Here is a 72,089-nt window from a genome sequence, read left to right on the forward strand (position 1 = left end):
CACTTCCCCTGGGGAGCCACCTGCATCCTGAGAACCTGCTGAAGGGAGACATGGTCCCACCCACCTCTGCTGTGCCTCCAGCTCCACAAACACCACCCCATCCTCACCCTCTGTCCTCTGCCGCCCACACTCTCATCCCATGGGGCCTGCACAGGACGTCCCGTGAGGCTGTGCTCTGCACTCTCCCTGCCCTGGTAGGTTTTGCCTTAAATGCACCCGCACATCATCCACCCATGCCCATCTCCTGTTCCAGGCCCTCCCTGAGAGCAAACACTGGGGACACTCAGGCAGCCTGAAGCCGGCCTCAGCCACCTTGCCAAGCCCACGTGCAGGGCCCTCGTGTAATGTCAGTCTGTGAGGGTCACTCTTGTGTCAGGTGGAGACACAGCTGAGCACTGAGCTCAGAGCACCTCCAACAGCTCACACTTGTGCTGAGGGAGCATTCAGGAGGCCCATGAGCTGCAGAGCATCGTGGTGGACAAGCCCGTGGCCTTTGGGGTCAGAGGGCAGTCAGGGAAGGGCTTGTTCCTGGTCACCTATAATGTTGCCAACGTGTTGCTGACCAGAGCCCAGGAACAGAGGGAGATCTGTGAATCCTAAAAGTACAAGGACAGCCCAGCCAGCACAGCTCAGTGGTTGAGCGGCGACCTACGTACCAGGAGGTCACTGTTCGATTCCCGGTCAGGGCACATGCCCAGGTTGCCACAGATATCCACAGTGTAGGGCATGCAGGAGACAGCCAAACAATTATGTTCTCTTATCATTGATAATTCTCTCTCTCTCACTCACTCTCCCTTTCTCTCTGATATCCATTTAAAATATTTAAATAAATAAATGAAAATGTTGGGGGTGTGATTAGCAGTATGGGTGTATATAAGAGGCAACTAATCAATGTTTCCCTCTCACATCAATGTTTCTCTCTGTCCTTCTCTCTCTCCTTTTCTTTCCCTCTAAAAATCAATGAACACATCCTCAGGTGAGGACAAAGAAAAGCAGATCCAGCCTCGCTCATGTGGCTCAGCAGTTGAACTTCGACCCTGGACCCAAAAAGGCACGGTTAGATTCCTGCTGAGGACACATGACGGGGTTGCAGCCTCCATCCTCAGAGGGGCCATGGAGGAGGCAGCCAATCAATGATTCTCTCTCATGGATGTTTCTATTTATCTATGCCTCCCCCTTCCTCTTTCTCTTAAAATCAAGAAAATTGTATTTTTTTAAAAAAGATCTCTAGCTATGTCTATCTCTATATCTATATCTATATCTATACTGATTTTATCCCTAAGGAGTCACTGATTGTGCCCACATCCTACTTCCTGACCACCTCCTGCAGCACAGCCCCTGGTGTGGAAGGAGAGGTCCCTGGGCACAGTGACCAGGACCCCAAGGAGGGCCTGGTTCTCTGAGGGCACAGTCAGCACCTCCTTCCAGGAGAAGCCCCAGAGACCAGGACCTCCCTCACCTCTTTCCCTTTGTATGTGCAGACACCTCCCAAATGCAAATGCCCACACAGCCACCAGACACACACACAGATGGCCTCCACTTAAATGCAGGGCCTCCTCACCCTGGAGAATACTTTCTGGGGGACGAGGACCTCACCTGCAGGACATGACTCCCATGTGGCTCTTCCTCTTCCTGCTGTCAGCTCCCAGATGTGAGTGACTCAGGGCTTAAACATGAGGAGATGGGGATCCTGCATCTGAGCCCAGGACTCACTGTGTTCTCTCTGTCCCAGGTGTCCTGTCCCAGGTGCAGTTGCAGGAGTCTGGCCCAGGACTGGTGAAGCCCTCACAGACTCTCTCCCTCACCTGCACTGTGTCCGGGAATTCAGTCACCAGCAGTGACTACTGGAGCTGGATCCGCCAGCCCCCAGGGAAAGGGTTGCAGTGGATGGGGTACTGGACAGGGAGCACAAGGTACAACCCAGCCTTCCAGGGCCGCATCCCCATCACTGCTGACACGGCCAAGAACCAGTTATCCTTGCAGCTGAGCTCCGTGACCACCGAGGACACAGCCGTGTATTACTGTGCAAGACACAGTGAGGGGAAGTCAGTGTGAGCCCAGACACAAACCTCCTGAGGGAGACAGCAGGGCTGGGCTGCAGGGAGAGTAAAGGACACCAGGGGGCGCTCAGGACCCACAGCACCAAGAGCAGCACCAAGAGCAGCCCCAGGAGCAGGGCCAGAGGGAGGTGGGGAGGGAAGGGCCTTCTGTAGGGCTCAGGGATTTCCTCTCAAGCTCTCAGCTGCCTCCAGGGTTGGCTCTTCCTTCTCTTGTTCTCACCACAGACAACAGTGAAGAAGGGACATTGTGTTTGCAGGTGACACGTTGGGAGGGAGTAGGGACTCTCCTTCATGAAGGCTCCTTCACAAATTCTAAAAGTGGCTTTTTTCACTCACTTTTCAATGTTTCAATGATGAGTGTGAACTCCACGGGTGGGTTGCTGGGGTTGGGTTGTGTGCACAGCTCTGCCTCCCTCCCTGGTTGTTACAGCTCCCTCAGTGTCTGACTCAGTGTGCCCTTCCCCTCCTGGTTCCAGGGAGATCACAGGCCCTCCCTCTGCTGAAAGGCCTGAGCTCACTCAGGGCTGGTGGACCACACCCATCCTCTCTGGGTCCACATTGACCCCCAGAGGAGCTGTCAGCTCAGTGCACCAAACACAGGAGCCCCACATACCCAGAGGAGGGGACCCTGCTGTCCATGAGTTAGCAGTGCTAACACCACAGCAGGGAAAGGTGACGCTGAGGCTGGGATGTGAATCACCAAACTCCTCCTCCACCTTTCCTCCTGGATCCAAGGTTTTCTAGCTTCACTCTGGGTGAGATGTGCATCGGCAGCATGTTGGAAACCTAGGAGCATCCATGGGACCCCCTGCGTCCATACCGTCCTCTGACGACTTGCGCAGGAAACACAGAGTCACACAGACACATTGTCACACACGAGGAATCAGTCACACACACACACACACACACACACACAAACAACACACAGAGTCACACACACACACACAAACAACACACAGTCTCACACAGAGTCACACACACACAGTCACACACACAAACAGTCACATACACAGTCACACACAGTCACACAGACACACAGAGTTACAACACAGTCACACACACAGTCACACGTACACACACACACAGTCACACACTCATTTCTGGAAAATACATGCATTCACACATGAGCAGTAATACAAAACCATTCATGTCCTTATACACTGTCCTTTATGAATTCTATATTAGAAAATTGGGTTACCCTAACCAATTTGGCTCAGTGTATAAAACATTGGCCTGCAAAATGAAGGGTCCTGGGTTTGATTCCTGTCAAGGGCACATACCCCAGTGGGTGACGTGCAGGAAGCAGCCAACCAATGATTCTCTCTCATCATTGATGTTTCTATCTCTCGCTCCCTCTCCCTTCCTCTCTGAAATCAATAAAGAAATATTTCTTTTCAATTGCTAAAAATAAAAAATGGGGTTATATTTCATTCTCTTGGATGCCATATGAAGTAAATATGAGATCTCCAAACAACAATTATTTCAATACTGACCACACCTGTGAAGATCAACAGTTGCATTTCTCAGTCCACTTAGTAGAAGCTCAAATTAGGAATTTGACCCCAACTTTGCTAGATTGCTACAAATTTTAAAATGTAATTGAATTAATAGTGAAAAACTTCCACCAAATAAAAGTCAAGGACCAAATGGACTCAAGGGTGAATTCTACCAGATTTTCAAATAGAACTTGATAACTTTCTATTAACTCTTCATGACTCTTCCAAGAATTAAGGAAAGAGACAGCACTTCAAAACAGATTTCTTGAGGTGACCATTACACTCATATCAAAGTCAAGTAGAAACAAACAAAAATGACAGGTCAATATCCCTGATGAAATTACATGCAAAAACCTCAAAGATATGGTAGGAAACTAAACTGCACACTGAAAGGATCATCTACCACAATCAAGTGAGATACCATCCTAGCATCCAAGGATACATCAACATATGTAAATCAGTAACTGTGCTACATCTCATCCACAGAATGAAGAATAAAGTAAACCATCCTATAAATAGATACAGAATAAAGACTTTAAAATTGAAAATTACTTCTGAATTAAAATTCTTAGCAGATTAGTTGTAGAAGAGATGGACCTCAATATACTAAAGGCCACATTTGAAAACCCTAGAAAGGTTAGGAACCAGTTCTCCCTGCAGCTAAGCTCCATGACCACCGAGGACACAGCTGTGTATTACTGTGCAAGACACAATCAAGGGAAGTCAGTGTGAGCCCAGACACAAACATCCTGAGGAGACAACAGGGCTGGACAGCAGGGAGCACCCACGGCAGGTGAAGGAGAGTGAGAGGAAGCCCCATCCACACACCTCTGGAGCAGCACCCATAGGTCCTCATCAAAACCCCAGGAAGGAGGACTCTCAATCCTGTAAGCTGCCCCCAAAGGAATGGGGTCAGGGTGATGGGTCTCAGGAAAGGAAGGAGGGAGGGGGGTCAGGACGGGACCCTTTGTGGCCAGGGTCCTTGTGTCCTTTCCCATCTGGGGTCGCCCCTAGGATGACAAGGTCAGACATGCAGCCCAGGGTCCCAGCTGCACCTTATATGCAGACTCCATGCAAATGGGGCTCTCCTCCTGCTCATAAAAGGGGACCCTTGCCCGGCATGTTGGGGAGACACCCAGAACCCAAGCGCCTGAGACAGGACCCCAGCGGCTCCACCATGGACTTGGTGCCAAGCTGCGTTTTCCTCCTGATCATTTCTCAAGGTCATTCTCAGGAGTGGGGAGCGCTGAGACCTGTGCCTGTGCCTGTTGGTGCTTCCATGTGATTCTCAGTCCACCTTGTATCTCTGTGTTTGCAGGTGTCCAGTGTGAGGTGCAGCTGGTGGAGTCTGGGGGAGGCCTGGTGCAGCCTGGGGGGTCTCTGAGACTCTCCTCTGCAGCCTCTGGATTCACCTTCAGTAGCTACTTGATGGACTGGGTCCGCCAGGCTCCAGGGAAGGGGCTGGAGTGGGTCGCATACATTAGTAGTGCTAGCAGTACCATATACTACGCCAACTCTGTGAAGGGCCGCTTCACCATCTCCATAGACAACGCCAAGAACACGCTGTACCTGCAAATGAGCAGCCTGAGAGCTGAGGACATGGCCGTGTATTACTGTGCAAGAGACACAGTGAGGGTAAGTCAGTGTGAGCCCAGACACAAACCTTCCTGAGGAGACAGCAGTGGTGCGCTGCAGGGAGCTTCCAGGACACCAGGGGGCGCGCAGGGTCCCTGAACACAAGCACCATCCCAGCAGCAGGTGCAGTTGGAGGTCTGGGCTGGTTCCTGAGTAGCTTCCTCTTCATGTCACAGTTTCCCCCAGGGAACCTCTGGATCTTGATTTTGCATGTATATCTGACTCTCTGAGTGAGAAAAGTCTGTTGTGAAGATAGACAACTTTCTCGTGTGGCCAAACCACAGAGAGTTTCTTTGGGAAAGTCTTGTGTCCAAATAATAATCATCTAATCTTCTGACCCTGGTCTCCTAAATCCAACCAGAGGCTCTGTTTACTCAACAGTGCAACTCAGCCCCACAGAGCTCAGGGTCCCAGGCAGCAGGATGGGAGCATGTTAAACAGTGGGCACCAGAGTAATGTGACCCCAAAGCTAGAAAAGAAAAACCTTCGTGGTGAAGGTCATTGACCTGTCATGGTGCTCATAGCAACAAGAGTAGGTGTCACCAGGAAGAGGCATAGGGACCCACACCAGATTGGTACAGATGTCCAGGGTGACGACAAACACACATCAAGGTACATGAAATGTTTATTACATACATTACTAAATCTCTGAGAAGCACAGCAAAGGTCCTTCAGCAAGTCAGACCTGCTTTAATGGAGCAAGGAAAGGAGACTGGTTTGGGGCTTTTCTTTTGGTGAGGTGGTGGGGAAGGGGAGGAATTCTGCTTCCAGGGGCATATGTGGTTTCTACCTCTTAGTGACAAATGGAGAGGAAACAAATATTTCGGGTCAGATTCCCATGTGGGGGAGGTGGAGAAGAGGCTAGGAATGAGCCAACCATTGTCAGCATTCAAATGTAAAATAATATAATGTCTGGCCAGGTATTTTCCTTAAAATGTTTAATATATGACCATAAATGAGATAAAGAGTCATTATTTGTTGACAACAACAACGTCTACAGAAAGGAGTGCAAGAACTATTATAAGTGAGCCAGTGGTGCTGATGACGATGAGGGTGATGATGATGGTGGTGATGGTGGTGATAAAAATGATAATGGATATGATGACAACAATGGACTGAGACAGGGGTCCTGGTCCCATGAAATGAAGGCTCCTCATACAGACACACCATCACCGTGACTCCTGCAATGAGCGGTGTCCACCCTTTCCCAGCAGTGTTGAGAGATTTCATTGAAGGGACAACAATGAATCATGCAGCTTCAGGAATCCATGTTGAGATCATATCAGTAATGACTTCAAATGTATCCAAGTCCTAATTCCATGCACCAGGGAAGGTGTCACCTTCTAGAACAGAAACACTGAGAATGTGAATGTAGAAAACAGGGGTCCCCTTCCCACCAGTTTGCAGTGACATGTTCCTTATTGCTCTTGACACCTGCCTGCATGATCCTAAACGTTTCTACTTCAATCAACTCCTGCTCGTCATTATTCAGGTATTTCCTATGATGACATGAGCTGTCTGTACCTCATGCCCTCACTTCCTTCTGGGCCTTCACTGGAGGAGGCTTTAAAACCACATGTCCAGTAACTCTCTGTCCATGAGCCTCAGGCACATTTCTGTCATGTGACTCAAAACAAGTCCAGCTTCCTCCCCTAAACCAGTTCCACAGTCAAGTTCACATTTATGGGTAGTTCCCAGCAGTGCTCCCCTTGGTACCAGCACCTACTCAAGCCCCCATGGCTGCTGTAGCCAATCCACATGGGCAGTGGATGCTCACAATTTCCTAGGGAATTCTTTGTAAAATCATCCAAAACAGGTGCCAATAAAGAAAATACTGATGTATTGAACTTTAATAAAAGTAAAACATTTGTCCCACCAAGAATTTCATCAAGGATATTCAATGACAAGCTTAGTACAAGATTATATTTCAGAATCATGTGCCTGATGGAAGAATGTGTGGATTACACATTAAGGATGTTATATGTTATGGGGGAGAGCCCACCACCATCTGACCACAGTGACCACCAAGGAGAAGTGCAGAGGGAGATTGGAAGGGAGGGATTCCCCTCGGGTTGAAGTTCCATTTCCTGTGAGAAATTCTACTGTGGAATTCTTCTCACTCACCCCCTTACAAACCCCAACATCACTGATGACACTAGACTGAGAAAACAATTCAATCTCCTTCTACCATCATTTCAACATATGAATGATACTATGTTGTGCACATACATGATCACTGCTTTTATTTCATGTCTTCTCTCCACTTAGAGCCATGACTCTTTTTGATGTAACTATTTGGTGTCTCAGCAATAGGCCGTGAACTTGCATAAAGGAAGAATGTGCACAGGAAGCTCACACCTGTCAGAATGGCGGCCATCAACAAATCAACAAATGACAAGTGCTGGCCAGGATGTGGACAAAAGGGAACTCTTATACTCTGCTGGTGAGAATACCAACTGCCGCAGCCATGATGGAATGCAATATGGAGTTTCCTCAAAAAATTAAAGATGGAGCTGCTAATTGAGCAAGTGATCCCACTTTTAGGAATATATGCAGAGGGACCCCAAACACCAATTTGAAAAAATGTATGAACAATTATGTTCATAGCAGCACAATTTGTATTAGCTAAGATCTGGAAACAGCCCAAATGCCCATGAGTAGCTAAGTGGATTAAAAAGCTGTGGTATATTTATGCCATGGAATACTATGCAGCAGTAAAACAAAAGGATCTCTTATGCTTTGGGACAGCATGGAGGGACCTGGAGAGTATCATGTAAATGAAATAAGGCAGTCAGAGAAAGACAAGTATCACATGATCTCACTCATATGTAAAATGTAATTAACAAAATAAACTGATGAAGAGAATGGATCCAGAGACCTAGAAGCAAGGAGCAGACTGGGGAATCTCAGAGGGAATCGTGGTCGGGTGGGTGGGTGGGAAGAGGGCAACCTACACACTTGTATGCATATGTGCATCATCCAGGGACACAGACAATAGGATGGTGAAGACCTGGGCACTCAGGGCCGGGCTAGAAGGTGTCAATGGGGGATGAAGGGGGCATGTGTAATACCTTCAACAATAAAGGTATAATTTAAAGAAAAAAGAATTAGGATTTGGATCCTCAATTGCCCACTGAACATGGTCCCTGTGTCACCCATCTTCTCTCAGGTGGGGTCAAGACCTCAGCTATGAAATACTCTGCCTCATGAATATGCAAAAGAGAGGAGGTAGACCAGGTTAAATATGGGTAAGTCTGTGCCCTGAGGGCATCACCCACAGACACACCCTCCCCTACAAAAGTGCTCACAGCACAGCCCTCAGCATGGACTGGAGCTGGAGAACCCTCCTCCTGGTGGCCATGGCGACAGGTAAAAGGCTCCTGTCCTGGGTTAAGGACGGTCCAGGGAGAGTCAAGGGGGATTCCACTCACTCCTGTCTCCTCCCCACAGGTGTCCACTCCCAGGTGCAGCTGGTGCAGTCTGGGGCTGAGGTGAGGAAGCCTGGGGCCTCCGTGAAGGTCTCCTGCAAGGCCTCTGGATACACCTTCATCAGCTACTACATGCACTGGGTGTGACAGGCCCCAGGACAGGGGCTTCAGTGGGTGGGGAACATTTATGCTGGAAGTGGAAACCCGTACTATGCACAGAAGTTCCAAGGCAGAGTCTCCATGACCAGAGACACGTCCATGAGCACAGCCTACATGGAGCTCAGCAGCCTGAGAGCCGAGGACACGGCTGTGTATTACTGTGCAAGAGACACAGTGAGGTGGAGTCAGTGTGAGCCCAGACACTAACCTCCTTGAGGAGACAGCAGAGCTGGGCTGCAGGGAGCATCAATGACAAGCAGGGGGCGCTCAGGACCAGCACGGGGCCCTGACCAGGGGCAGGTGCAGAGTTAAAGAAAGATGCCATTTCCTGCTCCATCTAAAATTAGTTTTGTTCCGAGGCTCAGCCACAGAGCTCACAGAAAGCCCTGTCCTATGTCTAGTGTTGGGGATTGTATTTGTGTACAAAAAGGGGGCTCTGTCGTAAATATGACAAAACTCAGTGATTGACAGGACCCTCACAGGAGGCTCTGATCACACATCCTCCCTGGGCAGTCCTGGAGGAGGGGACGCCCAGGCCTATGACTTCTTTACTAAAAGGCTCATCTTTGCCTTAAGCACTCCGTCCATTGTCCCTGTGCATCTGGGTTAACACACCTTTGACATCAGCATGACCACCCTCAGGAGAGCACGTCTTGGCCATCTGTGTGTCCACTTTGGAGACTTACCTATTTGGCCCTTTGCCCATTTTTCAATTGTATTGTTGTCTTCCTTTTGTTAAGTTGTATGAGTTCCTATACATTTTGGAGATTGACCCCTTATCAGATGGACCCCTGCTGTTGCAAATGGTAATAGTTCTGTCTTTTTCACAACTGACTAGCATTCCATGGGGTAGATGTACCGCAGTTTTTTTATTCAATCATCTGCTGACAGGCAATTAGGCTGTTTCCAAAGCTTAGCTTTTGTAAATTGTGCTGCTATGAACATAGGGTGGCATATATTCTTTCTAATGAGTGTTTTGGGTTTCTTAGGATGTATTCCTAGAAGTGGGATCACTGGGTCAAATGGGACTTCCATTTTTAATTTTTAGATGGAACTCCATACTGTTTTCCATAATGGCTTCACCAATATGCATTGCTAATGGACCAAATAAACTGATGGACAAAAATAGAACCAGAGACATAGAAGCATGAACAGACCATGGAACCTCAGAGGGAAGGCAGGGGAGGGTGGGTGGGAAGAGATCAACCAATGAACTTGTCTGCATATACGCCTAACCTGTGGACACAGACAATGGGGTTGTGAGGGCCGGGGGAGGAAATGGGAGTGAGAGGGAAGAGGATAATGGGTAAAAAGGGGGACCTATGCAATACTTTCAACAATAAAATTTAGGAGAGAGAGAGAAAGAGAGAGAGAGAGAGAGAGAGAGAACACCTCTTGTTCACTATCCTGGCATCAAGTCTCCACCTTGCTCTCTCCCACCTCCATGTCACTCCTCACCTTCCCTCCTTAACTTCAAATGCACAAATGGAGCTGCAAACGCATTTGAGGTCTTTCTCCCCAACAGTTGTCGACAGTTTGTCTCCAATAAAATCTTATAAAACATTCCGTTCACGTTTGGACAATTCCTACACCAACGTGTTGTTGTTTATTCATTTACCACATACGTTCATACACGTTTCTTCCCCATGTGGAGAGGGAGGTGCACACAATTGTTAAAAACCTGCTACCTACACATGATAGTGGTGGTGACTCTAAAGCAGCGGTTCTCAACCTGTGGGTTGTGACCCCTTTGGGGGTCGAACGACCCTTTCACAGGAATTGCCTAAGACCATCGGAAAACATATATATAATTACATATTGTTTTCATGGTTAATCACTATGCTTTAATTATGTTCAATTTTTAACAATGAATTTGGGGGTCACCACAACATGAGGAACTGTATTAAAGGGTCACGGAATTAGGAAGGTTGAATACCACTGCCATAGATAATCCCAGCAATATATTCACCAACCAGATGGCACTCAAGCTTCAGAATGTCTCCATGCAAATGCAGGATGTTTATGAGGCCCTTTAACAGTTTACTGCACTGTAACAACTTTTAGCTGTAACAGGAGAAATTGAATACTTTCCTGGTGGTAGCTTTTAGAGTGAATTGAGGTGAGCCAAAGGAGACATTAAAAATGGTTGGATAGTTTTAGGTAATCTTAAGGAACTGGCTGGGGGCCTGTTGAAAGTGCAACCTTATTTTGATCTTCAGATTTATTGCCAAAGGCAATGCCATTATCTTTGTTAAGGGCAAAACCAGTTGGTTTCGGGGCTGAGGGCCAGAAATCTGTTAGAAGCAATGCCTGGATATTGCGCTAAGAAAATAGAATTTTTACTAAGAATTCCAAGAAGTCAATGGGTTTCTGGGTAATGTATAAATCACAGAAGAAAAATTTATTCTTTTCACACTAAATGTTGCCACTGCATGGATATAATCAGGTCAATAGGCCATGAGGGTTTTGTTCTTTACAAGCTGCTTTCAATTGCCCATTTAATGGCCTACTACTGTATCGGAAACACTCTCTCTAAAGCCCTCCAGGAATGAGTAGAAAGGAACCTCCATCTATGGATCAAAGCTATTAAGGAGCTGCTTCCTTGTGACCTCAGTAAATTATCTCTCTCGGAAGGGGTCCTTGCTTTTCATGAATGTCCCCCAGGACCTCTTGAAGCCAATTTTTCTTTCCAGCACCGTGCCTTACCAGGAGCTCAAAGTGCACTAGAAAATGCATTTCTGTTAACTTCATGTCTGTTCTTGACATCACCTTTATCCGTATAAATAATGTGGATCCTTAAGTTTTGTTTTTGTTTTTAAAAAACAACATTTTGGTATGAATATTAGTGGTACAAAAATAGATGCACAAACAAAAGCATAAAGAAAATTCTCAGTAGCTATACATTCGCCACTTCCAGATTACCACCAAGTACCACACAGTGGTTTTAATTTTTCCAAAATTACTTCTTTCCCCCATGAAGTAGCAAGTACCCTAATGCCATCTCTATCTAATCTGTAATATTGCAGTAATTCCTGTTGATTAAAAGAGGCCCATTCTGATTCTTAAGGCTTAGTTCCATATGTTTTGCAACTTTATTCTCATATTTCATACAAAACGCTCCTCCTCCTCATTCCCCCTCTGTGCTCCTTGCCCTGACCCCTTTGTACTGTTTACCTTTTTGGTTTTGGGATCAAAAAAAGAAAAAGTAAAATTGTTCAGCACAAGCGGGGAGGCTACCACTTACTATCTCCCCTCAGCAACCTTGCAGTTGAGATTCTGCTGAGGAGCTCAGTGTTGAGAACTCCTGCCCACCCTCACCCTGAAGTGATATGCCCTGCACTTTTCAGCTGGTGGCCTATCTCTACCTTCCTTTTATGTACATGCCTCTTCAGTCCATGGTGTGGGGTGTGTGTGTGTGTGTGTGTGTGTGTGTGTGTGTGTTGAGGGGACTATAAAACCTGTAGCTGCCAATCTTCTCCAAAGCCATGGCTTCCATCCATCTTGAGAACCAGAATTCAAGCAGAAGGTGTTTCCTCTCTCTCTTTTCCTGGCAGTTTCATCATCTCCAGGATTCTAAAAATCTTCATCCCTTTTGAGTGTCACCTCACCTGGTCTGCAAAGCAGAATTTGCGACTAAACACATATCTAATCTTGTGGTTCCCTGAGGTCTCCCTCCAGTGCTGTGCTAGAGCCAGTCCATCCCAGCTTACAAAAATGTATTGTTAAAATTTCACAAAATGTGTTTGCCAGTCGACTTCTCACTGGTAGCTGGAAATCGCCCATGGTGGTAGTGTTTACATGACGAAGATACTTCCAGGGGGTTGCTAAACATTTACCAGTGTATCAGGGCTGCCTTTCCACCGAGGAGAAAGTTGTTGGGGATGGGGATAGTCTCTCATCATTATCACAGTTCCCCCTAAAAAGCCTTCAATTTTCCTTTCAATACAAATCTCTGTTAGTAGCTGGAGTGGAGATAATGATAGGGCCAGTTCAGCTGAAATAAGATCCTATTAATTAACTTTGTAGGAGGGAGCTAGCCTCAACAACTGGGGCTAATTAGATTATTTTCATGTCTGCCTACCATTTTATTGTATCAATACCCAATGATTTTTGTAATCAATCTCTTTTTAGACATTTAAATAACTTCCAATTTACACTGTATTAAACAATGGCATAAAGAACACACTTGTACATAAATCTGTTTAAGTACGCCCTCAATAAATGTTAGTTATGATGATGATAATGCTGATAATGATGCTTTTTAAGTGGGGTTACCAGGCACAGCTCAGAGAAAGGGTGGTGCTAAACAGTCCTTCCTTTCCGCTTTCCCATAAACACCTTAATGCAGGAAATTGAAAGATGCCTCTCTGGGGAATTTGATGGCCTAAGAGAAAAGACCAAATGAATACTGACATTTGTTGGGTCTACCAATGAAATGTCCATGTCCTTCTAATGACAAAAGGCCCATCAGTCAATAATTGCCCCGATACACACACACACACACACACACACACACACACACACCACTTTTCAGTTGCCTCACTCCGAAATACAAATAAAGACAATAAAAGAGAACCAAGATGGTGGCATAGGTAACTGCTGGTACTCATCACCTCCCTCGACCACATCAAAATTACAACTAAAATACAGAACAACCATCTTTCAGAACTGTCTGAAATCGGGCTGAATGGAAGTCCTATGACTGGAGAAGCAAAGAAAAAAAGCACATTGAGACTGGTAGGAGGGTGGAGGCTGGTCCAACACCCATGGTAGCATGTTTTTCTTTTTTAAAAAAATATATTTTATTGATTTTTCACAGAGAGGAAGGGAGAGGGATAGAGAGTTAGAAACATCGATGAGAGAGAAACATCGATCAGCTGCCTCCTGCACATCTCCTACTAGGGATGTGCCTGCAACGAAGGTACATGCCCTTGACTGGAATCAAACCTGGGACCTTTCAGTCCACAGGCTGACGCTCTATCCACTGAGCCAAAGTGGTTAGGAGGGTAGCATGCTTTCCAATGGGAAGGGATATCTTGGTTGTAGAGGCCTCCCATGAGAAGCAATGGGTCCCAGCTGGAACCCCATAACTTTGGGCTGTAAAACCAGCAGGGATTATGGCTGAGTGACATGGAGGCTGCTAGAGCCCCAGGCAGTTCCTCTCTGTATGTCTCTGGGTCTCTCAAAGCTAAGTGGATTGTCTGGAATCATGGCAGGAACTCGGGGGCACTTTCTCCCAGATGGGGGTGCTCACATATATCATTTTTCCTGTGCTGGGACCGCCCGCATCACAGAGCTGACTGGCAGCCATATCTGAGTTTCCATGAGGGTGGCTCACACTGTTAACTGAGCCCTGATGATCCCTGAGACCAAACCCCATCCAATTTGCATCTCCACTCAAGCTGTTTGTGAAGATTTTTCATATGAATGGCCTCTCCCAGCTCAGGGTTCAGACTTTTCTGAAATCTCTCAAACAAGCAGCAGCTGGTGTCAGCATGCCCCAAAACCGGCACTAGCACTAGCCTGCCTTGCTTCATAGCTGGGTTTTGCCTGGGAACTTCCAAGCCCAATGCAAAAAGAAGCCTTCTGCAGATCTCTCCATAGCTCCTGCTGGGTGGCCCCAGGCAGTGGCTGACTTTGTACCTCCCGTAAGGTCCCAAAACCAGTGCACCCAATGGACAGCTTCAGACCATACAAGATTACAACTCTACACATCCACAAGTGACACACTCAAGGGGCAGACTCAGAGAGCACCAAAGCCCCACTGAAGCAAGTCCTGCTCCATAGGGCTGTCTCCTGCACAGCAGCTCTTCTGCTATAATTGCAGTTGGTTCTCACAGCCAATTGGCCTGGAGGTCAATTCCTCCCAGTGACACCAACAGCAATCAAGGCTCAACTACAACAAGACTGTGCACACAGCCTCCACAGGAGCACACGTAGAATGCCCAGCTCAGGTGACTGGGGAGGCTGAGCCACTGGTCCCTACAGGATACCTACTACACAAGGCCACTCTACCAATTCCAGGATACATAGCAGCTCTGCCTAATACATATAAACAAACACAGAGAAGCAGCCACAATGTGAAGACAAAGAAATAGGCCACAAATTAAAGAAATGGAATCAAGCAAACTACTGGATACAGAGTTCAAAACAATGGTTATAAAGTTGCTCAAGGATCTTAATGAGACCTTCATGGGACGTAGTAAGACAATAATCTTAATGAGAATTTCAAAGATATGAAAAAGGACCAGTCAGAAATTAAGCATGCTCTAACTGAAATAAATGATAATTTACAAGGATTCCACAGTAGAGTAGGGGATTCTGAGAATCAAATAAATGATTTGGAATATGATGAAGCAAAACAAACAAACAAACAAACAAACAAAAACAAAGCAAAACAAAAAACACCCAATTAGAAGAGCAAAAAGGAAAAAGAATCCAAAAATATGAAGATAGTGTAAGGAGCCTCTGGGACAACTTTTAGTGTAGCAACATTCACATTATGGGGGTGCCAGAAGGAGAAGAGATATAGCAAGATATTGAAAACCTATTGGAAGAAATAATGACAGAAAATTTCCCTTACCTGGTGAAAAAATAGACTTACAAGTCCAAGAAGTGCAAATAATCCCCCAAAAATGGGAACCCAAGTAAGCCCTCACCAAGACACATCATAATTAAAATGCCAAGGGTGAAAGGCAAAGATAGAATCTTAAAAGCAGCAAGAGAAAAGCAATTAGGTACCTTCAAATGAGTACCCATATGACTGTCAGCTGATTTCTCAACAGAAACTGCAGGCCAGAAGGGAGTGGCAGGAAATATTCAAGGTAATGAATAGCAAGGATACATGACCAAGATGACTCTACCCAGAAAAGCTATCATTTAGAATTGAAGGTCAGATAAAGAGCTTCACAGAGAAGAAAAAGCTAAAGGAGTTCATCACTGCCAAACCAGTATTACATGAAATATTGAAGGGTAGAAAGAAGAAGAAGAAGAAGAAGAAGAAGAAGAAGAAGAAGAAGAAGAAGAAGAAGAAGAAGAAGAAATATGAACAATAAAAAATGCAATAAATACATATCTAACAATAATTGAATCTAAAAAATCAAAATAAATTACAAGAAATCTAATGAACACAACAAATTGATGAATTAAACAGAATCAGAAGCATGAAAGCATGGAACAGGCTGACAAATCTCAGAGAGAAGGGTGGAGAGGACAGGAGAAGAGATTAACCAAAGATCTTATATGCACACTAGAGGCCCAGTGCATGAAATTCTGCACTTGTGTGGGGGGTGGGGGTCCTTCAGCCTGGCCTGCACCCTCTTGCAGTCCGGGTACCCTCAGGGGATGTCCGATTGATGACTCAGGCCAGCAGTCTGACATCCTTAGTGCTGCTGCAGAGGTGGGAGAGGCTCCTGCCACCACCACTGCACTCGCCAGTCATGAATCTGGCTTCTGGCTGAGCGGCGCTCCCCATGTGGAGCTCACTGACCACCAGGGGACAGCTCCTGTGTTGATCATCTGCCCCCTAGTGGTCAGTGCACATCATAGTGACCGGTCATTCCACTGTTTGGTCGATTAGCATATTAGCCTTTTATTATATAGGATATGCATTACCTATGGACACAGACAATAGGGTGGTGAAGGCCTGGGGAGGGGTGGGAACCTGGTGGAGGGGGTCAATGGGGAGAGAAGGGGGGACATCTGTAAAACAACAATAAAGATTTTAAAAATAAATATAAAAAACAGAAGAGATAATAAAACTTTGAAAAATTTTAAGCAAAAAAAGACTAAAACAAACATTGTAAAAAGAAACAATAAATAGAAAAAATGCAGGGAAAAGAAGAACCCTGAAAACAAACCCTGTAATTAATATTCTTAGAGAAGTGCACAGAGCATTGTATACATGAAACATCCACTGATGCTAGAAACAAACAAAAAAAGGAACATTCGGAGAACACGAATGAACTGTTAAAAATTCAAATTATTAGAGTAAAATTGTTTTTAATTCAGTAGTTAGAAGATATATTTAAATAAATCTCCCAGGATGCAAAACAAAAGGGCAAACAGGAGAGGAATTGAGATAAGATAGGAGAACTAGAGGACCATTATCCATTAGGAGCTCCCAGAGAGAGAACAGGAAAAAAAATAATGGAAGAAATAATCAAAGAAAAACTAAAAGAAGTTTTTCCCCAACTGAAGAAAATGACTTACCAGATTTAAGGGCTGACTAAGTATCCAATACTATGACTGTAAGACATGCTGGGTCACACCGTCATGAAACTTCAGAATACTGGGGATAAGGACTCAAAAAATCGACCGCACATGAACTTTTTCTTGTGAAGTCACTGGAATATGTGCCTCATCAAGCCAAGGGCGTCATCAGAGAAAGACAGGAGATCCAGGAAAGAAAGTGAAACATAAGAGACAGATGAAGAAAATTTCCAGAATGATGGGGAAAGGAAAGCCTAGGAATATAACCATGCTGTAGTCTAGATACATGTAGATGCAGGGCTCTGGAAGGATGCCTCAGGAGAAAAAGATGATATTATCAGATTACTTGAGGTACTGAGCACATTGAGAAAAGTTTTGGAGTCCTTTTGGTAAGTCTGGGGTTGGATTAGTAGTAATAAGCAAATAAAAATTAAGATAGTGAACCCCAGGTAGAGTGGTTCTCAACCTGTGGGAAGCGACCCCTTTGAGGGTCGAACAACCCATTCACAGGGGTCGCCTAAGACCATCAGAAAACACATATATAATGATATATTGTTTTTGTGATTATTCACTGTGCTTTAATTATGTTCAATTTATAACAATGAAAATCCATCCTGCATAACAGATATTTACGTTATGATTCATAACAGTAGCAAAATTTCAGTAATATAGTAGCCATGAAAATAATTTTATGGTTGGGGGTCACCACAGCATGAGGAACTGTATGAAAGGGTCGCAGCGTTAGGAAGGTTGAGAACCACTGCTCTAAAATGTTCCCACCCTTTGGTGTGGGGATGACGCTCCAACCACTGAGACCCACCAGCCGGCGTCCATGCATAAATGGTGGATATTCTCCGACGTTGAGAGTCTGGGAAACAGGGCTTTTGCACACGAACAGCAGGGAAATAGAGGGAAATCTGTGGTGTAGGGAGGCAGCTGTGTGCTTGTGAGAGTGGCAGCAGGTTTGAGACGGAGGCTATGGCCACAGTGTGAAGCCCGGCCTCTCCTGCCTCCTCACATATAGAGGTTGGAGTTTTGCTGAGGATCTGGTTGAGGAAAATAACAAGGAGAATCTTTCAGCTTCAAAATAAAAGCATCATCCAATGCACATTCTTATTCCCAAACCCCAGAAAGGTGACATGGCCCACAGAGGGTGAAGGAGAGCGAGAGGAAGCCCGATCCACGTGCCTCTGGGGGAGCACCCGTGGGTCCTCATCAAAACCCCGAGGAAGGAGGACTCTCAATCCTGGAAGCTGCACCCAAAGGAATGGGGTCAGGGTTGCGGTTCTCAGGAAAGGAGGGAGGGAGGGAGGGGGTCAGGACAGGACCCCTTGGGGCCATTGTTCTTGAGTCCTTACCCATCTGGGGTCGCCCCTAGGATGACAAGGTCAGGCCTGCAGCCCAGGGTCCCAGCTGCACCCTTATATGCAGACTCCATGCAAATGGGGCTCTCCTCCTGCTCATAAAAGGGGGCCCTGCCCGGCATGTTGGGGAGACACCCAGAACCCAAGCACCTGAGACAGGACCCCAGAGGCTCCACCATGGACTTGGTGCCAAGCTGCGTTTTCCTCCTGATCATTTCTCAAGGTCGTTCTCAGGAGTGGGGAGCGCTGAGACCTGTGCCTGTGCCTGTTGGTGCTTCTGTGTGATTCTCAGTCCACCTTGTGTCTCTGTGTTTGCAGGTGTCCAGTGTGAGGTGCAGCTGGTGGAGTCTGGGGGAGGCCTGGTGCAGCCTGGGGGGTCTCTGAGACTCTCCTGTGCAGCCTCTGGATTCTCCTTCAGTAGCTCCTACATGAACTGGGTCCGCCAGGCTCCAGGGAAAGGGCTGGAGTGGGTCTCACGCATTAGTAGTCCTAGTGGTAGTAGCACATACTACGCCGATTCTGTGAAGGGCCGCTTCACCATCTCCAGAGACAACGCCAAGAACACGCTGTTTCTGCAAATGAGCAGCCTGAGAGCCGAGGACACGGCCGTGTATTACTGTGCAAGAGACACAGTGAGAGGAAGTCAGTGTGAGCCCAGACACTAACCTCCCTGAGGGAGACAGCAGGGCTGAGCTGCAGAGAACGTCCAGGACGCCAGTGGGCGCTCAGGACCAGCAAACCCAGGGTCCCAGCTCAGAGACTGTCCCTGGAGGGTTGTTCAGGCTTCCTATTGGGGTCAATGCTTTCTTCCATACTAGTGTCCCTGGGGCAGTTTCTCTTCCTTCTTTGTGTCTTTAATTAGACTCTCTGCAGGAAAAAAGCAGGAAGTGGCTGTGTGTCAGATCTGGTTGACTTCTCATCTGTGCCCCTCCTGTCACCATGTCCCTGATGGTCGCTCTCTGTGTTGACAAGAAAAACATTGTAGAGATTCTGGTCCCCTCACTGAGAGCGACCTCCCCCACCTTTAACGCAGTGCTGAGCAGGGAACACGGAGTCCAGGCCCCAAACCTCACCTGAGGGTGATCAGCCCCTCGCTCTGCCCCAGGAGGAACCCTTTGGGGGCTGTTAGCCACTTGTCTCTCACTGACATGGCTGTACATGGAGGTGTAGTGTCTGACCCCTGTGGGCAAAGCCCCTTCGTGAGCCTGTGAGGTGGACCCAGTTCCCAGGGCATCCTGGGACGGAGACAGGAAGGTGGCCCAGTGAGGAGCCCTGTCACAGCCCTGCTGGTCACTTTTCCCCATGGACCTCACTACTGATCCCAGGGGACATGTCCCAACACCAGTCCCGCTTCCCCTGGAGAATCCATCTGCATTCTGAGAATCTGCTGAAGGGAGACATGGTCCCAACCACCTCTGCTGTGCTTCCAGCTCGGCTGACACCACCCCATCTTCACCCTCTGTCCTCTGCCGCCCACACTCTCTCCCCATGGGGCCTGCACAGGATGTCCCATGTGGAAGCGTCTGCCCTTTCCTTCCCCTGGAAAGTTTTGCCTTAAATGCAGCCCCAAGCCAGCCCCTCATGCCCATCTGCTGTGCCAGACCCTCCCTCTGATGACAGAGCCAAGGCCACTCAGCTGTCCTGCTGAGCCCACTTGCAGTGCCCACATGTGATGTCAGACTGTGGGGGTCCCACCTGTGTCAGATGGAGACACAGCTGAGCACTGAGCTCAGAGCACCTCCAACAACTCACACCTGTGCTGAGGGAACGTCCAGGGGTGCCGTGAATTGCAGAGCATCATGGTGGACAAGCCCATGGCCACTGGGGTCAGAGCGCATTTAGGGAAGGGCTGGGGTCTGGTCACCTATGATGTTGCCAACGTCCCGCTAACCAGAGCCCAGGTACACAGGGAGCTCTGGGAATTCTAAAAGTGCAGGGACTGCCCAGCCAGGATGGCTCAGTAGGTGAGCAGGAACCTATGAATCAGGAGGTCACGGTTCAACTCCATGTCAGGGCACATTTCCAGGTTGCCAACAACCTCACCAGTGTGGGTTAGGCAGGAGACAGCCAATCAATTATTCTCTCTTATCATTGATGTTTCTCTTCTCTCTCCCTCTTCATTAATCTCATATATCAATTAAAAAATATTTAAACAAATAAATACATAAATAAAAATATTGATTCACAGTATGGGCATATATGGAAGGCAACTGATCAATATTTCTCTCACACATCAATGTTTCTCTCTCCTTTCCTTTCCCTTTAAAAATCAATGAACACATCCTCAGGTGAGGACAAAGAAAGAAGATCCAGCTTGGCTCATATGGCTCAGTGGTTGAGCATCAACATAGGAACCAAGAAGTTACTGGTTTAATACCTGGTGAGGGCACATGATGGGGTTATGGTCTCCAACCCCAGAGGGGTCCATGCAGAAGGCAGCCAATCAATGATTCTCTCATGTATGTTTCTCTCTATCCCTCCCCTGTCCTCCCTCTCTAAGTATCAAGAAAATTATATTTTTTAAAAGATCTGTATATAAGTCTATCTCTACATCTATATCTATAATTATAACTATATCTATAACTATATCTCTATCTCTATATATTATCTATATCCACATCTAAATCTATATCTATATTGTTATCAATATCGATATCCATATCTATCTATATCCATTGGAGCAGAGGCACATTGATTTCATCCCTTAGGAGTCACTGATTGTGCCCACATCCTACTTCCTGACCACCTCCTGCAGCACAGCCCCTGGTGTGGAAGGAGAGGTCCCAGGGCACGGTGACCAGGACCCCAAGGAGGGCCTGGTTCTCTGAGGGCACAGTCAGCACCTCCTTCCAGGAGAAGCCCCAGAGACCAGGACCTCCCTCACCTCTTGCCCTTTGTATATGCAGACACCTCCCATATGCAAATGCCCGCACGACCACCAGACACACACAGTTGGCATCCACTTAAATGCAGGGCCTCCTCACCCTGGAGAATACTTTCTGGGGGGCGAGGACCTTAACTGCAAGACATGACTCCCATGTGGCTCTTCCTCTTCCTGCTGTCAGCTCCCAGATGTGAGTGACTCAGGGCTTAGACGTGAGGAGATGGGGATCCAGAATCTGAGCCCAGGACTCACTGTGTTCTCTCTGTCCCAGGTGTCTTGTCCCAGGTGCAGCTGCAGGAGTCGGGGCCAGGACTGGTGAAGCCGTCGCAGACCCTCTCCCTCACCTGCTCTGTCTCTGGATTCTCCATCACAACCACTGGTTACTGCTGGCATTGGATCCGCCAGCCCCCAGGGAAGAGGCTGGAGTGGATTGCGATTATATGTTCTGATGGGAGCACTAATTACAGCCCCTCCCTCAAGAGCCGAACCTCCATCACCAGAGACACGTCCAAGAACCAGTTCTCCCTGCAGCTGAGCTCCATGACCACCGAGGACACGGCCGTGTATTACTGTTCAAGAGACACAGTGAGGGGAAGTCAGTGTGAGCCCAGACACTAACCTCCCTGAGGAGACAGCAGGGCTGGGCTGCAGGGATCGTCCAGCACACCAGGGGGCGCTCAGGACCAGCAAACTCAGGTCCCAGCTCAGAGGCTGTCCCTGGAGGGTTGTGCAGGCTTCCTATTGAGGTCAAGGCTTTCTTCCCTCCCAGTGTCCCTGGGGCAGTTCCTGCTTCCTTCTTTGTGCCTTTAATTAGATTCTCTGCAGGAAAAAGCAGGAAGTGGCTGTGTGTCAGATCTGGTCGACTGCTCATCTAGGTCCTTCCTGTCACCATGTCCCTGATGGTCTCGCTATGGGTTGACAAGGAAAACATTGTAGGGATTCCTGTCCAATCACTGACAGCAAAGTTCTCCACCCTCCACGCAGTGCTGAGTGGGTAACATGGAGTCCAGGCCCCAAACTTCACCTGAGGGTGATCAGTCCCTTGCCCTACTCCTAGAGGAGCCCTTTGGGGGCAGTTAGCTGATTGCTCCTCACTGACCTGACTGCGTGTGGAGGTTTAGGGTCTGACCTCTGTGGGCGCTGCCTCTCTGTGTGCCTTGGAGGCCCAATGATGGGCCCTGTCACAGCCCTGATGCACCCTCTTCCCCAGGTTCGGAGACCCAACACTAGTCCCGCTTCCCCTGGGGAACCACCTGCATCCTGAGAACCTGCTGAAGGGAGACATGGTCTCACCCACCTCTGCTGTGCCTCCAGCTCCGCAGACACCATCCCACCCTCACCCTCTGTCCTCTGCTGCCCACACTCTCACCCTATGGGGCCTGCACAGGACGTCCCGTGTGGATGTGACTGCCCTCTCCTTCCCTCCTTGTAGATTTTACCTTGAATGCAGCCCCACGTCATCCCCTCATGCCCATCTCCTGTACCAGGCCCTCCCTGAGACCTATGAACCAGGAGGTCACTGTTCCATTCCTGGTCAGGACACATGTTCAGGTTGCCGACAACATCTCCTGTATGGGGCATGCAGGACGCAAACAATGATTGTCTCTCATCATTGATGTTTCTCTCTGGCTTCTCTCTTTTCCCTCTAATAATAAATGAAAATATCCTCAATGGATGATCAAAAAAGAAAGAGCTATATCTCCATATATATCTATACCTATATCTATATATGATCTTTATCTATATATGTATCTATATATGCATCTATATCTATCTATATATATCTATATCTATATCTATATCTATATCTATATCTATATCTATCTATATCTAGTAGAGGCCCAGTGCACAAAATCCATGCACTAGGGTGTGGGGTGTCCCTCAGCCCAGCCTGCACCCTCTCCAATTTGAGAAACACTTGGGGGATGTCCAACTGCAGATTGGATATCCCTCTTACATTCCAGGACTGCTGGCTCCTAACCACTTCCCTGCCTGCCTGCTGGATTGCCCCTAACCACTTCTGCCTGCCAACCTGATCAGCCCCTAACAACTTCCCTGCAGGCCTGATCGATGCCTAAATGCTCCCCTGCCAGCCTGATCACCACCAACTGCTCACCCCTGCGGGCCATCTGTGGCTGCCATCTTGTGGTGGCCATCTTGTGGTGGCCATCTTGTGGTGGCCAGCTTGTAACAACTTGGGGTCACCATCTCCTGATGACGTGAGGGCATCACACGAGGTAATGAGGTCCATATAGGCTTTTATTAGTGTATATATCTATATCTATATCTATATATATATCTATGTCCATATATATATATATATATATATATATTCATGGAAACAGAAACCCAATGATTTTAAACCCAAAGGAGTCACTGATTGTGCCCATATCCTACTTTCTGACCACCTCCTATAGCATAACCCCTGGTGTGGAAGGACAAAGTGACCAGGACCCCAAGGAGGGCCTGGTTCTCTGAGAGCACAGTTAGCACCTCCTTCCAGGAGAAGCCCCAGAGACCAGGACCTCCCTCACCTCTTGCCCTTTGTATGTGCAGACACCTCCCATATGCAAATGCCCACACGGACACCAGACACACACACACAGTTGGAGTCCCCTTAAATGCAGGGCCTCCTTACCCTGAAGAATAGTTTCTGGGAGACGAGGACCTCACCTGCAAGACATGACTCCCATATGGCTCTTCCTCTTCCTGCTGTCACCTCCCAGATGTGGGTGACTCAGGGCTTAGACTTGAGGAGATGAGGATCCAGCATCTGAGGCCAGGACTCACTGTGTTCTCTCTGTCCCAGGTGTCCTGTCCCAGGTGCAGCTGCAGGAGTCGGGCCCAGGACTGGTGAAGCCGTCGCAGACCCTCTCCCTCACCTGCTTTGTCTCTGGATTCTCCATCACAACCAGTGGTTACACCTGCACCTGGATCCGCCAGCCCCAGGTGAAGGGGCTGGAGTGGATTGGGTATATATGTTATGATGGGAGCACTTATGGTTGCCATCAAGTGACAATATGATGGTGGCCATCTTGTGATGACGTGGGGGCGGCCATGTTGTGGTGGCCATCTTGTGACTAAATGGGGTGGCCATCTTGTGATGATGTGAGGGCATCTCATGAGGGCACAAGGGCCACCTAGGCTTTTATTAGTGTAGATATCTATATCTATATCTATATCTATATCTATATCTATATCTATATCTATATCTATATCTAATCTATGTCTATCTATACTATATCTATCCCAGCAGAGGCACATTGATTTTATCTCTAAAGAGATAATAAAGCAGTCAAATATCTACAATAATAAAAGCATAATAAGCGAATTGACCAAACAACCAAACAGCAGAACAACCGTTCAGACAACCTTCCAAATGACCATGCTATGACACGCACTGGCACCAGGCCCACCAACACTTGTGTGATGCAATTGGTCGAGGGGCCCTGCCATTGCCCCAAGATCACCCCACAGAGAGAGGACCAAGCCATCCTTTGTGGGGCAATTGATGGCAAGGGGGGGGGCTCCATGATTGATCACCTGAAAGAGGAGGTCCAGGCCACCCTCTGCACAGCGATCGATTATGGAGACCTGGCCAGGTGGTCTGGGCCTCCCTCTGTGGAGCCACCAATTGCAGAGCCCCACGATCTATCGCTTTGCAGAGGGAGGCCCAGGCTTGCAAAGCGATTGCATCCCATGCTTGTCGCCCACAGAGGGAGGTGACCATTGGTGGGGGAAGGGGGACAATGTCACACAAATGGCAAGCAGTGGCAGCTGCAGAGGTGGGGCCAGCTGCCACAACCAGAAGAAGGAAAGCCCCTATAGGCCCTCATCCCCAGCCAGGCCTAGGGACCCTACCCAAGGGGTCCTGTATTGCGAGAGGGCGCAGCCATACTGAGTGAAACCACCCCATGCACAAATTTCATGCACCAGGTCTCTAGTCTGTATGTATAAAAGCCTAAATGACTGAATGACTGAACGACCATTTGACTGGTTGCTGTGATGCGCACTGACCACCAGGGGGAAAATGCTCAACATGGGAGCTGCCCCCTGGTATTCAGTGCACTCCCACAGCAGGAGCACTGCTCAGCTAACTGACAGATGCCAAGCTTATGGCTAGTGAGTGCAGCTGCAGTGGTGCAAGCCTCTCCTGCCTCCATGGCAGTACACTACCGAGCGACGGCAGGCGCAGCAGTGTCAGGATGAGCTGGAGTGCCGTGGCACCTGGCCCGGGCTCAGCCTACTCCCGGCCACCTGCAGCTTGGCGTACTACTACGTCCCTATGGGGATATTGGAAGGCTGTTTTGGCCCTATCCCTGCAGACCCCAAGGGGTCCCGAATTGCAAGAGGGCACAGGCCAGGCTGAGGGACCCCAATGGTGTATGAATCCATGCACTGGGCCTCTAGTATATACTTGTGATTGGAATCCCAGAAAGAGGAGAGAGGGGGCACCAAGAAAAATGTTTGAAGAAATCATTGAAAACAGATTTTCAGAATTTGATGTAAATTATAAGGAGATCTAAGAACACTAAAGTACTCCAAGAAGAATCAAAATAAACAACATTAAATCAAGGCACATTGAAGTCAAACTGGTGAAAAAGATAAAATGCCCAAGGGCAGCAAAGAAATAACCAAACATGAGTCAAGAAACAAGATTAATAAAAACAACAAAGGTCAGATGGAAAACAACCAAAACCAGAAGATAATGGAGTGACGACTCTAAAGAGCTGAAGGAACATTGAAGGAACATCAATGTAGAATTCTAAACTAACAGAAAATATATTTCAAAACTGGATGAAAATGAAATTACAAAATATCAAATTTTGTGTGATGCAGCTAGAGCAGTGCTTAGAGGGAAATGTACAGCATTAAATGCTTATGTTAGAAAAGAAGAAAGATCTTTAAATCAATAATCTAAGCCTATACTTTAAAAAATTGGGAAAGGGTGAGAACCAATGTGGAGGCAGAGGTAAATGCATGTTCTCACTGCCTCCCACAACCACATGAAATGCACAACTAAAATAGAGAACAACCATCATTCCAGACTAGGGAGGTAAAGAAGAAAGCACACCGAGACTGGTAGAAAGGGTGGAGGCAGGGAGCAGGCTAGTCCTACACCCACATGCTGTATGTTTTTAATTGGCAGGGATATCTCAGCTCTGGAGGCCTCCTGTGAGAAGCAAAGGGTCCTATTCCCACACCAGCCCCCAACCCAGGGATCCAGAGCTGGGAAGAGAAGTCCTCAGAGCTTCAGGATGTAAATAACAGCAATGATTTTTGCTGAGGGACACGGAGGCAGCTGGAGACCCAGGCTTTTCCTCTTAAAGGGCCAGCAAAGGAACTTACAGGGTCCTGCTTCCTCTGAGCTCCAGGGAAAGGTGGTGGAATTGGAGGATCCAGGGACATGTGGGAAAGAACTGGATTGTCTGGTATTTGAGGCAGGAAATACGGGTGGCTTTCTCCCAGACAGGGCTACTCCCAGGAGTCATTGTTTCTGTGCTAGGACCTCCCCCATCACATAGCTGCCTAAAAGCCATATCTGAGGTTCCATCAGTGTGTCTCACACAGTTTGCTCTTCCCTGAGAACCCACCCCATCCAAATTACAGCCCCACCCAAGCTGTTTGCAGCAGCCTTTCCATATGAATGGCTTTTCCTGGCTTAGGCTTCAGACTCTCCTAAAATCTCTCAAACTAGCAGAAGCTGGCATCTTCATGCCCCAAAGCTAATAATAAGAGACCCAAGACCTGGCACTAGAACCAGCCTGCCTCGCTCCACAACTTGTCCTCCCCTTGGCACTTCCATGCCCATCACAAGTAACAGCCATCTGCAGATGCCCCTGTAGCTACTGCTTGGTGGCCTCAGGCAGTGGCTGACCCTGCCCCTCCCATGAGGCCCTAGAGCCAGCACACTCATTGGACAGCTTTAGACCATAGCAGCTTACAACTCCACACATTCAGGAGGAGGAGGAGAAAAAGGAGAAGCAGGAAAAGGAAGAAGGAAAAGAAAAAGAAGGTAAAAGAAGAAGGAGATGAGGAGGAGGAGAAGGAGGAGGAGGAAATATGAACAAAGCCACAGCCAGTTTGTCTCAGTGGGTAGAGCATTGGCCTACTGATTGAAGGGTTCTAGGTTTGATTCTGGTTAGGGGCACATGCCCAGGTTGCGGGGCATGCAAAAGGTGGCTGACAGTGATTCTCTGTCATCATTGACCTCTCTCTCTCTTTCTCTCTCTCTCTCTCTCTCTCTCTCTCTCTCTCTTTCTCTCCCTTCCCCTCTGAAATGAATAAAAATAAAAAAAACTAAAAATATGAACAAAATACTGGCAATACATACATATCTATCAAAAATTGAATCTAAGAACCCAAATAATGAACAAAGTATGTAATGAAAGAAAATAACTGATGAATGAAATAGAATCTGAGGCATGGAAACATGGAACAGAATGAGGAAACTCATAGGGAAGAGGGAGGGGAGAGTGGAAAGAGATGAACCAAAGAACTCATAGTCATATGCATGACATATAGACACAGATAAGAGGTGGTGAGGGCCAGGGTTGAGGCAGGAATACGGTGGAAGGTTGATATGGGGGTACAAAGGGGGACATCAGTAATTCTCTCAACAGCAAAGATTTTTTTAAAAAGAAATTATAAAAGGAAGATCAAAATTGAATAAAAATCAGGCAGAATGAAGGAAAAAATACAGATGAACAGAGATTAATGAAACTAACAGAGAAAAATGATTGAAAACAGCTCATGATGCCAACAGCTGATGCCTTGAAAAGATAAAAAATACTAAATAATCCCCTGCAGCATGCCAACCCCCCACACCACAAGCCAGGGCTCCATTTGTAAATGATAGAAATTCTCCCACTTTGAGGAGCTAGGAAACAGTACTTTTGCACAGGAGCAGCAGGGAAGTGGAGTGAAATGTATGCTTTCGGGAGGCAGCAGTGTGCTTGTGAGAGTGACAGTAGGTTTGAGACAGAGGCTGCGGCCACAGCATCCAGCCCAGCCTCTCCTGCCTCCTCACATGTAGAGGTTCCAGTTGTGTGGACGATCTGATTGAGGAAATAACAAGGAGAATCTTTCAGTCTCAAAATAAAAGCATCATTTAATGCAAATTCTTATTCCCAAAACCCAGAAAGGCAACATGGCCCACTGAGGGTGAAGGAGAGTGAGAGAAAGCCCCATCCACGCACCTCTGGGGCAGCACCCCTAGGTCTTCATCAAAACCCCAAGGAAGGAGGGATCTCAATCCTGGAAGCTGCCCCCAAAGGACTGGGGTCAGGATGACAGGTCTCAGGAAAAGTGGGAGGAAGGGGGGTCAGAACTGGACCGCTTGTGGCCAGCTACCTTGAGTGCTTTCCCATCTGGGGTCGCCCCGAGGATGACAAGGTCAGGCATGCAGCCCAGGATCCCAGCTGCACCTTATATGCAGACTCCATGCAAATGGGGCTCTCCTCCTGCTCATAAAACGGGGCCCTTGCCCGGCATGTTGGGGAGACACCCAGAACCCAAGCACCTGAGACAGAACCCCAGCGGCTCCACCATGGACTTGGTGCCAAGCTGCGTTTTCCTCCTGATCATATCTCAAGGTCGTTCTCAGGAGAGGGGAGCGCTGAGACCTGTGCCTGTGCCTGTTGGTGCTTCCATGTGATTCTCAGTCCACCTTGTGTCTCTGTGTTTGCAGGTGTCCAGTGTGAGGAGCAGCTGGTGGAGTCTGGGGGAGGCCTGGTGCAGCCTGGGGGGTCTCTGAGACTCTCCTGTGCAGCCTCTGGATTCACCTTCAGTAGCTACTGGATGAACTGGGTCCGCCAGGCTCCAGGGAAGGGGCTGGAGTGGGTCGCATACATTACTAGTAGTGGTGGTAGCACATACTACGCCAACTCTGTGAAGGGCCGCTTCACCATCTCCAGAGACAACGCCAAGAACACGCTGTATCTGCAAATGAACAGCCTGAAAGCCGAGGACACGGCCGTGTATTACTGTGCAAGAGACACAGTGAGGGGAAGTCAGTGTGAGCCCAGACACAAACCTCCTTGAGGAGACAGCAGGGCTGGGCTGCAGGGAGCGTCCAGGACACCAGGGGGCGCTCCGGACCAGCAAACCCAGGCTCCCAGCTCAGAGGCTGTCCCTGGAGTGTTGTACAGGCTTCCTATTGGGGTCAATGCTTTCTTCCCTCCTAGTGTCCCTGGGGCAGTTCCTCTTCCTTCTTTGTGTCTTTAATTAGATTCTCTGCAGGAAAAAAAGCAGGAAGTGGCTGTGTGTCAGATCTGGTCCACTTCTCATATGTGCCCTTCATGTCACCATGTCCCTGATGGTTGCTCTTTGGGTTGACAAGGAAAACATTGTATGGATTCCTGTCCCCTCACTGAGAGCGAAGTCCCTCACCCTCCACGCAGTGCTGAGCAGGGAACACAGAGTCCAATCCCCAAACCTCACCTGAGGGTGATCAGCCCCTCGCTCTGCCCCACGAGGAGCCCTTTGGGGGCAGTCAGCCACTTGCCTCTCACTGACATGGCTGCACATGGAGGTGTAGGGTGGGACCCTGCAGGCGCTGCCCCTCTGTGAGCCTGGAAGTTCCCACCTCTCCGTGTGCCCCAGATGAGGCAGGAAGACCTGCTGGGTGCTGCTCCCCGTGGGTCTCAGAACTGATCCCAAGGGACTGCTCCTTCCCCTGGAGAATCCACCTGCATCCTGAGAACCTGCTGAAGGCAGTCATGGTCCCACCCACCTCTGCTGTACCTCCACCTCTGCAGAGACCATCCCGTCCTCACCCTCTGTCCTCTGCCGCCCACACTCTCACCTCATGGGGCCTGCACAGGACGTCCCGTGTGGATGTGTCTGCCTTCTCCTTGCCGCCCTGGTTGGTTTTGCCTTAAATACAGCCCCATGTCATCCCTTCATGCACATCTCCTGTGCTTGGCCCTCCCTGGGTCTGCAGGGCTGGGACACTCAGGCGCCCTGCTGATCCCACGTGCAGTGCCCATGAGTGATGCCAGGTTGTGGGGGCCCCTCCTGTGTCAGGTGGAGACATAGCTGAGCACTGACCTCACAGCACCTCCAACAGCTCACACCTGTGCTGAGGGAACCTCCAGGGGCCCATGAGATGCAGAAAATCATGGTTGACAAGCCTGTGGCCACTGGGGTCAGAGGGTAGTGAGAACAAAGAAAGAAGATCCAGCCTGGCTCATGTGGTTCAGCAGTTGACCATCGACATAGGAAGCAAGAAGTCACTGGTTTAATACCTGGTGAGGGCAGATGATGTGGTTACAGTCTCCATCCCAAGTGGGGCCCATGCAGGAGGCAGCCAATCAATGATTCTCTCATGTATGTTTCTCTCTATCCCTCTCCTGTCCTCTCTCTCTCAATATCAAGATAATTATATTTTTTAAAAGAAATATATCTAAGTCTATCTCTACATATATATATATATATATATATATATATATATATATATATAACTATATCTATAACTATATCCCTATCTCTGTCTCTGTATATTATCTATATCCACATCTAAATCTATATCTATGTGTATATATATATATATATATATATATATATATATATATATATGTATCTGTATCCATGGGAGCAGAGGCACATTGATTTTATCCCTAAGGAATCACTGATTGTGCTCACATCCTACTTCCTGACCACCTCCTGCAGCACAGCCCCTGGTGTGGAAGGAGAGGTCCCTGGGCACGGTGACCAGGACCCCAAGGAGGGCCTGGTTCTCTGAGGGCACAGTCAGCACCTCCTTCCAGGAGAAGACCCAGAGACCAGGACCTCCCTCACCTCTTGCCCTTTGTATGTGCAGACACCTCCCATATGCAAATGCCCACACGGACACCAGACACACACACAGATGGCCTCCACTTAAATGCAGGGCCTCCTCACCCTGGAGAACACTTTCTGGGGGACGAGGACCTCACCTGCAAGACAGGACTCCCATGTGGCTCTTCCTCTTCCTACTGTCAGCTCCCAGATGTGAGTGACTCAGGGCTTAGACGTGAGGAGATGGGGACCCTGCATCTGAGCCCAGGACTCACTGTGTTCTCTCTGTCCCAGGTGTCCTGTCCCAGGTGCAGCTGCAGGAGTCGGGCCCAGGACTGGTGAAACCCTCACAGACCCTCTCCCTCACCTGCTCTGTCTCTGGTTACTCCATCACCAGTGGTTATTACTGGAGCTGGATCCGCCAGCCACCAGGGAAGGGGCTGAAGTGGATCGGGTACATAGGTAGTGGTGGGAGCACTTACTACAGCCCCTCCCTCAAGAGCCAAACCTCCATCTCCAGAGACACGTCCAAGAACCAGTTCTCCCTGCAGCTGAGCTCTGTGACCACGGAGGACATGGCCGTGTATTACTGTGCAAGACACAGTGAGGGGAAGTCAGTGTGAGCCCAGACACTAACCTCCCTGAGGGAGACAGCAGGGTTGGGCTGCAGGGAGCGCTCTGGACACCAGGGGGCGCTCAGCACAAGGAGCAAGGCCAGGACCATGAGCAGCTGGAGAGTTGAGCAAAGATACCTTTTCCTGCTCCTTCTTAAAATACTTTTGCTCCCAGGCTCAGCCACAGAGCTCACAGAAAGCCCTGTCCTCGGTGTAGTTTTAGGGATTGTATTTGTGAATGAAAAGGGGTCTCTGTGGTAAATCTGACAAAACTCAGTGACTGACAGGACCCTCACGGGAGGCTCTGCTCACACATCCTACCTGGGCAGTCCTCCGGGTGGGCACGCCCAGGCCTATGACTTCTTTACTAAAAGGCTCATCTTTGCCTGAAGCACCCCGTCCATCGTTCCTGTACATCTGGGTTAACACACCTTTGACATCAGCATGACCACCCTCAGGAGGGCACCTCCTGTTCACTGTCCTGGCACCCAGTCCCCGCCTTGCTCTCTCCCACCTCCATGTCACTCCTCACCTTCCCTCCTTAACTGCAAATGCACCAACGCAGCTGCAAATGCTTATTCACCAGAGCATTGCAGGTCTTGCTCCCTAACAGTTCTCATACATTTGATTCCAATAAAATCTTATAAAACATTCCCTCCATATTTAGACATTTCTTCCATCAACATGTTGTCTTTTCTTTATTGACATCATATGTTCATACACATTTCACCCCCGTGTGGAGAGGGAAGTGCACACAATTATTAAAAACCTGCTACCTGGACGGTATGAGTTTAAATGGGTTCACAGGTGTTGGAGATGAGACAAGTTTGCTGTTGGTTGTCATGGACATAAGTGTCCCATCTTTTTCCAACCCAGCAGGTGTGACTGGGTGGTTGAGCATCAACCTATTAACCAGGAGGTCACAGTTTGATTCCTTGGTCAAGGCACATGCCTGGGTTGCAGTCTTGATCCCCAGGGGGAAGGGGAAGAGGAGGCAGCTGGGGGTGGGGCCAGATGGGTCTGGGTCTCCCATGCTTTCGAGGTGCACGTGGGTGGGCGGGAACTGGACTCTGGTTCCATGGCGCACCCCAGACTCTGACAGGAGAATGATTTCATATACATTTACCAATTTTCTTTCATCTCTGACACTTCTATTATAGAGAAAGGGCAAATAGCAATATTCTCATCATTGATGTTTCCATCTCTGCACTGGCCTCCTCTCTGGAATCAAGGAAAGTTTATAAAAAAGGAGAAGGAAAGAAAGGAGGCTTCCCCAGCTATGTCACCCGTCCCCCTTTGACAATCTGGCAGGTTCCCCTGCTGGTTGAATCAGCATGAAATACACACCATAAATTACCCACTTTGAAGTTGTTGACATGAGAACCTCTAAGCCTGTGGAGAATATTTTTTTTGTGGAGGGGAGGCAATTCACAGCATTTTATTCATTAATCGGTTTCATTCCATAATGCACCATCTTGTTCTTGGCACCATTAATACTACTGTCATTGTTTCCCTAGGAGAGGACCATGCCTCTAATAAATCTGAGTTGTATTTCCATTGATTAACTCTAACAGAGTTTACCTTACCGAAAAGCAACCCCTAATCAGCTAAGATGTAGGTGAATGGGTAAGTTGTTTCAGTGAAAAGGTGGGTGCACAGGTAGATCAACAAGCAAATTCAGTACGTGGCTTAAACCAGATGGCAGGGAGAGAGCACCAACACAGCCAAGGCCTTCACAAAGGTAACTAGAAGTACCCTGCCAGCTAGGTTAGTCTGCAGAATGGGAAACATACAACCTTTTCCTATTAGCTACTCAAACCCAAGCAGAGAATCTTATCTAATGAAGAGGGAATATGCACAGTGACCATCACACAGTATCGGTCAAGATGCCTGTGCCCACAACGAAAGCCGAGTTCCCATAATGAGCCTTAATGAGCAATGAGCGGGGACTTGAGGCGGTGCCCCTCCCCCCCCCCCCAATACAGGGCTTGACGGGGAACTTTTGTGGAGCCTCAGTCTGCGGGGCTTGATAGGTGACCTCAGGCCATGCCCCCACCGAAGCACCAGGCCAGGGACCTGAGGCCACGCCCCCTGCCTGGGGGGTCTCAACAGGGTGGGGGAGGCAGGGACCTCAGGCCTCTCTCCATAGCCTTGGCCAGGGAACCTCAGGCCACGCCCTCCTCCCCCGGCAGGGCTTGAGGTGGTTGGGCCTTCTGGGTCTGAATCTAGCCCATTGGGGGTGGTGCCGGATGGGTCTAGGTCTCCCATGATTTCGAGGCACACGTGGGTGGGCAGGAACTGGACTCTGGTTCCATGGCGCACCCCAGACTCTGACAGGAGAATGATTTTCATATACATTTTACCAATTTTCTTTCATCTCTGATACTTCTATTAAAGAGAAAGGGCAAATAGAAATATTAAAATATTTCCTCTAATTAATTCCCTTTTAATATGCACAAATTTCGTACACCAGGCCATTAGTAAGAAATCATGAATAACTACAGGGTCATGACTTCACAGAAAGCAGAGAGGTGGAGTAAGCACACCATCCCCCGATAAGTGTAAGGTGATGTCAGTGCCTGGAAAGGTTGGGTACCTTCTTTAAGTTTGTTTTTGGCGTTTGGTCTGTAAGCAATCGAGATGGAGAGGGAGGCAATTGCAAAGGGGAACGTCTGCAGGAACCAGAGTAGCTGAGCCGGACCATTCCTGATGCCTTTAGACTTGCACAATACCATGGCACACAAGGACTCTCCACGTGAATCAGCCACAAGCCATACCCATTGCACAGAAGGGTGTGATGATGGTCCACCGGGTACTGAGTAATGGGACCCAGGGGCCCAAGGCTCTGATAAGAAATACTCTGAGGCCAGGAGACAACCCACATGTAACAGCCAGAGGAGAGGGTGATGACCGTGAACCAGAACAGACTGCCCCCTGGAAGTAAGCCTCATCGCCTGCCACCTTCCCCATCACTGCAGCACATCCCCTGGAGAATATTTTAAAGAGTTTATTTGAGCCAAACTTGATAACCAGAACAGCGAGCAGAGCTTTTTCTGTCCCCAGAATCGGGTGTCAACAAGTCCAAGAATGAAATCTGGACCAGAAGATTTGAGCAAAAGTGTGGAGCATTTATTACAAGCAGATTCAGGCTCCCCGCGTGGGGAGGGGCCCACTAATGGTCTTGGGTGAATATGTGCCACCAGCCTGCTCTGTGTCCACCCGTGTGCCCACCTGATTCCCCCCTCATTGTTCTTGCCCAGAAAGGGACCTGCATGTCCCCCGTTCCCCTGTGGGCGTTCACCTTACTGTTACAGGCCCTTCCTCATTTCCCAGGCCTCCCGCTCTGAGTCCAGAAACGTTCTGTTATGTCTGCCTGGTTGGTCCCTGTGGTTGGGCTGCTCAGACTGCCCTGCCTGCCCCGGCTACCCTCCACCTGCCTTTGTTTCCCATGGACACTGCCCTGTCTGCCTGCCCGTCAAGGTAACCACTCTAAAAGCCTCCCCTTCTGGACGTGTGTCTGGGGTCCTCCAGGAACAGGAAGCTCATCTTCGTAAAACACAGGGTCTCTTTACAAACACCAGAGTCACTGCTCAGCCTGGGCCCCTCCTCTCGCCTCTGCTGGCCTGGGATGGGCACTAGGCCCTCTGTTTTCTCTGCTGTTGTTAGATTTCCAGGGCGGTTGCTCTTCTCCCTTCTCATTCTCTGTTTGTTCGAAAGGAGTCACTGAGCAGAAGGGGCTGAAGCTAAATGGTGGTGTAGGCAGCTCCAAACTCTTGTTCCTCCACAAAAACATCAAAAAACAAACCGAAACTATCAGAACTGGCATCTGTCGGGCTCTCAAACACAGTCAGAGACCTGCAGCCACTGAGCGAACCCTGAGTCACGTACATGCTACTCAGAAAGGGAAGGATCCCGGGGGTGTGGCTCAGAGGTTGAGCATCCTCCCAGGAACCATGAGGTCACAGAATGATTCCTGCTCAGGGCACATGTCTGGGTTGTGGGCAGGGTCCATGGGAAACAAAGGCAGGTGGAGGGTAGACCGGGGCAGACATGGCAGTCTGAGCAGCCCAACCACAGAAACCAACCAGGCAGAAACAACAGAATGTTTTTAGACTAAGATCGGGAGGCAGCCCATCCACTTTTGTCTCTAACACAGTTTCCGCCTCTCTATCACTCTCTTCTCCTCTCCCTCCAAACTCAATTTTAAAAACCGTATTTTAAAAAAATGAAGAGAGAAGTAAGGCTTCGTGGTGTTTGACATTTCCATGCCCCACCCCCTCTGCAGAGTGACTGCACTTTCCAAGTGGTGGTGGCCACCTTCCCAGAGGAACAAGTGACCACACTCCCAGGTTCCTGTGTCCGTCTGTCCTCACCTGGGGCTGTGGGAGGATGGACACAGGTGGCCGCTCTCCTCTGAGAAGGGAGGAGCTCACCTGCCCCCAAGGAAGACGTGGTGCCTCAACTCTCTACCCAGAACTTTGATTTCTAAGACCCAAAATATTCCTTTTTTATCTTTTTTTCATCCTCACCCAAGGATATTTTCCCATTGCTTTTCAGAGAGACAGTGGAAGGGAGGGAGGGGAAGAGAGAAACATCGATGTGAGAGAAACACATCAATTGGTTGCCTCCTGCACAAGCTGTGACCAGGGCAAGGGCATGGAAGGGGCCTTCAACCAAGGTACGTGCCCTTGACCAGAATCGAACTCGAAACCTTTTGGTTCCCAAGGGTATGCTCTGTCCACTGAGAAAACCGGCCAGGGCAAGGACTCCATTTTTTAATATTACTTATTTAATTATTTATATTTAATAATTTTTTATTGTTGAAAGTATCACATATGTCCTTTTTCCCTCCATTGACCCAAGCCAGCCAGCCCCCACCACCCATCAGAAATCCATTATTAAATGATGGAAATTCTCCCACTTTGAGAGGCTGGAAATAGGACTTTTACACAGGAACAGCAGGGAAGTTAAGGGAAATGTGTGGTTCTAGAAGACAGCTGTGTGCTTGTGAAAGTGGCAGCAGGTTTGAGACAGAGGCTGTGGCCACAGCGTCCAGCCCAGCCTCTCCTGCCTCCTCACATGTAGAGGTTCGAGTTTTGTGGATGATCTGATTGAGGGAAAGAACAGGAGAATCTTTCAGCTTCACAATAAAAGCATCATCCAATTCACATTCTTATTCCCAAATTCAGAAAGGCAACATGGCCCACAGAGGGTGAAGGAGAGTGAGAGGAAGCCCCATCCAGGTGCCTCTGGACAGCACCCCTGGGTCCTCATCAAAACCCCAAGGAAGGAGGACTCTCAATCCTGGAAGCTGCCCCCAAAGGAATGGGGTCAGGGTGACGGGTCTCAGGAAAGGAGGGAGGGAGGGGGGTCAGGATGGGAACCCTTGTGGCCAGCATCCTTGAGCCCTTTCTCATCTGGGGTCGCCCCTAGGATGACAAGGTCAGGCATGCAGCCCAGGGTCCCAGCTGCACCCTTATGTGCAGACTCCATGCAAATGGGGCTCTCCTCCTGCTAATAAAAGAGGCCCTTGCCCGGCATGTTGGGGAGACACCCAGAACCCAACCACCTGAGACAGGACCCCAGCGGCTCCACCATGGACTTGGTGCCAAGCTGCGTTTTCCTCCTGATCATTTCTCAAGGTCATTCTCAGGAGTGGGGAGCACTGAGACCTGTGCCTGTGCCTGTTGGTGCTTCTGTGTGATTCTCAGTCCACCTTGTGTCTCTGTGTTTGCAGGTGTCCAGTGTGAGGTGCAGCTGGTGGAGTCTGGGGGAGGCCTGGTGCAGCCTGGGGGGTCTCTGAGACTCTCCTGTGCAGCCTCTGGATTCACCTTCAGTGACTATCGTATGAACTGGGTCCGCCAGGCTCCAGGGAAGGGGCTGGAATGGGTCGCATACACTAGTTATGGTAGTGGTAATCCCATATACTACGCCGCCTCTGTGAAGGGCCACTTCACCATCTCCAGAGACAACGCCAAGAACACGCTGTATCTGCAAATGAGCAGCCTGAAAGCCGAGGACACGGCCGTGTATTACTGTGCTAGAGACACAGTGAGGGGAAGTCAGTGTGAGCCCAGACACTAACCTCCCTGCAGGAAGGTCTCTGACCACCAGGGAGCACTCAAAGTCCCTGAACACAAGGACCATCCTAGCAGCAGGTGCAGTTGGAGGTCTGGTCTGGTTCCTGTGTGGTTTCCTCTTCCTGTCAAAGTTTCCCTCAGGGAACCTCTAGATCCTGGAAGTCAGAGTCTCTGAGTGGGAAAGTCTGTTGTAAAGAGAGACAACTTTCTCCTGTGAACAAAAGGCAGAGAGTCTCTTAGATACACACTTGGGCCATAATAAGTTTTATCATCAAATCTTCTGACCCACGTCACCTGAATCTAACAAGAGGCTCCAATGACTCAACAATGCAGCTCCCCTGAATGTTGGACCGTGGGCCACACATGTGTGTGAACCCAAAGCTGCAGAAGAAGGACCCACAGGTGACAGTCCTGGTCTTGTCCTCATGCTCACAGCACCCAGAGGAGTGGACCCCATGCAGAAGCAGAGACACAGCAGCTGGTACAGATGTTCATGACACACACACACCAAGGGCACGTGGGATGGTTATTATACTCCTGATTGAAACCCCTGAGAAGCACAGGAAAGATCACTCAGCAAGTCAGACCTGCTTGGATGGAGACTGGAAAGGAGAGGGTGCAGGGCTTTTATTTTGGCGAGGTGGTGGGGGAGGGGGAGGAATTCTGCCTCCAGGGACTTGTGTGGTTTCAATCTCCCAATAACTTCTACCAAGAAAACTATGGCCTCCTCCCTGAAGCCTGGCACTGCTTTCCCTGTGGCCCCTGCAGTCCCAGGCCCAGGTGAGCTGCCTCACTTACCACCTCCTCCTAAAGGCCCTGCCACCAGCTGGGCAGCCGCCACCAACTCGCCACTGCCATCCCGTCTTGGTCCTCACATTGCCATGGGCCAGAGCAGGACTAAGCGCTTCCAGAGACCTCAGTTCTCCCTCCAGGCAGCTGTCAGGCCCAGTTGGCAGCAGCAGAGAAAGGGACTGAGCAAGAGGAGGCGGAGCTGCTGGGAAAGCTCCAGCCCCCAGGGCCCAGGTCCATAGTGCCTGTGCACGGGGTTGGACCAGCTGGTGCAGCAGCAGCTGGTGCTCCTGGGCCCCTGGATCCTGGTTGGCCTGGACCCCTGCGCCCTCTTATATGGCCGCTGCTGCTGGACCCCAGCCTGGTGGTGAGGGAGAGGCGGCGGCACCTCAGGGATCTCAGTGCTTTGGAGGCTTTGAGGTTTGCGAGGACATGGTGACTGCGGATCCCATGACCTGGGTCACACTGCTCCCAGAGGGCAGCGCTGTGGGTTCAGACGCGGGGCCTCCATGGAGGAGAAAGAGCAGAACAGAAACCCTGTGAGAACGTGGCCGCGAGGCCGCACGCGCTGGGGAAGGTGTGTGAGCGCAGTGATGGCGCAGCGTCTGTGTCAGCACAGAGGGCGTTTGGAGATGGTGGGACCGTGTTTGGGTGGGTTCCCCCCAGGGGACCTGGCTGCTGCAGGAGCATGTTGTCTGCGGGCGGTCCCTGGGGTCCCCCAGAGCTACTGGAAGCTCTCGGGGCGCAGCATGGAGCGGGCTGGAGGCCACACGCTGTCTCCTGGGGGGTCCCTGGAGCGTGTCCTGTGGGAGCCGCTGGGGCGGCGCAGTGTGGACCCCAAAGGACATGGTTCCGTCCAAGAGCCAAGCAGGGATCATCAGCGCCTCCCAAGGGCTCATCCGAAGTTTTGGAAACGGACACGGGCGCAGTGGGCACTCAGAGGCAGGAGGCTGAGATGGAGATGGAAACCGCCCTGGAGGCCGAGGAAAGGCTGGAGAAGGCGAAGGGCGGGGTCTGACCACAGCGATGAGATGGAGGAGGCTCCTCCTGAGAGAAGGGTAAGGAGGAAAATGTGCATCTGGGACTGACTTCCGCCCGCTCCCCAGAAGCCCAGAGGCCCAGCGCTGCTGAGGGCGCAGCAGACCCGCTGCAGGTTCCTGTCAGCAGGTGCTCAGCGCAGATGCCTCCGACCCGCGTGGGAGGAAGAGCTTTCCAGGGACCAGAGCGAGGCGCATGGAGAGCCCCTGGCGAGGGTGGGCAGATGCTGTCACCCCTCTGCCTCTTCCCCGAGATGCCTGCTGGCCTCACCCACCCCCCACTCCCAGGAAGGGGTCTGAGAAACCCGCCTTTCCCAGCAGCGCTGCAGGGGCACGTGTTCCAGGATCCCCGGTGGAAGCCTTTGTTAGAAAGATGGACACCGTGCAGTGCGAGCCCGCGGGGGTCTCCACAGTCTCCTGTCCCCGCTGCAGGCGGAGCCCCTGGGCGGGCGGCCCTCCAGGCCCTGGCGCAGTACCTGTCCACCCGCTCTTTACTCAGGCAGACTTTCCAAGCACATGGACTCCTGGAAGCCATAGGCAGTGCCTGGAGGGCCCTTCTGCAAACAATGGCCGCCAAGAACAGTTCTCAATGCCTGACCCCGACCCACTGGTGACGCTGTGCAGAGCAGCATCCAAAGGGCAGCGTGGGGGGCGGGGGGGGGGGGGGGAGTGAACGTGGTAAGTATTTTGGGAACCGCAGGCAGCGTCCTCGCCAAGGAAGACGGTGCCCTTGAACCTCTCAAGACCATCAGTGCTTCTGCTGGAGGGGCCACCCAGGGCCGCTCGCTGGTGGTGGGGGAGAGGCCCGGCGCCCTCTTCCATTTGTTCCTCGATGGCAACGAAGCTGAGAGGGCCTCCTGCAGATGCATTTGTTACCTGCCCTGAAAGAATCCCAGCCGGTCTCCAAGGTGAAGATCCGAAAAGAAGGGAAGACAGATACAGCACGATCAGCTGTGCTTCTCCACAACGTGAAGATGCTCTGGCGGAGGTTTGTTGCTTATCAAGGGACTTGAGAAAAGACTGGCTGCTTGACCCGTTGAAAGAGAGCAGTTCTTGTCCCCAAGTGTTCACCTCTACAGGGTCCCTGGTGCGTGTGCATTTCTGAAAGCCCTTGTTCAAGGTCTGTATCTGTGTGTTGATGTGAAGGTCTCAGAACTCTGAAGCCTGTCAGAAACCTTCCTTCCTTGAGTTCTGGGATCAGAACAGAGTTTCTCCTGCTCTCTCCACCTTAGTCTCCAGACAGGGAGGCTGGCAGCACGGAGGAACCTCAGGGGGTGTCCGTGAGCCGTGCAGATTTGACTGAATTTTGAAAAACAGGAAAACCAAAAGCATTGCTTGGATGCTCTTTTAAGTCAATATCATTGTATATTGGCTGACTTTTTAACAAATTTCAAGACAAGCTTGATAAAATATTTTTGGTATGAAGTATATCAGTTATGTTTACCTTTTGTGAAGTGAATGAATTGAATTTGTTTTCCACTATTTAGTAGAATGTACGAAAGAGCTAATGAGATCTCTATCACCCTCTATAGAACCAGATCAGATGGGTATTGCTTTGTAACCTCTCTCCTTGTTTAATTTGATATCTCATCAGAATTGGAGGAAAATATTTTTAATAAATATGTTTTTAATTAAAAAAAGAAAACGGTGATTTCTTATCTGATTTCCCATGTGTGGGGCAGATGGAGAAGAGGCGACATAGAGCCATCAGTTGTTAGATGTCAAATTAAAAAGAAAATGGACTATGGCCCCTCATTTTACATACAACTATACAAAATGAGCAAAAATTGAGGGAAAAATAGGTCCTTATAACTGTACTAAAACCACATGTAAAGAAAATGAGGAGAATAATTATAAGTAAGCAAAAGATGGTGATAATGATGTTGAGAATGATGATGGTGGTGGTGGTGGTGATGATAGAAATGTAAAGGAATCTTGGTCCAATATCTTGTTGGGAATCTGCCTTTTCCCACCAATCAGTCATCAGCTTTTTCAAAGACCTGTGTCAACTTACAGTTGGGCCATTGGGGTCTCAATCCCTAATGGCATCTGAAGAGGAAGCGCCTGCTTTGTTTCCTTATAAGAAGTCATTGTGTGTGGACAACCAGCATGTTCATAGAAAACGAGAAGAATGATTATAAGTAAGCAAATTGTGATGATGATGATGATGATGATGGTGATGATGATGAGGAGGAGGATGTTCATGGTGATTACAATGAAGATGATGGACTGAGACAGGAGCCCTGGTCTAATGGAATGAAGGCTCCTCATACAGACACACCATCACCTTGGCTCCTACAGTGAGGAATGTCCACTCTTCCCAGTGAGTGTTGAGAGATTTCATAAATGGGACCCCAATGAATTATGCAACTTTGGTGATTCATGGTGAGATCATGTGATTAATCAACCCAAAGGTGTCCAAGTTGGAATACCTTGGACCTGGAAAGGTGTCACCTTCTAGAACAGAGACACTGGGGGAATGTGCATGTAGGAAACAGGGGTCTTGTTCCCACCAGTTTGCAGTGACAGGTTCCTTATTTCTCTTGATCCCTGCCTGCATTATCTTTATCGTTTCTACTTCAATCAACTCCTGCTCATCATTATTCAGGAATTTCCTACGATGACATGAGGTGTCTCTATCATCCCTACACTTCACTTCCTTCTGGGCCTTCTGCTAGTTTTCCAGAAGCGCTCCCCTGCTCTAGCCCCTGTGGCTGCTATAGCCAAGCCACATGGGCCTTGGAAGCCCAGCATTTACTGGTGAATTCTTTGTAAAATCACCCAAAACAGGTCCCATCCAAGAAAATACTGATGAACTGAACTTTAATAAAAGTAAAAATATCTGTTCCACCAAATATTCCATCAAGAAAATTAAATGACAACTTAGCAATAGAATATTTTCCTAATCCTGTGCCTGATGGGAGAATGTGTGCATTGCACATTCAGGTGGTGGTATGTGAGGGGGAGAGCCAGGCACCCTCTGAGCACAGTGAGCATCACCAGGGACTGGACAGAGGAGGCTGGGAGTGAGGGGTTCCTGACAGGGTTGAAGTTCCCTTTCCTGTGAGAAAATGTTTGCTAGGAATTCTCCAATTCCCCTCACTCTGAACCCAACATCACTGATAACACTAGAATGAGAAATCAGGTCACTTAACAGGCTGCCATATCACTTCAACATATGAATGATTCTGAGTTGTGTACATACATGATCACTGCTTTTATTTCGTGTCTGTTCTCTGCTTAAAGTCATGACTATTTCTGATGTAGCTATTAGGGGGGTATCTGCAATAGGCCATGAGTTTGCATATCAAATAGTTTGCTCAGGAATCTGCAGACACAATGAGAAAATTTCCAACTTCAAGATTCACAGGTGTCTCACCTTTCTGTACTTGGAAGGTAGATTCTCAGATCAAAACAACATCATATATTAAGGTATAACCTATTGAGAAAGGCTGTCCTTCATTTTTATTTTTTGTACAATGGTAGGAATTATTTCCATAAAATTAGATTTTAAAAATCTAGAAATGCTGGATACAATAATATTTAGAGATTCAGAAATGGTCTGAACAGCCGAAAACCGGTTTGGCTCAGGGGATACAGCGTCGGCCTGCGGACTGAAAGGTCCCGGGTTTGATTCCGGTCAAGGGCATATACCTGGGTTGCGGGCACATCCCCAGAAGGGGGTGTGCAGGAGGCAGCTAATCGATGTTTCTCTCTCATCAGTGTTTCTGACTCTCTATCTCTCTCCCTTCCTCTCTGTAAAAAAATCAATAAAATATATTTAGAAAAAAAGAAATGGTCTGAACAAATGCTAATGCCTTTGATACCTGTTCAAAAGATACATGAGAAGTTAAAAGTATAACCTACTCATCAAGTCCACAATTTCTTCTTTTTCTCAGCGAGTTTAGGCCATTCTTTGACGTATTTCCAATGTGCTCACGACCCAGGTTGTCCCTGTCCCTGACTTACAAGGTGAATGAGGTCAAGGGAAGTGATGCCTGAAGAGGGCCTCCAGAATGACCAGGGCAGCCTGACCTCAGTCCCTCCACTTATAGGAAAGGCTGCCCCACATGCAAATTTCTCTTAAAGCTCCAGGGTACATACTCTCCTGGGCTGTTCAGGCTCACAGCTCACACAGGGCTGAGTCTCTGGGAAGGCAGAGCTGTGGTCTAGAAGAAGATGAGACTGCTGGGTCTTCTCCTGTGCCTGCTGACAGCTCCCCAAGGTGAGGGTCTCAGAGGTCAGGCAGGGGTCATGGGATGGCTGTGACTGCAGGTGACTGACAGGACTGACGCTCCTTGTCCCCAGGTGTCCTGTCCCAGGTGCAGCTGCAGGAGTCGGGCCCAGGACTGGTGAAGCCCTCGCAGACCCTCTCCCTCACCTGCACTGTCTCTGGATTCTCTCTTACCAGCAATGGTGTAAACTGGGTCCGCCAGGCTCCAGGAAAGGGGCTGGAGTGGGTTGGAGCTGTATGGTATGATGGAAGTACACACTACAACCCAACACTGAAATCCCGCCTCAGCATCACCAGGGACACGTCCAAGAGCCAAGCTTACTTAACACTGAACAGCCTGAGAGCCGAGGACACGGCCATGTATTTCTGTGCAAGAGACACAGTGAGGGGAAGTCAGTGTGAGCCCAGACACAAACCTCCCTGAGGAGACAGCCTGGCTGGGCTGCAGGGGGCACTCAGGACACCAGGGGGCGCTCAGGACCCACAGCACAGAGAGCAGCCCAGGAGCAGGGGCAGAGGGAGGTGGGAGGGAAGGGCCTTCCTGTTGGGCACAGGGATTTCCTCTCAAGCTCTCAGCTGCCTCCAGGGATGGCTCCTGCTCTTTCTCTGAGGCTCTCATTTCCCGCTTTCTCACTGCAGACGCCAGAGGAGGGGGTAGCACTGCTGCTGGCAGAGGACATGTGGGCAGTGATGGGGACTCTCCTCACCACGTGTCTGTATTTCCTGCTTTTCTTTCTCCACAGAGACCATCCTCAGTGCTCTCAGCGGCCTGTACTTGGAAACTTTCCCACCAAGAGAGACCCCAGCACAGCCCAGGCCCCTGGGTGCTGAGCTCGGGGTCTGCCCCACATGCCCACCTGTCCCCATAGGGCCCCTCCTTCTGACAGGCCCACAGTAAATAAAACAGGTGCACGTCCCGCCAACAGTGGAAGCCGGATGGACCCATCTGAATGGTGCAAAGGGCTCTTGAGGACTGCTCCCTGGTCACCTCCCCTGTACAGGTGCCAGGACTTGCTGTTTCTGGTGCCACAGGAAATGACCTCAGCTCTCTCCCCATAGGTGTCACACCAGCACTGATGTGAGATGACAGCAGTGTGTGTTTCCAGTGCCATGTAGTTTCATAGGGACGTTTAACAAGGTTCATTGGAAATCATCTCATTTCAACAAGCAGCCGACTTGGGAAATCTCTTGGTGAAGGAGACAGCTTTACAGTTTTGCATATTTTTTATTTAAAATCATCGTGTAAAGTTTTATATTTTATAATTACGGTGTTGGATCCTCTGTAGATCAGTCCTTTGAGGGCTCAGACAGGATTATAACCCAGGTAGAGGCTGCTTGTGAGGTTGTTGCTCTATCTCAACATTTTCCCAGCCTCCATGGCATAGGTGCTGGAATGGCTAAACCTTTACTTTGCTCATGTCTGCAGGATGGAGTAGACCTCCTTTACTTCCCTCCTTGCTCCTTTGGTGGGTTTCCAAGAGCCATGAGAACCCACTGTGTCTGCAAAGCTTCCCCAAGTCATGCACTGCTCACTGACCTCTGTGTGTCTCCCCTGGTCCCCTCCTGATTGACGGCTCTGGTGACTACAGAACCTTTCAACATTAGGAATGGGCCCTGGTGAAACCATGACTTGGTTCTTTGAAAAGATAAAAAATATTGATGAAACATTAGCCAGACTCATCAGGAAACAAAGAGAGGGGACCCAAATAAATAAAGCCAGAAAGGAACGCGGAGACATAACAACCAACACCCCAGAAAAAAAGCGATTGTAATAAAGTGCTATGAACAACTATATGCCAACAAGCTGGACAATGTGGATTAAATGGACAATTTCCTATAAAGACACAGTACCCCAAAACTGAAACAGGAAGAATCAGAAAACCTGAATAGGCCAATAACAACTGAGGAAATAGAAGCAGGAATCTAAAACCTCCCAGCAAACAAAAGTCCTGGTCTGGATGCCTTCACAGGGGAGTTTTACCAAACATCCAAAGAAGAACTAACACCTATACTCCCCAAACTATTCAAAGGAAAATCAGAGGAAGCTACACTTCCAAACTCTTTTCAGGAGCCCAGCATTATCCTAATTCCAAAACCAGGTGACACTCCTAAGAAAGATAATTACAGGCCAATATCCCTGATGAACACAGATGCTAAAATCCTCAAAAAATATTAGCAACATAGATCCAGCAATATTTTTAAAAGATCATACACCATGACCAAATGGGATTCACCCAGGGATGCAGGGCTGATATAATATTCACAAATCGATAAACATGATACATCACATAAACAAACTGAAAGACAAAAATAGCATGGCCATATCTATAGATTCAGAAAAAGCATTCAACAAAACCCAGCACCCACTTTTGATAAATACTCTCAGCAAAGTGGGAGAAGAGGCCTCATATCTCAACATAACAAAGGACACGTATGACAGACCCACAGCCAGAATCATACTCAATGAGCAAAAAAAAGAAAAAAAACCATTTCCCCTAATTAACAGGACAAAACAGAAATTCCCACTTTCACCTCTCTTATACAACATAGTACTGGAATTCCTAGCCACAGCAAGGAGACAAGAAGAAGAAATAAAATGCATTCAATTTGGAAAGGAGGAAGTAAAACTCTTATTATTCATAGAAGACATGATATTGTACATAGAAAACCGACAGTCTCCACAAAAAAACACACACCTAGATTTAATAAATGAATTCAGCAATATAGAAGGATACAAAATTAACAACTAGAAATCAATGGAACTTTTACGCACCAATAATGAATTCTCAGAAAGGGAATCCAGCCCTAGCCTGTTTGGCTGATTGGATAGAGCATCAGCCTGTGGACTGAGCAGCCCCAGGATTGATTCTGGCCAAGGCCCCTTGCCCAGGTTGAAGTGTGATCCCAACTAGGGGGCTTGCAGGACACAGCCAACCACTGATTCTCTCTCATCATTGATGTTTCCATCTCTCCCTCTCCCTACCTCTCTGAAATCAATAAAGAAATACATTCTTTAAAAAGAAAGAAAAGGACACCAAACCAACAATCCCGTTTACCATTGCGTCAAAAACACCATGATACTTAAGAATAAACTTAACCAGCAGGTAAAAGACTTGTACTAAGAAAAAAAAAGGATGTTGAATAAAGAGATAGAGGAAGATATAAGCAAGTGGAAAAATATACCGTGATCATGGATTTGGTAGAATTAACATCATTAAAATGTCCATAATACCCAAAGCACTCAACAGATTCAATGTAATCCCTATTAAAATAACAACAGCATATTTCACAGATCTAAAACAAATACTCCAAAAATTCATATGGAACCAAAAATGACCCCACTTAGCCATAGCAATCTTGAGATCAAAGAACAAATGTGGAGGGATCACAATACCAGATATCAAATTACACTTCAAAGCCATAGTAATCAAAACAGCTTTGTACGGCCACAAGAACAGTTATATACATCAATGGAATAGAACAGAGAACCCAGAAATCTACCCAAGCCATTATGCTCAATTAATATTTGACAAAGGATGCAAGAGCATACAATGGAGTCACAACAGTACCTTCAATAAATATTATTGGGAAAATTGAACAGATAAATGTGCAAAAAAAAAAACCCCTGAAATAATACATGAACATATACCATTCACAGTAGTAAACTCAAAATGGTTGATAGACCTAAATGTGAGTGTGAAAACCATAAAAATCTTAGAAGAATCTGTAGGCAGCAAAATCTCAGACATCTCTCAGACACATCATAGCAATGTGTTTAGAGATACATCTCCCAGGACAAAGGAAACTAAGGAGAAAATAAACAAATGGGAATACATCAAAATAAAAAGTGTCTGCATAGCAAAAGAAAACATCAACAAAATGAAAAGGGAGCCCACAGTATGGGAGGACATATTTGACAAGGATCCATGTGATAAAGGATTAATATCCAAAATGTATAAGAAACCCATACAACTTAACCAAAGGAAGAAAAACAATCCAATTAAAAAATGGGCAAAGGACCTAAATACACAGTTCTCCAAAGGAAACATAGAGATGGCCAAGAGATATATGAAAAATGCTCAGGCCTAACCAGTTTGGCTCAGTGGATAGAGTATCAGCCTGCGGAATCAAGGGTCCCAGGTTTGATTCCGGTCAAGGGCATGTACCTTGGTTGCTTGCACATCCCCAGTGGGGAGTGTGCAGGAGGCAGCTGATCAATGTTCTCTCTCATCGACGTTTCTAACTCTCTATCCTTCTCCCTTCCTCTGTGTAAAAAATCAATAAAATATATTTTTAAAAAATGCTCAAAGTCACTGACCATCAGAGAGTTGCAAATTAAAAGGACAATGACGTATCAGCTCACACCTGTCAGAATGGCTACCATCAACAAATCAACAAATGACAAGTGCTGGCGAGGATGTGGAGAAAAGGGAAGCCTCATACTCTGCTGGTGGGAATGCAGGCTGGTGCAGCCATTATGGAAAACAGTATGGAGTTTCCTCAAAAAATTAAAGATGGAACTGCCATTTTGCCTGGTGAAGCCACTTTTAGGAATATATGATAGGGACCCAAACACCCATCAGAAACAATCTATGCACCCCTATCTTCATAGCAGCACAATTTGTAATAGCTAAGACTGGAAACAGCCCAAATGCCCATGAGTAGCTTTTTGGATATTTATGCCACAGAATACTATGCAGCAGTAAAAGAGAAGGATCTCTTATGCTTTGGGACAGCATGGAGGGACCTGGACAGTATCATGGTAAGTGTAATAAGCCAGTCAGAGAAAGACAATTTTCACAGGATCTCACTCATATGTGGAACCTAATTACCAAAAGAAACTGATGAAGAGAATGGATCCAGAGACCTGGAAGCATGGAGCAGACTGGGGAAGCTCAGAGGGAGTTGTGGTCGGGTGGGTGCGTGGAAGAGGTCAACCAACAAACATATGCATATGTGGGTCATCCAGGGACACAGACAATTGGATGGTGAAGACCTGGGCACCTGGGGCCAGGCTAGAAGGTGTCAATGTGGGTCAAGGGGACATGTGTAATACCTTCAACAATAAAGGCATAATTTAAAGAAAAAATAATTAGGACTTGGACCCTCAGACTCCCACTGAACATGGTCCCTGTGTCACCCATCTTCTCTCAGGTGGGGTCAAGACCTCAGCTATGAAATACTCTGCCTCATGAATATGCAAAAGACAGGAGGTACACCAGGTTAAATATGAGTAAATCTGTGCCCTGAAGTAATCACCCACAGCCACACCCTCCCCTACAGAAGTGCTCACTGCACAGCCCTCAGCATGGACTGGAGCTGGAGAACCCTCCTCCTGGTGGCCATGGTGACAGGTAAGGGGCTCCTTCCTGGGTTAAGGAGGGTCCAGGGAGGGTCAAGGGGGGTTCCACTCACTCCTATTTCCCCCCCACAGGTGTCCACTCCCAGGTGCAGCTGGTGCAGTCTGGGGCTGAGGTGAGGAAGCCTGGGGCCTCCGTGAAGGTCTCCTGCAAGGCTTCTGGATACACCTTCACCAGCTAGTACATGCACTGGGTGCGACAGGCCCCAGGACAGGGGCTTGAGTGGATGGGGAGGGTTGACCCTGAAGATGGAGAAACAAACTACGCACAGAAGTTCCAAGACAGAGTCTCCATAACCGGAGACACGTCCACGAGCACAGCCTACATGGAGCTCAGCAGCCTGAGAGCCGACGACACGGCCATGTATTACTGTGCAAGACACACAGTGAGGGGAAGTCCCTGTGAGCCCAGACACTAACCTCCCTGAGGAGACAGCAGGGCTGGGCTGCAGGGAGCGTCCTTGACACCAGGGGGCGCTCAAGACAAGGAACATTCCAGGACCAGGAGCAGGTGGAGAGTTGAGCAAAGATGCCATTTCCTGCTCCATCTTAAATTAGTTTTGCTCAGCCATAGTCCTCACCGAAAGCCCTGTCCTAGGTCTAGTTTTAGGGATTGTATTTGTGAACAAAATGGAGTCTCTGTCGTAAATCTGACAAAACTCAGTGATTGACAGGACCCTCACAGGAGGCTCTGATCACACATCCTCCCTGGGCAGTCCTGGGGGTGGGCACGCCCAGGCCTATGACTTCTTTACTAAAAGGCTCATCTTTGCCTTAAGCACCCCGTCCATTGTTCCTGTGCATCTGGGTTAACACACCTTTGACATCAGCATGACCACCCTCAGGAGAGCACGTCCTGGCCATCTGTGTGTCCACTTTGGACACTTACCTATGATGCCCTTTGCCCATTTTTCAATTGTGTTGTTGTCTTCGTTTTGTTAAGTTGTATGAGTTCCTATGCATTTTGGTGATTAACCCCTTAGCTGACGGACCCCTGCTGTGGCACATGGTAAGAGGTCTTTCTTTTTCATGGCTGCATAATATTCAGGGTGTAAATGTACCACAGTTTTTTTATCCAATCATCTGCTGACAGGCACTTAGGCTGTTTCCAAAGCTTAGCTGTTGTAAATTGCACTGCTATGAACATAGAAGTGCATGTATTCTTTCTGATGAGTGTTTTGGGTTTCCTAGGATTTATTCCTAGAAGTGGGACCACTGAGTCAAATAAGAATTCCATTTTTAATTTTTTGAGGAAACTCCATACCGTTTTCCATAATGGCTGCACCAGTCTGCATTGCTAATGGACCAAATAAACTGATAAACAAAAATAGACCCAGAGACATAGAAGCATGAACAGACCATGGAACCTCAGAGGGAAGGCAGGGGAGGGTGGGTGGGAAGAGATCAGCCAATGAACTTGTCTGCATATTAGTATATTCCACTGATGGTGAACCTTTTGAACTCAGTGTGTAAGCATTTTGAAAAACCCTAACTTAACTCTGGTGCCATGTCACATATAGAAATTTTTTTTTTATATTTGCAACCACAGTAAAACAAAGATTTATATCTTTGATATATACTTTATATATTTAAATGCCATTTAACAAAGAAAAATCAATCAAAAAATGAGTTTTTTGTGTCACCTCTGACATGCGTGTCATAGGTTCGCCATCACTGGTATATGCCTAACCTGTGGATACAGACAATGGGGTGGTGAGGGCCTGGGGAGGGAATGGGAGCGAGAGGGAGAGGGTAATTGAGAGAAAAGGGGGGCCTATGGAATACTTTCAACAATAAAGATTAGAAGAGAAAGAGAGAAAAAGAGAGAGAGAGAGAGAGAGAGAGAGAGAGAGAGAGAGAACCTTCTGTTCACTATCCTGGCATCCAGTCCCCGCCTTGCTCTCTCCCACCTCCATGTCTCTCCTCACCTTCCCTCCTGAACTTCAAATGCACAAACGCAGCTGCAAACGGTTATTCTCCGGTGCATTGGAGGTCTTGCTCCCCCACAGTTTTCATCAGTTTGGCTCCAATAAAAACTGATAAAATATCCTCTACATGTTCGGACATTTCTTATACTAAAATATTGTCTTTTCTTCATTTACAACATATGTGCACACACGTGTTTTCTCAGTGTGGAGTGGGTAGTTCACACAATTATTAAAAACCTGCTACCTGGGCAGGATGAGTTAGTTCTAAAGAGTTCACACCCTTTGTTGTGGGCACTTTGTGCCAACCACTGAGCACCACCAGCCTGGCTCCACTTGTAAATGCTGGAAATACTCCCACTTTGAGGGGCTGGGAAAACGGGCTTTTGCACAGGAACAGCAGGAAGTTCCGTGAAATCTGTGGTTTGGGGAGGCAGCTGTGTGCTTGTGGCAGGGAGAGCATATTAGAGACGGAGGCTGCAGGCACAGAGTCCAGCCCAGCCTCTCCTGCCTCCTCACATATAGAGGTCCGAGTTATCATAGGGGCAAGAATAGAGTGTGGGGAACCGGCTAGAATTGTACGACATGGTCATCCTGCTCTGTTCCCCGTGATTGTTTATTCTGATTGGAGAAGGCACCTTCTAGCCTGGCTGGCAGCCGCACTGGGACCTGGGAGCTCACCTGGAAGTGCAGCCCCTCCTCCCCATTTGGAGCTGCCGATCATCCTGGAGATGAACAACGTTCCTGCAGGAACCAGCCCGCCAGCCCTTGAAGGTCCCAGCCCTCTGCTCTCTGTCACCTGCCCCTTTGGCAGAGCCTTTGGCTACTTCCCACATAATACAGTGGGGCATTAAATTATGAGTGTCCTGACTAATGAGTTTTTCCAGATGCGAGGTGTCTCTTGGGGGATTTTTTGCTTTGAGTTGCGAGCTAAAATTCGGGTTACCAGCCAGCTTCAGATACCCCACCGCTAGTTGGCGCAGCGAACATCACAGTGAATGCCACAACAGCAGCCCAGCATCACGTGTCTCACTCGTTCACTGTTGATTTGACATATGAGTAATTTGAGTTGAGCTCCATCAAGGCCGCACTGTATTCTATCTGTTCACTCAACAGAAGCAGGTGGCTTATGGGGCTGCAAAGCAGGTTATTGTGGGTGACCTGCTGCTCCCCCATATTGCCCACAGTATTGGAATGAATGCCTGTATATGTTTCAACCTTGTCCCTGCCTATTTGGCTCAAGTAGTGACAGGCAGCAGGGACCATGCAGTGTCTGATTACATATTCATGTGTGTAAAATGTGATTGGGGCAAAAACAAGGAGAATCTTTCAATCTCAAAATAAAAGCATCATCCAATGCACCTTCTTATTCCCAAAACCCAGAATGGCAACATGGGCCACAGAGGGTGAAGGAGAGCAAGAGGAAGCCCCATCCATGTGCCTCTGGGGGAGCACCCCTGGGTCCTCATCAAAACCCAAGGAAGGAGGATTCTCAATCCTGGAAGCTGCCCCCAAAGAAATGGGGTCAGGCTGATAGATCTCTAGAAAAGGAGGGAGGGAAGGGGGTCAGGACGGGAACCCATGAGGCCAGCGCCCTTGAGTCCTTTCCCATCTGGGGTCGCCCCTAGGATCACAAGGTCAGACATGCAGCCCAGGGTCCCAGTTGCACCTGATATGCAGACTCCATGCAAATGTGGCTCTCCTCCTGCTCATAAAAGGGGGCCCTTGCTCGGCATGTTGGGGAGACACCCAGAACCCAAGCGCCTGAGACAGGACCCCAGGGGCTCCACCATGGACTTGGTGCCAAGCTGCGTTTTCCTCCTGATCATTTCTCAAGGTCGTTCTCAGGAGTGGGGAGCTCTGAGACCTGTGCCTGTGCCTGTTGGTGCTTCCATGTGATTCTCAGTCCACCTTGTGTCTCTGTGTTTGCAGGTGTCCAGTGTGAGGTGCGGCTGGTGGAGTCTGGGGGAGGCCTGGTGCAGCCTGGGGGGTCTCTGAGACTCTCCTGTGCAGCCTCTGGATTCACCTTTGATGATCATGCCATGCACTGGGTCCGCCAGGCTCCAGGGAAGGGTCTGGAGTGGGTTTCTGCTATTAGTTGGAATGGTGGTAGCACATACTACGCCGCCTCTGTGAAGGGCCGCTTCACCATCTCCAGAGACAATGCCAAGAACACTCTGTATCTGCAAATGAACAGCCTGAGAGCCGAGGACACAGCTGTGTATTACTGTGCAAGAGACACAGTGAAGGGAAGTCAATGTGAGCCCAGACACTAACCTCCCTGAGGGAAACAGCAGGGCTGAACTGCACGGGGCGCTCAGGACCAGCAAACCCAGGGTCCCAGCTCAGAGGCTGTCCCTGGAGGGTTGTGCAGGCTTCCTATTGGGGTCAATGCTTTCTTCCATTCTAGTGTCCCTGGGGCAGTTCCTGCTTTCCTCTTTGTGTCTTTAATTAGATTCTCTACAGGAAAAAAGCAGGAAGTGGCTGTTTCAGATCTGGTCCACTTCTCATCTGCGCCCTTCCTGTCACCATGTCCCTGATGGTCGCTCTCTGGGTTGACAAGGCAAACACTGTAGGGATTCCTGTCCCCTCACTGAGAGCAACGTCCCTCACCCTCCATGCCGTGCTGAGCGGGGAACACGGAGTCCAGGACCCAAACCTCACCTGAGGGTGATCAGCTCCTTGCTCTGCCCCAGGAGGAGCCCTTTGGGGGCAGTTAGCCACTTGCCTCTCACTGACATGGCTGCACATGGAGGTGTAGAGTCTGACCCCTGTGGGCACTGCCCCTTGTGAGCCTGATGGGTGGACCCACCTCTCAGGGTGTCCCAGGACACAGGCAGGAAGGAGGCCCAGTGATGGGTCTTGTAACAGCCTTTCTGGCCCCTGTTCCCCTTGGGTCTCAGAACCTGGTCCCAGGGGACATGTCCCAACACCTGTCCCGTTTCCCCTGGAGAATCCACCTGCATCCTGAGAATCTGCTGAAGGGAGACATGGTCCCACCCACCTCTGCTGTGCCTCCAGCTCCACAGACACCACCCCATCCTCACCCTCTGTCCTCTGTTGCCCACATTCTCACCCCATGGGGCCTGCACAGGACGTCCCATGTGACTGTGTCTGCCCTCTCCTTCCTGCCCTGGTAGGTTTTGCCTTAAATGCAACCCCAGCTCATCCCCTCATGCCCATCTCCTGTGCCAGGCCCTCCCTGAGACCCCAGGGCCAGGGCCACTCAGGCACCCTGAAGTGACCTCATCCACCCTGTCCAGCCCACGTGCAGTGCCCACGTGAGATTTCAGACCATGGGGGCCACACCTGTGTCAAGTGGAGACACAAGTGAGCACTGACCTCACAGCACCTCCCACAGCTCAGGCCTGTGCTTAGGGAACCTCCAGGGGGGTCATGAGCTGCAGAGGATCGTAGTAGGTGAGTTCGTGCCTACTAGGATCAAAGGGCAGTCAGGGAAAGGCTGGGGCCTGATCACCTATTACGTTGCCAACATCTCATTGACCAGAGCCAAGGTACACAGGGAGTTCTGTGAATTCAAAAATTGCAGGAGGAGCCCAACCAGCATGGCTCACTGGTGGAGCATTGACCTATGAACTAGGAGGTCACCATTAGATTCCCAGACAGGGCACATGTCCCGGATGAGGGAAACATCCCCAGTGTGGGGCATGCAGGAGACAGGCAACCAATAATTCTCTCTCATCATTGATGTTTCTATCTCTTTCTTCCTCTCTAAAATCAATAAAATGAATTTTAATAAATAAATACATACATAAAAATGTTGCAGATTTGGTGCGCAGTAGAGTCATATATGGAAGGCAACTGATCAATATTTCTCTCTCACATCAATGTTTCTCTCTTCTCTCTCTCTCCTTTACTTTCCCTCTAAGAATGAATGAGTATATCGTCGGGTGAGGATAAAGAAAACAATATCTATATGTATACCTGTATGTACATCTACAAACATGTCTACATTTTTATCTCTATCTCTACATCTACATCTATGAATCAATGAACATATTCTTAGGTGAGGATGAAGAAAATATGATCTATGTATGTCTATCTCCATATCTATATCTATGTCTAAATCATCTGTAATAATGAAAGCATAATATGCTAATTACACTGGATGTCCTTCCAGGTGAAGCTGCAAGGACGGCGCAGGCCAAGCCCTTTGCACGAACTTTGTGGATTGGGCATCTAGTATATCTATATCCATATCTATATCTATCCATATCTATATCTATATCTATATCTATATCTATATCTATATCTGTATCTATATCTATCTATATCTAATCTATATCTATATCTATCTATACCTATATCTATATCTATCTATATTCATGGAAACAAAGCCCCAATGATTTTTATCCCCAAAGGAGTCACTGATTGTACCCACATCCTACTTCCTGACCCCCTCCTGCAGCATAGGCCCTGCTTTCGAAGGAGAGGTCCCTGGGCACGGTGACCAGGACCCCACAGATTGCCTGGTTCTCTGAGGGCACAGTCAGCACCTTCTTCCAGGAGAAGCCCCAGAGACCAGGACCTCCCTCACCTCTTGCCCTTTGTATGTGCAGACACCTCCCATATGCAAATGCCCACATGGCTAACAGACACACACACAGTTGGCGTCCACTGAAATTCAGGGCCTCCTCACCCTGGAGAACACTTTCTGGGGGACAAGGACCTCATCTGTAAGACAGGACTCCCATGTGGCTCTTCCTCTTCCTGCTGTCAGCTCCCAGATGTGAGTGACTCAGGGCTTAGACGTGAGGAGATGGGGACCCTGCATCTGAGCCCAGGACTCACTGTGTTCTCTCTGTCCCAGGTGTCCTGTCCCAGGTGCAGCTGCAGGAGTCGGGCCAGGACTGGTGAAGCCCTCACAGACCCTCTCCCTCACCTGCTCTGTCTCTGGATTCTCCATCACAACCAGTGGTTACTGTTGGAGCTGGGTCCGCCAGCCCCCAGGGAAGGATCTGGAGTGGATGGGGTACATATGTTATAATGGAGCCACTTACTACAGTCCCTCCCTCAAGAGCCGAACCTCCATCTCCAGAGACACATCCAAGAACCAGTTCTCCCTGCAGCTGAGCTCCTCGACCACCGAGGACACAGCCATTTATTACTGTGCAAGACACACAGTGAGGGGAAATCAGTGTGAGCCCAGACGCTACCTCACTCACAAGACAGCAGGGCTGGGCTGCAGGGAGCGTGCAGGCCACCAGGGAGCACTGAGGACCACAGACATGAGGACCTGCTCAGGCCTGGGACTTGGAGGGTATGTTCTCCCAGGGCCTGGTCAGTGATTTTATTCTCCAGGAGTAAACACCCTCCTCCGGGGCTCACTGCCTCTCCCCTTTATGCCTTAAGTTTCCTTTCACACCACCCCTTAGAGGAAGGCACTTACTTCCTCTGCTCAATTAGAAAGTCAGAAGGAGCCATAGGCAGTTTCACTCAGAGGATAGAGCATCAGCCTTCAGATGAGGGGTCCGGGTTCCATTCTCATAGAGGACACGTGCTTGAGTGGCAAGCTCATTCCTTGTTGTTGTAGTAACCATTATGGTACTTAATGTTAGGACCTTAGAATGCAAGACTTAAAGCATGTAACTCTGTGTGGACTGATAAAATGTTAGATATAGGAATGCTGTGTGGCACCCAGGAACGCACCCTTGTAGATCTGCTTAGTACTGATAAACAACCTAACTGATGGGAACGCTCAAAGCCTGTACATACCCATAGATTAACTGACCCCGGGTGGATCCACACATGGCCGCCGCTGATAACACACACACCAACGAAGACCACGTCTACAGAGGGGTATAAGGTCAGACAGTCTGATCGACCCAGCAGCTCATAGCTCTCCTCTCACCAGAGCGTGAGGAACTGTGTGTGTTCCCGTCTCGGTTCCCAGCAGGAAACTCTGCCCAATTGACTGTCGATCGACGAAGGAGCCAGCAGCCAATGGCGCCTTCTACCCCTCTGTTTGTGTCAGCGAGCATCGCTGGGTGGATCCTTCCCAGCGTGTGAGACCCAACAGGAACTGGTAAATAAACACCCTGTGTGCTTGCATCTAACCTGTTTGTCTGTGTGTAATTTCTCCGGCTTGGCTCAGATCTCGGTGCTGTCTCTGTGAAAGTGTCTGACCAGAAGGTATTGGCGCAAGCCTCAAGTGGATGGTCCAGACCACCTGTGCATGTCCCACTTAGGAACAGCACCTATATGGGAACCTCCCCGCACCTCGACATAGGTGACGGGCCTTAAATATATAAAAATAGAAGCTTATTTGGGACACTTGTGTGCAGAAGGCAACTAGTCAATGTCTCTATGGGCTCTGTACCTCCCCCTCCCTTCCACAGTCTCTAAGAATAAGTGGGAAAATATCCTCTGGTAAGGGTAACATACTAACTAAAGAAAGGAATTTTATTAGAAGAAAGAAAGAAAGAAGAAAGAAAGAAAGAAAGAAAGAAAGAAAGAAAGAAAGAAAGAAGAAAGAGAGAGGAAGAAAGAAAGAAAGAAAGAAAGAAAGAAAGAAAGAAAGAAACAAAGAAAGAAACAAAGAAACAAAGAAAGAAACAAAGAAACAAAGAAAGAAAGAAAGAAGTCACCCCAGAACCCGGCCAGTGTGCTCAGTGGTTGAGCATCGACCTATAACCAAGAGGTCAGGGTTGGAATCCTGGTCAGGGCACTTGTCTGGGCTGCTGCCCGGATTCCCTGTGGAGGGCGTGCAGGAGGCAACTGATGGATGATTCTCTCTCATCGTTGATGTTTCTATCTCTCGACCCCTCTCCCTTTCTCTCAGAAATCAATAAAAATACACTTTAAAATAAATATAAACAATGGAAAAAAAAAAGAGAACCAAAGTTTCATGGTGTTAGACCTGCCCCTCCCCACCCCCTCCCCAGAGTGATTGCACTTTCCAAGTGGTGGTGGCCGCCTTCCCAGAGGGACAAGTGACCACAGTCCCAGGTTCCTGTGTCTGTCTGTCCTCACCTGGGGCTGTGGGAGGATGGACACAGGTGGCCACTCTGCCTCTGAGAAGGGAGGTACTCACCTTCCTCAATGCTCTACCCAGGACTTTGCTTCCAAGAGCCAACATATTCCTTTTTTATCTTTTTTCATCCTCACCCAAGGATATTTTTCCAATGCTTTTCAGAGAGAGAGAGTGTGGAAGGGAGTGAGGGGAAGAAAGAACCATTGATGTGAGAGAAGCACATCAATTGGTTGCCTACTGCACAAGCTCTGACCAGGGCAAGGACCAGGAAGGGCCTGCAACCCAGGTAGGTGCCCTTGACCAGAATCAAACCAGAGGCTTTGGTTTCCAGGGGTATGTTCTATCCATGGAGCAAAACTGGCCAGGACTAAAACTCCATTTTCAAATTTTAATTAATTAATTAATTATCCAATATAATAAAGTGGTAATATGCAAATTAGCCCTCACACCCTCACAAGATGGCTGCCTACTATCATGCCGACAGGGGAGTTAGTGAGGGTCAACCAAACGACTTAACAGCAGGCTGCGTGGGGTGACTAGGCCAGCAGGTGGGTTAGTGAGGGATAACCAAACAACTGAGCAGCAGGCTGCGTGGTGTGAACAGGCTGGCAGGGAGAAAGTTGTTGGCAACCAAGGCAGCAGTGGGCAGTTGGGGGTGACCAGGCCGGCACAGGAGGCAGTTGGGAGCGATTAGGGGAGGGGAAAGCAGTGAGGGTCCCTAGGCCTCTAGGGGAGCACTTGGGGGTGACCAGGCCAGCAGAGAAGGGCAGTTAGGGGTGATCAGGCTAGTAGGGGGGGGGGCAGTTAGGAACAACCAGGTCATCAGGAGATGCAGTTAGAGACAATCAGGCTGGCATGCAGAGGCAGTGATGGGAGATTAGGCCAGCAGGGGGAGGCAGCAGGGGTGAACAGGCAGGCAGGCAGGCAGGTGAGCAGTTAGGAGCCAGCAGTCAAGGATTGTGAGAAGGAAGTCTGACTGCCTGTTTAGGCCAAATCCCTGGGATCAAGCTTAAATCAGGAGTCAGGCATCCCCCTAAAGGTACAGGATTGGAGAGAGTGCAGACTGGGCTGAGGGACACCCCACCCATCCCCCGGACAAAATTTCATGCAACAGGCCTCTAGTATTTAATAATTTTTTATTGTTGAAAGTATCACATATGTCCACTTCTTCCCCCCATTGACCTCAGTCAGCCCGCCAAACCCCACCATACATCAGGGATCAATTTTTAAATGATGGAAATTCTCCCACTTTGAGAGGATTAACACAGGGCTTTTGCACACGAACAACAGGGAAGTTGAGTGAAATTAGTTGTTTTGGGAGGCACCTGTGCGCTTGTGAGAGTGGCAACAGGTTTGAATCTGAGGCTGCTGTCATAGCGTCCAGCCCAGCCTCGCCTGCCTCCTCACATGTAGAGATTCAAGTTTTGTGGAGGATCTGATTGGGGAAAATAACAAGAAGAAATTTCAGTCTCAACATAACAGCATAATCCAATGCACATTCTTATTCCCCAAACCCAGAAAGGCAACATGGCCCACTGCGGGTGAAGGAGAGCGAGAGGGAGCCCCATCCACGTGCCTCTGGGGGAGCAAACCTGGGTCCTCATCAAAACCCCAAATAAGGATAATGCTCAATACTGGGAGCTGTCCCTTAAGGAATGGGGTCAGGGTGATGGGTCTCAGGAAAGGAGGGTGGAAGGGGATCAGGACGGGACCCCTTGTGGCCAGCGTCCTTGAGTCCTTTCCGATGTGAGGTTGCCCTTAGGATGACAAGGTCAGGCACGCAGCCCAGGGTCCCAGCTTCACCTTACATGCAGCCTCCATGCAAATGGGGCTCTCCTCCTGCTCATAAAAGGGAGGCCTTGCCCGGCATGTTGGGGAGACACCCAGAACCCAAGCGCCTGAGACAGGACCCCAGGGGCTCCACCATGGACTTGGTGCCAAGCTGCGTTTTCCTCCTGATCATTTCTCAAGGTCGTTCTCAGGAGTGGGGAGCTCTGAGACCTGTGCCTGTGCCTGTTGGTGCTTCCATGTGATTCTCAGTCCACCTTGTGTCTCTGTGTTCGCAGGTGTCCAGTGTGAGGTGCAGCTGGTGGAGTCTGGGGGAGGCTTGGTGCAGCCTGGGGGGTCTCTGAGACTCTCCTGTGCAGCCTCTGGATTCACCTTCAGTAGCTACAACATGGACTGGGTCCGCCAGGTTCCAGGAAAGGGGCTGGAGTGGGTCTCATACATCAGTGTTGATAGTAGTTACATAAACTACGCCAACTCTGTGAAGGGCCGCTTCACCATCTCCAGGGACAACGCCAAGAACCTGCTGTATCTGCAAATGAACAGCCTGGAAGCCGAGGACTCGGCCCTGTATTACTGTGCAAGAGACACAGTGAGGGGAAATCAGTGTGAGCCCAGACACAAACCTCCCTGAGGAGACAGCAGAGCTGGGCTGCAGGGGGCGTCCAGGACACCAGGGGGCGCTCAGGAACCACAGCACAGAGAGCAGCCCCAGGTGCAGGGGCAGAGGGAGGTGGGGAGGGAAGGGCCTTCCTGTTGGGCACAGGGATTTCCTCTCAAGCTCTCAGCTGCCTCCAGGGAAGGCTCCTGCTCTTTCTCTGAGGCACTCATTTCCCGATTTCTCACTGCAGACCCCAGAGGAGGGGGTAACACTGCTGCTGGCAGAGAATTGTGGGCAGTGATGGGGACTCTCCTCACCACGTGTCTGTATTTCCTGCTTTTCTTTCTCCACAGAGACCATCCTCAGTGCTCTCAGCGGCCTGTACTTGGAAACTTTCCCACCAAGAGAGACCCCAGCACAGCCCAGGCCCCTGTGTACTGAGCTCAGGGTCTGACCCACATACCCACCTGTCCCCATAGGGCCCTTCCTTCTGACAGGCCCACAGTAAATAAAACAGGGGCATGTCCCGCCGACAGTGGAAGCTCGATGGGCCCATCTGAATGGTGCAAAGGACCCTTGAGGGCTGCCCCCTGGTCACCTCCCCTGTACAGGTGCCAGGACTTGCTGTTTCTGGTGCCGCAGGAAATGACCTCAGCTCTGTCCCCATAGGTGTCACACCAGCACTGATGTGAGATGACAGCAGTATGCGCTTCTCGTGTCGTGCAGTTTCATAGGGACATTTAACAAGGTTCATTGGAAATCATCTCATTTTAACAAGCAGCTGACTTGGGAAATCTCTTGGTGAAGAAGCCAGCTTTACAATTTTCCAATCTTTTTTAATTAAAATCATGGGTTAAAGTTTGACATTTGATAATGACAGTGTTGGAACCTCTGTTGATCACTCCTTTGAGGGCTCAGACGGGATAATAACCCAGCTAGAAGCTGCTTGTTGGGTTGCTGATCAATCACAGCATTTTCCCAGCCTCCATGTCATAGGTACTGTAGTGGCTACACCTTCAACTCACTCACGTCTGCAGGATGGATTAGACCTCCCACACTTCCCTCCTTGCTCCTTTGGTGGGTTTCCAGGAGCCATGAGAACCCACTGTGTCTGCAAAGCTTCCCCAAGTCATGCACTGCTCCCTGACCTCTGTGTGTCTCCTGTGGCCTCCTCCTGATTGACCGCTCTGGTGAGTACAGAACCTTTCAATGCTCAGGAATGGGCCTTGGTGAAACCATGAGCAGTTTCTTTGAAAAGATCAAAAAGACGGAGAAACCATTGGCCAGACTCAACAGGAAACAAAGAGAGGGGACCTAAATAAATAAAGTTAGAAATGAAAGCAGAGATATAACAACCGACAGCCCAGAAATAAAAAGGATTCTAATAAAGTGCTATGAGCAAATATATGCCAACAAGCTGGATAACATGGATGAAACAAACAAATTCCTAGAAAGACACAGTACCCCAAAACTGAAACAGGAAGAATCAGAAAACTTGAATTGGCCAATAACAACTGTGGAAATAGAAGCAGGAATCTAAAACCTCCCAGCAAATAAAAGTCCTGGTCTGGATGCCTTCACAGGGGAGTTTTACCAATCATCCAAAATGAACTAACACCTATACTCCCCAAACTATTAAAAAGAAATCCAAGAGTAAGGAGCACTTCCAAACTCTTTTCATGAGCCCTGCATCATCCTAATACCAAAACCAGGTGACACTCCTAAGGTAGATAATTACAGGCCAATATCCCTGATGAACATAGATGCTAAAATCCTCTACAAATTATTAGCAATTTGGATCCAGCAATTTATTTAAAAGATCATACACCATGACCAAATGGGATTCATCCAAGGATGCAGGGCTGGTACAATATTCACAAATCAATAAGCATGATACATCCCAAAAACAAACGGAAAGAGAAAAACAACATGACAATATCTATGGATTCAGAAAAATCATTCGACAAAACCCAACACCCACTTTTGATAAATACTCTCAGCAAAGTTGGAGAAGAGGCCTCATATCTCAACACAATAAAGAACACGTATGAACGACCCAAAGCCAGAATCATCTCAATGAGCAAAAACCAAACCCATTTCCCCTAAGACATGGAACAGAACAGAAATGACGCTTTCACCTCTCTTATTCAACATAGTACTGGAAGTCTTAGCCACAGCAATCAGACAAGAAGAAGAAATAAAAGGCATCCAATTGGAAAGGAGTAACTAAAACTCTTATTATTCATAGACAACATGATATTGTACATAGAAAACCCTAAAGACTCCACACACACACACACACAACAACAACAACAACAACAACAACAACAACACCTAGATTTAATAAATGAATTCAGCAATGCAGCAGGATACAAAATTAACACCCAGAAATCGATGGTACTTTTATACACCAATAATGAATTCTCAGATAGGGAAACCAAACCAACAATCCCATTTAGCAGTGCATCAAAAAAATTGCGATACTTAAGATAAAACTTAACCAAGCAGCTAAAAGACTTGTACTCAGAAAAATACAGGATGTTGAATAAAGAGATAGAGGAAGATATAAAAAGTGGGAAAATGTACCAAGATCATGTATTGTTAGGATTAACATCATTAAAACGTCCAGTTTACCTAAAGCACTCTACAGATTCAATGTAATCCCTATTAAAACAGCAACAGCATATTTCATAGATTTACAACAAATACTCCAATACTTTATATGGATCCAAAAAAGACCCCAATTAGCCACAGAAATCTTGAGAAAGATAAACAAAGATGGAGGGATCACAACACCGGACATTGAATTATACTCCAAAGCCATAGAAATCAAAACAGCCTGGTACTGGCACAAGAACAGGTATATACATCAATGGAACAGAACAGAGACATCCACCCAAGCCATTATGCTCAATTAATATTTGACAAAGGAGGCAAGAGCATACAATGAAGTTAAAGCAGTCTCTTTCATAAATATTTTTGGAAAATTGGACAGATAAACATGCAAAAAATGAAACAATACACGAACAGACACCATACACAGAGGTAACCGCAAAATGGGTAAAAGACCTAAATGTGAGTAGGGAAAATCCCATAGGTGGCAAAATCTCAGACATCTCTCATAGCAATGTGTTTACAGATACATCTCCAAAGACAAAGAAAACTAAGGAGAAACTAAACAAATGGGAAAACATCAAAATAAAAACTGTCTGCCCAGCAAAAGAAACCATCAACAAAATGAAAAGGGAGCCCACAGTATGGGAGGACATATTTGGCAAGGATCCATGTGATAAAGAGTTAATATCCAAAATGTATAAGAAACCCATACAACTTAACCAAAGGAAGACAAACAATCCAATTAAATAATGGGCAAAGGACCTAAATACACACTTCTTCAAAGGGAACATACCCACAGCCAAGAGACATTTGAAAAAAGCTCAATGTCACTGACCATCAGAGAGATGCAAATTAAAAGGGCAATGAGGTATCAGCTCACACCTCTCAGAATGGCTACCATCAACAAATCAACAAATGACAAGTGCTGGCGAGGATGTGGTGAAAAGGGAACCCTCATACTCTGCTGGTGGGAATTCATGCTGTGCAGCCAGTATGGAACACAGTATGGAGTTTCCTCAAAAAATTAAACATGGAACTACCATTTGACCCACTGATCCCACTTTTAGGAATATATGCTAAGGGACCCCAAACACCAATCAGAAACAATGTATGCACCCCCATGTTCATAGCAGCACAATTTGCAATAGCTAAGACTGGAAACAGCCCAAATGCCCATGAGTACATGAGTGGATAAAAAGCTGTGGTACATTTATGCTACTGAATACTATGCAGCAGTAAAAGAGAAGGATCTCTTATGCGTTGAGACAGCATGGACGGACCTGGAGTGTATGATGGTTACTTCAATAAGCTAGTGAGATAAAGACATTTATCACATGACCTCACTCATATGTGGAATCTAATGAACAAATAAACTGATGTAGAGAATGGATCCAGAGACCTGGAAGCATGGAGCAGACTGGGGAATCTCAGAGGGAAGTCGTGGTCGAGTGGGTGGGTGGGAAGAGGTCAACCAACACACTCATATGCATATGTGCACCATCCAGGGACACAGACAATAGTGTGGTGAAGACCTGGGCACCCGGGGCCAGGCTAGAAGGTGCCAATGGGGGATGAAGGGAACATGTGTAATACCTTCAACAATAAAGTTATAATTTAAAGAAAAAGGAATTAGTACTTGGAGCCTCAGAGTCCCACTGAACATGGTCCCTTGTCACCCATCTTCTCTCAGGTGGGGTCAAGACCTCAGCTATGAAATACTCTGCCTCATGAATATGCAAAGGAGAGGAGGTAGACCCGGTTAAATATGGGTAAGTCTGTGCCCTGAGGGCATCACCCACAGCCACACCCTCCCCTACAGAAGTGCTCACAGCACAGCCCTCAGCATGGACTGGAGCTGGAGAACCCTCCTCCTGGTGGCCATGGCGACAAGTAAGGGGCTCCTGTCCTGGGTTATGGAGGGTCCAGGGAGAGTCCAGGGGGATTCCACTCACTCTGTCTCCTCCCCACAGGTGTCCACTCCCAGGTGCAGCTGGTGCAGTCTGGGGCTGAGGTGAGGAAGCCTGGGGCCTCCGTGAAGGTCTCCTGCAAGGCTTCTGGATACACCTTCACCAGCTAGTACATGCACTGGGTGAGACAGGCCCCAGGACAGGGGCTTGAGTGGATGGGGAGGGTTGACCCTGAAGATGGAGAAACAAAGTACGCACAGAAGTTCCAAGACAGAGTCTCCATAACCAGAGACACGTCCACGAGCACAGCCTACATGGAGCTCAGCAGCCTGAGAGCCGAGGACACGGCTGTGTATTACTGTGCAACACACACAGTGAGGGGAAGTCAGTGTGAGCCCAGACACAAACCTCCCTGAGGAGACAGCAGGGCTGGGCTGCAGGGAGCGTCCTTGACACCAGGGGGCGCTCAAGACAAGGAACATTCCAGGACCAGGAGCAGGTGGAGAGTTGAGCAAAGATGCCATTTCCTGCTCCATCTTAAATTAGTTTTGCTCAGCCATAGTCCTCACCGAAAGCCCTGTCCTAGGTCTAGTTTTAGGGATTGTATTTGTGAACAAAATGGAGTCTCTGTCGTAAATCTGACAAAACTCAGTGATTGACAGGACCCTCACAGGAGGCTCTGATCACACATCCTCCCTGGGCAGTCCTGGGGGTGGGCACGCCCAGGCCTATGACTTCTTTACTAAAAGGCTCATCTTTGCCTTAAGCACCCCGTCCATTGTTCCTGTGCATCTGGGTTAACACACCTTTGACATCAGCATGACCACCCTCAGGAGAGCACGTCCTGGCCATCTGTGTGTCCACTTTGGACACTTACCTATGATGCCCTTTGCCCATTTTTCAATTGTGTTGTTGTCTTCGTTTTGTTAAGTTGTATGAGTTCCTATGCATTTTGGTGATTAACCCCTTAGCCACTGAACCCTTGCTGTTGCAAATGGTAAGAGTTCTTTCTTTTTTATGGCTGCATAGTATTTCATGGTGTAGATGTACCACGGTTTTTTCATCCAATCATCTGCTGACAGGCACTTAGGCTGTTTCCAAAGCTTAGCTGTTGTAAATTGCACTGCTATGAACATAGAAGTGCATGTATTCTTTCTGATGAGTGTTTTGGGTTTCCTAGGATTTATTCCTAGAAGTGGGACCACTGAGTCAAATAAGAATTCCATTTTTAATTTTTTGAGGAAACTCCATACTGTTTTCCATAATGGCTGCACCAGTCTGCATTGCTAATGGACCAAATAAACTGATAAACAAAAATAGACCCAGAGACATAGAAGCATGAACAGACCATGGAACCTCAGAGGGAAGGCAGGGGAGGGTGGGTGGGAAGAGATCAGCCAATGAACTTGTCTGCATATTAGTATATTCCAGTGATGGTGAACCTTTTGAGCTCGGTGTGTAAGCATTTTGAAAAACCCTAACTTAACTCTGGTGTCATGTCACATATAGAAATTTTTTTTATATTTGCAACCATAGTAAAACAAAGATTTATATCTTTGATATATACTTTATATATTTAAATGCCATTTAACAAAGAAAAATCAACCAAAAAATGAGTTTTTTGTGTCATCTCTGACATGCGTGTCATAGGTTCGCCATCACTGGTATATGCCTAACCCATGAATACAGACAATGGGGTGGTGAGGGCCTGGGGAGGGAATGGGAACGAGAGGAAGAGGATAATTGAGAGAAAAGGGGGGCCTATGGAATACTTTCAACAATAAAGATTAGAAGAGGAAGAGAGAAAAAGAGAGAGAGAGAGAGAGAGAGAGAGAGAGAGAGAACCTTCTGTTCACTATCCTGGCATCCAGTCCCCGCCTTGCTCTCTCCCACCTCCATGTCACTCCTCACCTTCCCTCCTGAACTTCAAATGCACAAACGCAGCTGCAAACGGTTATTCTCCGGTGCATTGGAGGTCTTGCTCCCCCACAGTTTTCATCAGTTTGGCTCCAATAAAAACTGATAAAATATCCTCTACATGTTCGGACATTTCTTATACTAAAATATTGTCTTTTCTTCATTTACAACATATGTGCACACACATGTTTTCTCAGTGTGGAGTGGGTAGTTCACACAATTACTAAAAACCTGCTACTTGGGCAGGATGAGTTAGTTCTAAAGAGTTCACACCCTTTGATGTGGGCACTGATGTGCCAACCACTGAGCCCCACCGGCCTGGCTCCACTTGTAAATGCTGGAAAAACTCCCACTTTGAGGGCTGGGAAAACGGGCTTTTGCACAGGAACAGCAGGAAGTTCCGTGAAATCTGTGGTGTGGGGAGGCTGCTGCATGCCTGTGAGAGTGGCAGCAGGTTTGAGACAGAAGCTGCAGCCACAGAGTCCAGCCCAGCCTCCCCTGCCTCCTCACGTATAGAGGTTCGAGTTATAATAGGGGCAGGAATAGAGTGTGGGGGAACCGGCTAGAATTATACGACATGGTCATCCTGCTCTGTTCACCGTGATTGTTTATTCTGATTGGAGAAGGCACCTTCTAGCCTGGCTGGCAGCCGCACTGGGACCTGGGAGCTCACCTGGAAGTGCAGCCCCTCCTCCCCATTTGGAGCTGCCGATCATCCTGGAGATGAACAACGTTCCTGCAGGAACCAGCCCGCCAGCCCTTGAAGGTCCCAGCCCTCTGCTCCCTGTCACCTGCCCCTTTGGCAGAGTCTTTGGCTACATCCCACATAATACAGTGGGGCCTTAAATTATGAGTGTCCTGACTAATGAGTTTTTCGAGATGCGAGGTGTCTCTTGGGGGATTTTTTGCTTTGAGTTGGGAGCTAAAATTCGGGTTACCAGCCAGCTTCAGATACCCCACCACTAGTTGGTGCAGCGAACATCACAGTGAATGCCACAACAGCAGCCCAGCATCACGTGTCTCACTCGTTCACTGTTGATTTGACATACGAGTAATTTGAGTTATGAGCTCCATCAAGGCCACACTGTATTCTATCTGTTCACTCAACAGAAGCAGGTGGCTTATGGGGCTGCAAAGCAGGTTATTGTGGGTGACCTGCTCCTCCCCCATATTGCCCACAGTATTGGAATGAATGCCTGTATATGTTTCAACCTTGTCCCTGCCTATTTGGCTCAAGTAGTGACAGGCAGCAGGGACCATGCAGTGACTGATTACATATTCATGTGTGTAAAATGTGATTGGGGCAAAAACAAGGAGAATCGTTCAATCTCAAAATAAAAGCATCATCCAATGCACCTTCTTATTCCCAAAACCCAGAATGGCAACATGGGCCACAGAGGGTGAAGGAGAGCAAGAGGAAGCCCCATCCATGTGCCTCTGGGGGAGCACCCCTGGGTCCTCATCAAAACCCAAGGAAGGAGGGATCTCAATCCTGGAAGCTGCCCCCCAAAGAAATGGGGTCAGGCTGATAGATCTCTAGAAAAGAAGGGAGGGAAGGGGTCAGGACGGGAACCCATGAGGCCAGCGCCCTTGAGTCCTTTCCCATCTGGGGTCGCCCCTAGGATCACAAGGTCAGACATGCAGCCCAGGGTCCCAGCTGCACCTTATATGCAGACTCCATGCAAATGGGGCTCTCCTCCTGCTCATAAAAGGGGGCCCTTGCTCGGCATGTTGGGGAGACACCCAGAACCCAAGCACCTGAGACAGGACCTCAGCGGCTCCACCATGGACTTGGTGCCAAGCTGCGTTTTCCTCCTGATCATTTCTCAAGGTCGTTCTCAGGAGTGGGGAGCGCTGAGACCTGTGCCTGTGCCTGTTGGTGCTTCCATGTGATTCTCAGTCCACCTTGTGTCTCTGTGTTCGCAGGTGTCCAGTGTGAGGAGCAGCTGGTGGAGTCTGGGGGAGGCCTGGTGCAGCCTGGGGGGTCTCTGAGACTCTCCTGTGCAGCCTCTGGATTCACCTTCAGTAGCTATCCCATAAACTGGGTCTGCCAGGCTCCAGGGAAGGGGCTGGAGTGGGTCGCATACATTAGTGATGGTGGTGGTAGCACATACTACTGCGACTCTTTGAAGAGCCACTTCACCATCTCCAGGGACAACGCCAAAAACATGCTGTATCTGCAACTGAACAGCCTGAGAGCCAAGGACACGGCCGTGTATTACTGTGCAAGACACACAGTATGAGGGGAAGTCAGTGTGAGCCCAGACACTAACCTCCCTGAGGAGACAGCAGGGCTGGGCTGCAGGGAGCGTCCAGGACACCAGGGGGCGATCAGGACCAGCAAACCCAGGTCTCAGCTCAGAGGCTGTCCCTGGAGGGTTGTGCAGGCTTCCTATTGGGGTCAATGCTTTCTTCCCTCCTAGTGTCCCTGGGGCCTTTCCTGCTTCCTTCTTTGTGTCTTTAATTAGATTCTCTACAGGAAAAAAGCAGGAAGTGGCTGTGTGTCCGATCTGGTCCACTTCTCATCTGGGGCCTTCCTGTCACCATGTCCCTGATGGTTGCTCTTTGGGTTGACAATGAAAACATTGTAGGGATTCCTGTCCCCTCACTGAGAGCGAAGTCCCCCACCTTCTATGCAGTGCTGAGCAGGGAACACGGAGTCCAGGCCCCAAACCTCACCTGAGGGTGATCAGCCCCTCGCTCTGCCCCAGGAGGAGCCCTTTGGGGGCAGTTAGCCGCTTGCCTCTCACTGACATGGCTGCACATGGAGGTGTAGGGTGGGACCCTGCAGGCGCTGCCCCTCTGTGAGCCTGGAAGTTCCCACCTTTCCGTGTGCCCCAGATGAGGCAGGAAGACCTGCTGGGTGCTGCTCCCCATGGGTCTCAGAACTGATCCCAAGGGACTGGTCCTTCCTCTGGAGAATCTACCTGCATCCTGAGAACCTGCTGAAGGCAGTCATAGTCCCACTCACCTCTGCTGTGCCTCCAGCTCTGCAGACACCATCCCGTCCTCAGCCTCTGTCCTCTGCCGCTCACACTCTCACCTCATGGGGCCTGCACAGGACTCCCGTGTGGATGTGTTTGCCTTCTCCTTGCTGCCCTGGTTGGTTTTGCCTTAAATACAGCCCCATGTCATCCCCTCATGCCCATCTCCTGTGCTTGGCCCTCCCTGGGTCTGCAGGGCTGGGACACTCAGGCGCCCTGCTGATCCCACGTGCAGTGCTCATGAGTGATGCCAGGTTGTGGGGGCCCCTCCTGTGTCAGGTGGAGACATAGCTGAGCACTGACCTCACAGCACCTCCAACAGCTCACACCTGTGCTGAGGGAACCTCCAGGGGCCCATGAGATGCAGAAAATCATGGTTGACAAGCCTGTGGCCACTGGGGTCAGAGGGCAGTGAGAACAAAGAAAGAAGATCCAGCCCGGCTCATGTGGTTCAGCAGTTGACCATCGACATAGGAAGCAAGAAGTCACTGGTTTAATACCTGGTGAGGACAGATGATGGGGTTACAGTCTCCATCCCAAGTGGGGCCCATGCAGGAGGCAGCCAATCAATGATTCTCTCGTGTATGTTTCTCTCTATCCCTCTCCTGTCCTCTCTCTCTCAATATCAAGATAATTATATTTTTTAAAAGAAATGTATCTAAGTCTATCTATCTATATATCTATATCTATCTATCTATATATATATATATAACTATATCTATAACTATATCCCTATCTCTGTCTCTGTATATTATCTATATCCACATCTAAATCTATATCTCTGTGTGTGTGTGTATATATATATATATATATATATATATATATATATATATATCTGTATCCATGGGAGCAGAGGCACATTGATTTTATCACTAAGGAGTCACTGATTGTGCCCACATCCTAATTCCTGACCCCCTCCGACAGCATAGCCCCTGCTGTGGAAGAAGAGGTCCCTGGGCAGGGTGACCAGGACCCCAAGGAGGGCCTGGTTCAATGAGGGCACAGTCAGCACCTCCTTCCAGGAGAAGCCCCAGAGACCGGGACCTCCCTCAGCTCTTGGCCTTTGTATGTGCAGACACCTCCCATATGCAAATGCCCACATGGCCACCACACACACACACAGTTGGGGTCCACTTAAATGCAGGGCCTCCTCACCCTGGAGAATACTTTCTGGGGGACCAGGACCTCACCTGCAAGACATGACTCCCATGTGGCTCTTTCTCTTCCTGCTGTCAGCTCCCAGATGTGAGTGACTCAGAGCTTAGACGTGAGGAGATGGGGACCCTGCATCTGAGCCCAGGACTCACTGTGTTCTCTCTGTCCCAGGTGTCCTGTCCCAGGTGCAGCTGCAGGAGTCGGGCCCAGGACTGGTGAAGCCCTCACAGACCCTCTCCCTCACCTGCTCTGTCTCTGGTTACTCCATCACCAGTGGTTATTACTGGCACTGGATCCGCCAGAGCCCAGGGAAGGGGCTGGAGTGGATCGGGTACATAAGTAATGGTGGGAGCACTTCCTACAGCCCCTCCCTCAAGAGCCGAACCTCCATCTCCAGAGACACGTCCAAGAACCAGTTCTCCCTGCAGCTGAGCTCTGTGACCACCGAGGACACAGCCGTGTATTACTGTGCAAGACACAGTGAGGGGAAGTCAGTGTGAGCCCAGACACAAACCTCCCTGAGGAGACAGCAGGGCTGGGCTGCAGGGAGCGCTCTGGACACCAGGGGGCGCTCAGGACAAGGAGCAAGGCCAGGACCATGAGCAGCTGGAGAGTTGAGCAAAGATACCTTTTCCTGCTCCTTCTTAAAATACTTTTGCTCCCAGGCTCAGCCACAGAGCTCACAGAAAGCCCTGTCCTCGGTGTAGTTTTAGGGATTGTATTTGTGAATGAAAAGTGGGCTCTGTGGTAAATCTGACAAAACTCAGTGACTGACAGGACCCTCAGAGGAGGCTCTGATCACACATCCTCCCTGGGCAGTCCTGGGGGTGGGCACCCCCCAGGCCTATGACTTCTTTACTAAAAGGCTCATCTTTGCCTTAAGCACCCCGTCCATTGTTCCTGTGCATCTGGGTTAACACACCTTTGACATCAGCATGACCACCCTCAGGAGAGCACCTCCTGTTCACTGTCCTGGCACCCAGTCCCTGCCTTGCTCTCTCCACCTCCATGTCACTCCTCACCTTCCCTCCTAACTTCCAATGCATAAACGCAGCTGCAAACGCTTATTCACCAG

The 72,089-nt window shown here is 48.7% G+C and overlaps 1 pseudogene and 2 gene segments (V, D, J or C); all 3 read left to right on the top strand.

The window, feature by feature from the left end:
- The first annotated feature begins 18,493 nt into the window (after positions 1-18,493).
- LOC138999261 (immunoglobulin heavy variable 3-48-like) lies at positions 18,494-31,640 on the top strand. The segment is given in 3 exon segments: positions 18,494-18,576; positions 28,928-29,228; positions 31,415-31,640. Coding segments are annotated over 3 exon segments (573 nt in total).
- Positions 31,641-36,287: 4,647 nt separating this feature from the next.
- Positions 36,288-40,577, top strand: LOC138999268 (HEAT repeat-containing protein 3-like; annotated as a pseudogene).
- A 19,360-nt stretch (positions 40,578-59,937) lies between these two features.
- LOC138999274 (immunoglobulin heavy variable 3-21-like) lies at positions 59,938-60,736 on the top strand. The segment is given in 3 exon segments: positions 59,938-60,020; positions 60,116-60,426; positions 60,686-60,736. Coding segments are annotated over 3 exon segments (408 nt in total).
- Positions 60,737-72,089: the final 11,353 nt, after the last annotated feature.

This window comes from Myotis yumanensis, unplaced genomic scaffold (assembly GCF_028538775.1).
Source record: "Myotis yumanensis isolate MYYU_CA2020_CCGP unplaced genomic scaffold, mMyoYum1.0.hap1 SCAF_1, whole genome shotgun sequence".
NCBI classification, from domain to species: domain Eukaryota; kingdom Metazoa; phylum Chordata; class Mammalia; order Chiroptera; family Vespertilionidae; genus Myotis; species Myotis yumanensis.